At 43.9% G+C, this 72,089-nt stretch overlaps 1 protein-coding gene across 1 annotated transcript; it reads right to left on the bottom strand.

Annotated features, from left to right (window-relative positions):
• Nucleotides 1-28,429: 28,429 nt before the first annotated feature.
• On the bottom strand, nucleotides 28,430-64,193 carry PAK1IP1 (PAK1 interacting protein 1). Its single transcript, XM_044293824.1, has 10 exons — nucleotides 64,069-64,193; nucleotides 59,662-59,824; nucleotides 54,383-54,503; nucleotides 52,739-52,813; nucleotides 47,821-47,873; nucleotides 36,406-36,551; nucleotides 34,590-34,687; nucleotides 31,026-31,125; nucleotides 29,488-29,611; nucleotides 28,430-28,656 (listed from the first exon to the last, which is right to left on the bottom strand). The coding sequence occupies exons 1-10, from the start codon at nucleotides 64,144-64,146 to the stop codon at nucleotides 28,511-28,513; spliced, it is 1,104 nt and encodes a 367-aa protein (XP_044149759.1). The 5' UTR covers nucleotides 64,147-64,193; the 3' UTR covers nucleotides 28,430-28,510.
• Between the last annotated feature and the right edge of the window lie 7,896 nt (nucleotides 64,194-72,089).

Below are 72,089 nucleotides of genomic sequence, written 5' to 3'. Positions count from 1 at the left end.
ATACTGATGAACTATCCTCTGTATAGGAATAAAATCAGGGGCCGACTGGGAACTTAAAGTGGCCCTAAAAAAGAAAGTTAAAAGTGGACCCATATTGTAGGCGAGTCCAAATTGACAGAAGGTGGACCAACAGAAGTAGGCTGAGCCAGCAATGCTATAATGCAGAACAAAATACTGCCTCAGCAGAACAAAATACCTCAGTGCAGCACAAAATACTGCTGCTGGCGCCACGGTGTGAAATTGTATCATCATCCTGAGGACAGAAATACAGTTGAATTCAGGAAGGCCAGGTGCATTAGAGCCTAATGCTCCTACATGAATTAATGCTGAGAGCATCATATCTTTATGTACTGTATCTTTAAGTAAAGAGGAGAAAAAGCACCCCAAAATTTGTGATGCATTTTCTCCAGAATACGACAACACCCCATATGTGGTAAACTGCTGTATGAGCACACCACAGGGCTCAGAAGGGAAGGAGCAGGATGTGCATTTGAGGCCTGGTTTGATGATTTATATAGCACTTGCAGACAACTGCAGAAGCTCTGGGGAGGCAAAAAAATGTGACCACATTTTAGAAACCACACCCTTACAGAATTTATCAGGAGGTGTTGTGAGCAATTTAACCCCTTTCCACCCAGTGCCGTACATGTACTGGGCGGGTCTTTAAATATGGTGCCTGCTCACGAGCACAGCGGGTGCCATAGTCTCCAGGTACCTGCTGTTTTAACCCTTCCCGACCAGTGCTCATAATAGTACGGCGCTAGCCAAGTCTTTAAAGATGGCGCCTGCTCCTGAGCGGAGTGGGTGTCATAGCCGCGGGTGGCCTGCTGTTTCTTATAACCCCTCAGATGCCATGGTCAATTCTGACCATGGCATCTGAGCGCGCTTCCGGTGATGCTCCGGCTCCCCCATGCAGCAATCAGAGGAGCTAAGGCTTGTGTGCAGCAGCCTCTGTCTTTGTGAATGACAGGAGGCTGCTGCATACTATTTCCGATGGAGCCCTTGCCTGTAATAGGGCTCAATAGGAAATTAGCAATTTTCTCATACACTCCAATGCTAGTACATTGGGGTCTATGAGAGTAGCAATCTAATGATTGCTTGTTATAGTTCCCTGTGGGAACTATAAAAAAGTAAAAAAAAAAAAAAGGTTTTAAAAATAAAAAAACATAAAAATTCAAATCACCCCGTTTTCCCAAAATAAAAAAAGAACTAAAAAATACACATCATGGGTGTCGCCATGTGTGAAAACGCCCATAGTATAAAAATATATTCCCCACATGGCAAACAGCAAAACAGAAAAAAGGGTCAAAATGGCCGATTCGCCGTTTTTGGTCACTTCATTTTCTACTATTTTTTTTTTTTATAAAAAGTGATCTAAAAGTCATACACATGCCCCACAAAAAATGAGCCCCCACACAGCTCCATACACATAATTACAAAAAAGTTATAGGGGTCAAAATATGGCGACGAAAAAATAAAACTGATTTATTCCTACTTTTTTATTATCTTATCAAAACGCAAGAAAAACTATACATATAAGGTATCGCCGGATTTGTACTGACCTGTAGAATAAAAGTAACTGATCCGTTTTAACGCACATCGAATGTTGTAAATAAAAACCCGTAAAACTGTGGTGGAATGCCTTTTTTTTTTTTTTTTTGCAATTTCACCCCATTTGGAATTTTCTTCCCCCTTCCCACTACATCACATGCAATATTAAATGGTGGAGTTGGAAAGTACAACTTGTCCTGCAAAAAACAAGCCCTCATATGGCTATGTGAACACACAAATAAAAAAGTTATGGCTCTGGGAAGGCAGGGAGCGCAAAACTGAAAATGCAAAAAACCTCCGGGGTAGAAAGGGTTAAACAACAGACATCCGGGACTAATGTTTGCGATCAACATACATTTAACCTCTCAGGTGTCATGGTCAAATGTGACCGTTGCATCTGGGAGCGCAAAAACCCGGAAGAGCGCGCTTCTGGTCATGCACAGATTCCCCCTAGAGAACTCTCGTCCTCGGGACCCACCTACCAGTCATGTTTTCAGGATTCCCTTAGTATTGAGCAGGTGATATAATTAGTGTTCATGCATCAGGACTTACCACAGGTATTCATTCTGTGGGACATTCTCAAATCCTGACTGGTAGGTGGGTCCCGAGGACCGGAATTGAGAAACCCTGCCCTAGAGGGAGCCGGATGGTGAGCGTGGCAGCCTTGGTACTCCTGAAAGAACCGAGGCTGCTGCACATAAGGGCTGCATAGGAAAACTCCTAGAACAATACAGATAAATACACCTCGATAAAGTATAAAGCAATGCATCTTTATTAATATAAAGAATAAAAGCACAATCCATATGATATTAGACATACACCCACATAGACACAAGAGGGCGCCATCATCACTCAATATATATGTATGAGTAAACTACTGAAAACCGGAACATCTACCAAAGGAGACAAGCCTTAGTACTTTCTCAATAACCGTGATGTATATGAGCTGGAATAGTTAGAAAAATATGCAAAAGTGCCAAAGCACAGATAATACCCTCCGACCAACACCGCCTCGCCCAGGCGCCTCTTCCGGAGGTTAATCACACAGTCCCGGATCCCACCTTATAAATCCCCCTGACCAGTCACTGCTTCTAATGAGCACCTATTAAGATATGTGGCAGACTTGGTCCTCCTGAATGATCCTGTGGCAGGGCTCCATAGGAACATAATGTAATCTTTATAGACTTTAACCCTTTCGCTCCCAGTGCTGTACATGTACGTCGCTGGAGCGATGGGCAAACATAGCTGCACGTGGGAGCGGGAGTCATGGCTGGCGGGTCTCCGCTGTGTCAAACAGCAGAGACCTGCGGCTAATTACCGCGACCGGCAATAATGCTTGCGCTTCCGAGCTTCTTACCGGCATCCTCTGCAGCCAATGAGGATGCAAGTAATTGAATTCAATGACCCAGGTCTCACTGAAGAGACTAAGGCCCCTTGCAGACGAGCGTTCCTCCCGCAGCGAGTCCACATTGCAGCACCCGGCCTGACCTCCCAGCGCTGCCGGGGGTCAAATAGCATTATAAATCAAAAATAGGGCCCGCTCACCTCTGTCCTCTCAGGGCAGGTGCTCTAGTCCAAAAATTGAGACACCCCTCAAAGTAAATTGTTAATAGAAAAATGGATTGGACTGGTACTCATATAAGGAATACAAACTTGGTTTATTCAGTATAATTAAATAAAAAATATGAAATATAGTATCACCTGTCACAAATTCAATAAAATCCAATGAATACAATAATTCATATCTAAGGCTAGTTTCACACTTGCGGCAGGACGGATCTGAAAGGCTGTTCACCATGTCGGATCCGTCCTGCGGCTATTTCGCCGGACCGCCGCTCCGTCCCCATTGACTATAATGGGGACGGGGGCGGAGCTCCGGCGCAGCAAGGCGGTGCACAGAGAAAGCCGCCGGACTAAAAAGCCTGACATGCAGTAATTTTAGTCCGGCGGCCTTTCTCCGTGCACTGCCGTGCTGCGCCGGAGCTCCGCCCCGTCCCCATTATAGTCAATGGGGACGGAGCGGCGGCATGGCGAAATCGCCGCAGGACGGATCCGACATGGTGAACAGCCTGTCGGATCCGTCCTGCCGCAAGTGTGAAAGTACCCTAAAATCTTAATACATCAAAAAGACTAAAAATAATAAATAATATATATAGTGCAGGAACGGCTGGCACCAGCCGTTCTCTGAACCCAATGGTTCTAGCTGTTAAATCCAATAAACGATGGTGCCACCGGTTACTGCAAACCTAAATGGTATTCCCTAAAACAACAATTTCATTTCCATGTATTATTCCAACTTTCACTGATCGAAGTCCCATATATTAAGAAGATCTCAGATACACAAAGTTCAAGGCTTTCAATATATTGGTATTTGAAAGATAAAGCAACTTTTCAGTAAAACAGTGTATCTTTATCCTCGATGTTACAAACCGACGTTTAACAGTCAGTGCTTGAAATAAATCAATAGTTCCTACACAGCAACTTTTCCAGGAAAACAGTGTAGCAATTTCCACAGCTGACACTGTTGCGATCAAATTGTCCGCTGTTTGTGGTTACCGGCAGAATATATTCTTTACATAGAGGGCTATTGATTATTCCACTATATTTGTATAGTGCGGCTCTGTTCTTTTCCTTATATAGTAACGGCGGTGATCACCGTGGTAAGTGTCACTTCAGTTAGAGGGTTATGAATTTCCCCACAAGTGTGGGCTTACCTCCGCCTGCGCTCTGCTCGATGGGACTAGTAGATGGTCTTTTATGCCGCTCAGTATGCCGGCGTCCCGGCTGCGGTATTCGCGTCCCTCGTGTCTCTTCACTGCTGCTTCTCACGTGATGTTCCTACGTGAGGTATGCAGTCGCTTGTTTCTGAGCGCTAGCGGAATGACGTATCCACTCTTTTCCAATACGTATCCAGGAAGTCTTTCTCTTTGTAAGAAGTGCACTTTTTCTCCAAAATAGGGTTCGGGGTCTTTAGTCCAGGGTGTTGCCCAGATGCTCATCAGACGCGTTTTCGGGGAGACGCTGTCCCCTTCCTCAGTGGTATCGCCCCTATTCTATTGTCCCTGCATTTTATAGTTGCTGTTGGTATTTTTGAAAATCCGTTCTGGATCCCAATTCTATCCAAAATCTGGTCTGGATCTCCAAGATTGCATATTAATCGCCTTTATTGAGATAATTGTGGTGCGGTTTTTTCGCACTGCGTTTTTTCTATATATATAAAGGGGACAACACATTATAATACATTATTGCAATCTGTATAGTCCTGTGTTTTCATACCATTACAATCCTAAAATTCATGCTCTTCACATGGACAGCAATTACTAACCATGCGAAATCACACGTATATGTTAATAGATAAAAAATTAAAAATCACTATAAAAATATAAATATAGATATTGTGCAGGTCAGAAATTTCCACGGATCCTTCATATTAATATGACTACATTTTTGTCACATTATTTACATAAAAAACTGAATGAACTTTATTCGGATACCTCCGGAAGTATCAATTTTGGATCGAATTCCTTTTTCTCATACTGTAAATTTTTTTTTATTTTTTTTTTATTTTTTATCTTTTATCATTGTTGGGCCTCTTGCTTGAATATTTTTACCAATCCTTTTTGCAAATAATTGTAGAAAGTGGAGTAGAGAGGGGGGCACGTGTGGGGTAGAGGCAGAGTTGCAGCGCTGACAAACAGCCTGACATGCAACTCTGCGTCGACACCCAAACGTACCACCCTATATGAACCCGAATATTTCTAACTCGGCATTTAAGCCTCTTGGTAGGAGACTCCCAAATTCGTATATTTTCCTAGATTCGGCTCTTGATAATCTCTCAATCTGATTCCCTCCTCGCCAATGTTTCTCTACCCTCTCCAGTGCCATGAACGAAAGACCCTTAGGGTCTTGGTTATGTACCTCCTTGAAATGTCTGGATAGCGAATGTTTATCATAGCCCTTGGCTATGTTGTTCAGATGTTCTGCTATCCTGACTTTCAAGGTACGTTTGGTTCTTCCTATATACTGCTTCGAACATGGACACTGGATTAGGTAGATAACATCGGTAGAATCGCAAGTGAGAAAATTTTTGATGGTCATAGAGTGAGAGTTTTGCGTTGATGTAGCCGTTGTTGTTTTCCTAGGGAATTTGGTTTTTCTACAACCCAGACATTTGCCACATCTAAAAAAGCCTTTTAATTGAAGCCAATTTTGTGTCTGGCCTCCCTTGTGTTGTTTTTTTTTACTGATGGGGCTATTTGAATCCCCAAATTTGGAGCCCTCGAATAAATAATTCTGGGGGTTGGGGGCAGGCAGGAGCATCCCTATTATCTTATCATTATGTAGGTGATGCCAATGTGCTTTAATGATAGATTCTACCTGCTTTGTCTGGGTATTATATGGGAGAATAATTCTAAATTCTGGATTATCTCCTTGCTTATGTTTCGGTGTCTGTTAAAAAAAACTCCTTCCTGTCCAAATTTCTTACTTTAATTAGGGCCTCATTGACTATCGATTCAGGATAGTTTTTTTCTCTAAATTGATTAATCATTAAACTGGCCTCCTCCTCAAATTTATTGTCTTCGGTACAATTTCGCTTCAATCTGCGAAACTGTCCGAAGGGTACATTTGTCAGCCACCTTGGTCGGTGGCAACTTGAGAATGGAATATATCCGTTTCTAGCCGTGGGCTTTTGGAATGTATTACAAGTATATCTGTTGTTTTTTCGTATAATCTGGATATCCAAAAATTCCACCTTTTCCTCTCCAATACTGGAGGTAAACTTTAGATTATTTGTATTGTCATTAATTTTGACAATTAATTTGTCCAAATTTTCTTGTGATCCATTCCAAATAAAAATAATGTCATCAATATAACGCCGCCATAGGACCAGGTTCCCCCCCAGTTCCGGGTCTAACTTCCCATTGCGCCAAAAATAAATTGGCGTAACTGGGGGCGAACCTGGTACCCATGGCGGTTCCCCTTCTCTGTAAATAAAATTGATCAGAAAAGGAAAAATAATTGTGATGTAAAATGTGTGTAACTCCCTCCAATAGATAGTCAATTTGGTCCATATTCCAGGTTATATCCTTCATTAGTTGTTCCTTCAAGGCCGAGACACCCTGATCATGATCAATAATAGTATAGAGGGACTGGACGTCCAGGGTACCCATAATCCAATGGTCCTGGACGTCCAGGTCCTCCAATGTTCCCACAATATCAGTGGTGTCACGTATGTATGATCTTATTTTTTTCACTTATGGCTGTAACAGTGTGTCAATATATTGTGACAAATTTACTGTTTACGATCCAATGCCCGAAATAATGGGCCGGCCTGGTGGGTCCACGTTATTTTCGTGGACCTTAGGTAGGCAATAGAAAACAGGCCTTCTACCCGATGTGTCCACGATAAAATTATATTCTTGCTTTGTTAAGATTCCTTCTTTGAGTCCTTTTTCACAATAGTGGGAGAGAGCACCTTTGAAATCTTCCATGGGGTCCTTTTTTAATGGGGTATATGTAGATAAATCTGATAGCTGTCTGAGGCATTCTTTATTATACTGAACTTCTCCCCAGATAACTATTGCCCCCCCTTTATCTGCAGGGCGGATAACTACTTGGTGGTTCTTCTGTAATTGTTTTATAGCTTTTATTTCCCCATTGGATAAATTATTTCTATATCCTTTTTTTATTCTTAATTTTTCTAGATCTGTTTCCACATTTTTTGGAATGTGGCCATTTCAGGGCCAATCTCCGCTCTAGGGAATTTTTTTGATTTACTTTTTAATTGTGTGTGAATGAATACATCTTTTTTCGGTTGTTCCATAACCGGTGGATTTTTAATAAAGTGCTTTTTTAGGCAAATTTTACGGATGAACTTCTGGATGCCTATATATGTGTCAAATTTGTTCAGTGAAGATGAAGGTGCAAACTTCAAACCCTTATTCAATAGTGTGATCTGTGTATTAGTTAGTTTTATTTCGCTCAAATTAATAATATTATCTGTAATTACTGATGGTGTTTTCTGTATTCCCCTCTTTCTTTGGGATCTCCGTGTCTTCCTCTTTTTTGAGGATTTTCCCTGTAATGTGTCTCCCGTGAATCCTTTACATTTTGACTGGTCTGTATTTCTGGTGTCCAAGTTTTGTATCTGTCCTGATCCAATCTTGGATATGTCTGGTTCCTTTCTACTTGTGGTACCCTGTGTCTCAAGTTGTATGGTGTCCTGTGTATGTGAGCTATTGTCCTTCTGTGATCTGGTGTTGTCCTTCTGTGTTCTGGTGATTGTGGTTGTCTTTGTTTCAATCGTGGGAAAATAGCATTATATTGATTTATGATGCTATGTAACCCTTACAGTTCTGGAATATATTGGAAAACACTGGCATAGGTTACATAGCATCATAAATCAATATAATGCGTGAGAAAAATATGCATGTTTGGTACCCAGACCCGAACTCAGACTTCTTCACAGAAGTTTGGGTTTGGGATCGGTGTTGTGTAGATTTTATTATTTTCCCTTATAACATGGTTATAAGGGAAAATAAAAGCATTCTTAATAGAGAATGCTAAGTAAATCAGGGATGGAGGGGTTAAAAAATAAATAAATAAATAGTAAACTCACCTCATCCACTTTTTCGTGCAGTCAGGCTCGTCTTCTTTCTTCTCCTTTTGAGGACCTGTGAGGAAAAGGACCTTTGGTGACGTCACTGCGATCATCACATGGTCCACCACCATGGTGATGGACCAAGTGATGGACCATGTGATGAGCGCAGTGACGTCACCAAAGGTCCTTTTCCTCCCAGGTCCTCAAAGAAGAAGACGAGCGTGGATGAGGTGAGTTTAATTTTTTATTTTTTAACCCCTCCATCCCTGATTTGCTTAGCATTCTGTATTAAGAATGCTATTATTTTCCCTTATAACCATGTTATAAGGGAAAATAATAAAGATCGGGTCCCCATCCCGATCGTCACCTAGAAATTATGCATGGAAATCGCACTGCATCCACACTTGCTTGCGGATGCTTGCGATTTTCATGCAGCCCCATTCAGTTCTATTGGGCCTGCATTGTGTGAAAAACGCACAATATAGAACATGCTGCGATTTTAACGCAACGCACAAGTGATGCGTGAAAATCACCGCTCATCTGCACAGACGCATTGAAATGAATGGGTTCGGATTCAGTGCGGGTGCAATGCGTTCACCTCACGCATTGAACCCGCACGGAATTCTCGCCCTTGTGAAAGGGTCCTAAGGGTATTGAAGCTGCTATTCTTATTTTGGCCAGCAGGTGGCAGGCCAACATAAGAAATGAGCAATTCTAAGCAATAACTGGATTTTAAAAATCAATAGGAGCTTCAGAATCATAACAAAAAAGTTAAAAAAAATTCAAAAAATATAAAAGTTTAAATCACCCCCCTTTCCATATAATAAAAAATAAATACATAAATCACCAAAAATATAAACATCATGGGTATTGCCGTGACCGAAAATGCCCGTATAGTTTTCCAATACGGCGAATGGCGTAACGGAAAAAAGGGTCAAAATTTTGATAAGGTGTAACATAGTTAAATTGTAAGATGGGAGAAAAACAGCGACCAAATCACGATAACATTAAAAACAAAAATATATTTATAAAAAGAAATTCAACATCAGATATTATATCAATTGGTATAATTGACTGTGCTGAGTGAGAAGTCCAATTAGATTAGCATAAATAATGTTATGCCATGGCTGAATTGGCACCAAGAGCACACATATAAAAATAAATAAATACATGATTAAAACCATTAATTATTAATTTGTACTGTATTGGTTTGATTTGACACAGTCGTTATATACCGGTACACATCTGTTAATTTAATCAGGTATTTTTACATCTAACATCTCATTGAGATATATACACCAATATTATTAATTTAATCAAATTAATGGTTTTAATCATGTATTGATTTATTTTTATATATGTACTCTTGGTGCCAATTCCATGGCATAACATTATTTATGCTAATCTAATTCGACTTCTTATTCAGCACAGTTAATTATACCAATTGATATACAGTGCATATAAAAAGTCTACACACCCCTATTAAAATGTCAGGTTTCTGTGCTGTAAAAAGATAACACAAAGATAAATGATTTCAGAACTTTTTCCATCTTTAATGTGACCTATAAACTGTACAACTCAATTGAAAAACAAACTAAAATCTTTTAGATGGAGGGAAGAAAAATATATAAAAATAAAATAATATGGTTGCATAAGTGTGCACACCCTTAAACAAATACTTTGTTGAAGTACCTTTTGATTTTATTACAGCACTCAGTCTTTCTGGGTATGAGTCTATCAGCATGGCACATTTTGACTTGGCAAGATTTGCCCACTCTTCTTTGCAAAAACACTCCAAATCTGTCAGATTGCGAGGGCATCTCCTGTGCACAGCCCTCTTCAGATCACCCCACAGATTTTCAATTGGATTCAGGTCTGGGCTCTGGCTGGGCCATTCCAAAACTTTGATGTAGTTCCTCTTCATGTTCAGCTTTCTAGCAGAAGCCTGAAAATGTTGTGCCAATATTGACTAGTATTTGGAACTGTTCATAATTCCCTCTAGCTTAACTAAGGCCCCAAATCCAGCTGAAGAAAAACAGCCCTAAACCATGATGCTGCCACCACCATGCTTCACTGTGGGTATGGTGTTCTTTTGGTGATGTGCAGTGTTGTTTTTGGTCCAAACATATCTTTTAGAATTATGGCCAAAAAGTTCAACCTTGGTTTCATTAGACCATAACACCTTTTCCCACATGCTTTTGGGAGACTTCAGATGTGTTTTTGCAAAATGTAGCCTGGCTTGGATGTTTTTCGTAAGAAACAGCTTTCGTCTTGCCACTCTACACCATAGCCCAGACATATGAAGAATACAGGAGATTGTTGTCACATGTACCACACAGCCAGTACTTGCCAGATATTCCTGCAGCTCCTTGAATGTTGCTGTAGTCCTCTTGGTAGCCTCCCAGACCAGTTTTCTTCTCGTATTTTCATAAATTTTGGAGGGACGTCCAGTTCTTGGTAATGTTACTGTTGTGCCATATTTTCTCCATTTGATTTGTCTTCACTGTGTTCCATGGTATATCTAATGCCTTGGAAATTCTTTTGTACCCTTCACCTGACTGATACCTTTTAACAATGAGATCCATCTGATGCTTTGGAAGCTCTTTGTGGACCATGGCTTTTGCTGTGGGAATGCGACTAAGAAAATTTCAGGAAAGACCAACTAGAGCAGCTGAACTTTATTTGGGGTTAATCAGAGGCACTTTAACCACCTCCCGACCGCCTAACGCACCGATGCGTCCGGGAGGTGGTTGATTTATTCCTGCTGGACGCATCGGCGCGTCATCTCGCGAGACGCGAGATTTCCTGTGAACGCGCGCACACAGGCGCGCGCGCGCTCACAGGAACGGAAGGTAAGCGAGTGGATCTCCAGCCTGCCAGCGGCGATCGCTCGCTGGCAGGCTGGAGATGTGATTTTTTTAACCCCTAACAGGTATATTAGACGCTGTTTTGATAACAGCGTCTAATATACCTGCTACCTGGTCCTCTGGTGGTCCCTTTTGTTTGGATCGACCACCAGAGGACAGAGGCAGATCTGTAAAGTCGCACCAAACACCACACTACACTACACCCCCCCCCCCGGTCACTTATTAACCCCTTATGAACCCCTGATCACCCCATATAAACTCCCTGATCACCCCCCTGTCAGGCTCCGTTCAGACGTCCGTATGATTTTTACGGATCCACGGATACATGGATCGGATCCGCAAAACAAATGCGGACGTCTGAATGGAGCCTTACAGGGGGGTGATCAATGACAGGCGGGTGATCACCCATATAGATTCCCTGATCACCCCCTGTCATTGATCACCCCCCTGTCATTGATCACCCCCCTGTAAGGCTCCATTCAGACGTCCGAATGATTTTTACGGATCCATGGATCGGATCCGCAAAACATATGCGGACGTCTGAATGGAGCCTTACAGGGGGGTGATCAATGACAGGCGGGTGATCACCCATATACACTCCCTGATCACCCCCTGTCATTGATCACCCCCCTGTAGGGCTCCATTCAGACGTCCGCATGTGTTTTGGTATCCATGGATCCGTAAAAATCATGCGGACGTCTGAATGGAGCCTTACAGGGGGGTGATCAATGACAGAGGGGTGATCACCCATATACACTCCCTGATCACCCCCTGTCATTGATCACCCCCCTGTAAGGCTCCATTCAGACATCCGCATGTGTTTTGCGGATCCGATCCATGTATCCATGGATCCGTAAAAATCATGCGGACGTCTGAATGGAGCCTTACAGGGGGTGATCAATGACAGAGGGGTGATCACCCATATACACTCCCTGATCACCCCCTGTCATTGATCACCCCCCTGTAAGGCTCCATTCAGACATCCGCATGTGTTTTGCGGATCCGATCCATGGATCCGTAAAAATCATGCGGACGTCTGAATGGAGCCTTACAGGGGGTGATCAATGACAGAGGGGTGATCACCCATATACACTCCCTGATCACCCCCTGTCATTGATCACCCCCCTGTCATTGATCACCCCCCCCCCCCTGTAAGGCTCCATTCAGACATTTTCTTGGCCCAAGTTAGCGGAAATTTTTTGTGTTTTTGTTTTTGTTTTTTCTTACTAAGTCTCATATTCCACTAACTTGTGTCAAAAAATAAAATCTCACATGAACTCACCATACCCCTCACGGAATCCAAATGCGTAAACATTTTTAGACATTTATATTCCAGACTTCTTCTCACGCTTTAGGGCCCCTAAAAAGCTAGTGCAGTATAAATACCCCACATGTGACCCCATTTCGGAAAGAAGACACCCCAAGGTATTCGCTGAGGGGCATATTGAGTCCATGAAAGATTGAAATTTTTGTCCTAAGTTAGCGGAAAGTGAGACTTTGTGAGAAAAAAACAAAAAAAATCAATTTCCGCTAACTTATGCAAAAAAATAAAAAATTTCTATGAACTCACCAGGCCCCTCATTGAATACCTTGGGGTGTCTTCTTTCCTAAGTGGGGTCACATGTGGGGTATTTATACTGCCCTGGCTTTTTAGGGGCCTGAAAGTGTGAGAAGAAGTCTGGGATCCAAATGCCTAAAAATGCCCTCCTAAAAGGAATTTGGGCACCTTTGCGCATCTAGGCTGCAAAAAAGTGTCACACATCTGGTGTCGCCGTACTCAGGAGAAGTTGGGCAATGTGTTTTGGGGTGTCATTTTACATATACCCATGCTGGGTGAGAAAAATATCTTGGTCAAATGCCAACTTTGTATAAAAAAATTAGAAAAGTTGTCTTTTGCCAAGATATTTCTCTCACCCAGCATGGGTATATGTAAAATGACACCCCAAAACACATTCCCCAACTTCTCCTGAGTACGGCGATACCAGATGTGTGACACTTTTTTGCAGCCAAGGTGGGCAAAGGGGCACATATTCCAAAGAGCACCTTTCGGATTTCGCAGGCCATTTTTTACAGATTTTGATTGCAAGGTACTTCTTACACATTTGGGCCCCTAAATTGCCAGGGCAGTATAACTACGCCACAAGTGACCCCATTTTGGAAAGAAGACACCCCAAGGTATTCCGTGAGGGGCATGGCGAGTTCCTAGAATTTTTTATTTTTTGTCGCAAGTTAGCGGAAAATGATGATTTTTCTTTTTTTTTCTTTTTTCCTTACAAAGTCTCATATTCCACTAACTTGCGACAAAAAAAATAAAATTCTAGGAACTCGCCATGCCCCTCACGGAATACCTTGGGGTGTCTTCTTTCCAAAATGGGGTCACTTGTGGCGTAGTTATACTGCCCTGGCAATTTAGGGGCCCAAATGTGTGAGAAGAACTTTGCAATCAAAATGTGTAAAAAATGGCCTGCGAAATCCGAAAGGTGCACTTTGGAATATGTGCCCCTTTGCCCACCTTGGCTGCAAAAAAGTGTCACACATCTGGTATCGCCGTACTCAGGAGAAGTTGGGGAATGTGTTTTGGGGTGTCATTTTACATATACCCATGCTGGGTGAGAAAAATATCTTGGTCAAATGCCAACTTTGTATAAAAAAATGGGAAAAGTTGTCTTTTGCCAAGATATTTCTCTCACCCAGCATGGGTATATGTAAAATGACACCCCAAAACACATTCCCCAACTTCTCCTGAGTACGGCGATACCAGAAGTGTCACACTTTTTTGCAGCCTAGGTGGGCAAAGGGGCACATATTCCAAAGTGCACCTTTCGGATTTCACCGGTCATTTTTTACACATTTTGATTTGCAAAGTTCTTCTCACACATTTGGGCCCCTAAATTGCCAGGGCAGTATAACTACCCCACAAGTGACCCCATTTTGGAAAGAAGACACCCCAAGGTATTCCGTGAGGGGCATGGCGAGTTCCTAGAATTTTTTATTTTTTGTCGCAAGTTAGTGGAATATGAGACTTTGTAAGAAAAAAATAAAAATAAAAAATCATCATTTTCCGCTAACTTGTGACAAAAAATAAAAAGTTCTATGAACTCACTATGCCCATCAGCGAATACCTTAGGGTGTCTACTTTCCGAAATGGGGTCATTTGTGGGGTTTTTCTACTGTTTGGGCATTGTAGAACCTCAGGAAACATGACAGGTGCTCAGAAAGTCAGAGCTGCTTCAAAAAGCGGAAATTCACATTTTTGTACCATAGTTTGTAAACGCTATAACTTTTACCCAAACCATTTTTTTTTTTGCCCAAACATTTTTTTTTTATCAAAGACATGTAGAACTATAAATTTAGCGAAAAATTTATATATGGATGTCGTTTTTTTTTGCAAAATTTTACAGCTGAAAGTGAAAAATGTCATTTTTTTGCAAAAAAATCGTTACATTTCGACAAAAAAAGTAAAAATGTCAGCAGCAATGAAATACCACCAAATGAAAGCTCTATTAGTGAGAAGAAAAGGAGGTAAAATTCATTTGGGTGGTAAGTTGCATGACCGAGCGATAAACGGTGAAAGTTGTGTAGTGCCGAAGTGTAAAAAGTGCTCTGGTCATGAAGGGGGTTTCAGCTAGCAGGGCTGAAGTGGTTAAATGATGGCAGGTGTATGCTGACTCCTATTTAACATGATTTTGAATGTGATTGCTTATTTCTGAACACAGCTACATCCCCAGTTATAAGAGGGTGTGCACACTTATGCAACCACATTATTTTAGTTTTTTTTGTTTTGTTCCCTCCACCTAAAAGATTTCAGTTTGTTTTTCAATTGAGTAGTACAGTTCATAGATCACATTAAAGGTGGAAAAAGTTCTAAATCTCTTTTTTTTTTTTTTTTACAGCAAAGAAACCTGACATTTTAACAGGGGTGTGTAGACATTTTATATCCACTGTATATCTGATGTTGAATTTCTTTTAAAATATATATTTGTTTTTAATGTTATCATGATTTGGTCGCTGCTTTTCTCCCATCTTGCAATTTAACTATAGTAAATGACACCTTATCATAATATGTGTATACAGACGTACATGTATATATTTGTTTTACACTTGAAAAAGGAGTTTTGTAAGCTACTAAACGTGTTGTCATCCTTGAATAAATAGAAGTTTTAATTCCTATCTGCGTGGTCGTTGAGTTGCGCAGACAAAGTGTCTTCATTGAGGGTGTGGATTTCCACGTGGGCCCCATCCTTTCCAATATTACTGAACACAGGAGGGAAGGGGAACAGAAACTGGGCCTGGAAACTAGGGAAGAAACAGGTCACCTCCTAGACAACCGTAATCTGGGCCCTGACTACCTATCAATATGAATAGACCTTGAAGGTAGGAGTATTCATAAGCAGGATACCTAGGCCCTGATTTCCCTATAAGGCCCTGGAATAAGTATAGGACCAGAGACAATCTATTCCTCCCCAGATGGACGAATGGAAGTCTCTGGCCTAGATACAACAGGGAATAAAACAAATACAAACAAACGTGACACTTAACTTCTGTAGAGATGGAAGAACAGGAACACCAGAGAGAATCTCACACCAGCTCAGCCAAACCCAAATTAAGCTATCTACCGCAGAGTCAGAAGGTTGGGTCTGACTATAAAGGGTAGAAGTTATGACCACTGAGGAACAGCTGAAAAAAGGGAAGTGGTCATTAACCCTATCAACACTGAATAAAGAGAAGGAGGCTGTTAGATTCCTCCACTCTCAGCCAATCTCCTTGATTTCCTGACATCAGTCACTTGAGTGACGGTGACAGTTGAGTGGCGAGAGCTACAGTTCAGTCTGGTCCCTTATACCCTGCCACTGCGCTGTTTGTAACCTAAACATATTAGTTTCAGCTAGGCCTGTTGCCGCTTCCCCACTGCAGTGCTACACTACTTCTAGCTACTGACTGATGGCTGACTGGTGCTGCAAGATGAGAATTCAGAGGTGGAAGTGGAGGAGGAGGTGGAGAGGGGGGGGGGGGGGGTTGCTGCCACAAATTTAGGTGGTGGTGGAAATCCTGATGGAAGTAGGGCCCACAATCCTTGGCGTCGGTAGCACCTGTGCCATGCCAGTGTATGACTTGCTCCCAGCCTCCCCAACGTTCACCCAGTGTGCCATCAGGGAAATCTAGTGTCCCTGGCCACAAGCACTTGTCCATGTGTCAGTTGTTAAGTGGACCTTCCCAATAACTGCGTTGGTCAGGGCACAGGTGATCTTACGGGACACATGCTGGTGTAAGGTGGGGATGGCTCACTGGGAAAAAATAGCGGTGGCTGGGAACTGGGTAACGAGGGAGTGCTACCGCTATCAGGCTGCGGAAAGCCTCAGTGTCCACAAGCCTAAATGGCAACATTTCCAGGGCCAGCAATTTCGAAAGGTGCGCAATTAGTGCTATGGTCTGTGGTTGGGTGGCTGGGTATTTGCGCTTTTATTCTAAGGCCTGGGGTACGGACATCTGTATGCTGCGTTGGGACACAGAAGTGGATGTGCTAGCTGATGGTGCTTGTGAAGGTCCAGGTGCAGGGCGGGAAGCATCCGGGCCTGGGTCATGGACAGGGGATTGGCCAGCACGTAACACAGGGGAAGAGGAGGCAGTGGTGTGACCTGCAGACACTGATTGTGGACCCAGGCGTTCGGCCCACATGCCATGTGGCGAATCATGCTGGTGGTGGTGAGGTTGCTAGTGTTCACTTCCCTGTTTAATTTGGTACGGCACAGGTTGCAAATGACAATTTTTTTATCATACGCACTCTCCTCAAAAAAGCGCCAGACTGCGTAACACCTACCCCTTGGCAAGGGAGATTGCCGCAAGGGGGTGCTCCGAGGAACAATTGTGGGCCTGTTTGGTGTGGCCCACCTTCTCCCTTTTGCCACCCCACTGCCTCTTCAAGCCTGTTGCAGTGCTATGGATCCCTCCCCCTCTGTACTGCTGTCCTCGCTTGACTTGCCACCTTCCCAGGTTGGGTCAGTGATTTCATCGTCCACCACCTCCTCACTCTGGTCATCCTCCTGACTTGTTGACTTAACAACAACCTTACTTATTGACAACTGTGTCTCATCCTCATGATAAACCTCATAAGACACTAATTGCCGTTGACTTATTGGCAACTGTGTCTCAACATCATTATCCACCTCGTGAAACACTAACTGCCGTTCCCCACTTTCATTTCTTTTGACTGTGGATGCAATAGTTTGGGCATCAGTGCACACAATCTCATGTCCCTCTTCAAGCGGGATGGTGAGAGGCTCAAATCAAGGAATGTCGATGAAAAGAGCTCCTCGGAATATCTGAGTGTGGGATCACTTGTTTGCCAAGACTCTCCATGGTGGGAGGAAGGCGGATCAGGGTGAGGATTCTGTTTACCAGAATCTTGGCTACTAAGACTGGACTTTGTGGAAGACAGGGGGTGCTTCTGCCTACACCATCAGCAGCACGGCCACTTCTCCGTCCTTTACTGCTCGCCTTCTGCATATTAAATGGTATATATGTATAAACAAAAGACGCTACAGTGTTTGGGGTTTGAGCAGCTCCCCCATACTTGCCACTGTATTTCTGTGGTCCATATGTGGTGGGACTGCTCGCCCAATGAGAGACACGCTACAGTGTTTGGGGCCTAGGCGGTTCCCCCATATTGGCCACTATAGTTTTGTTTATATGTATTTAAGGTGTGCATTCATTTGCACCTGGAGACCTCCATCACATGGTCTGATATGGGTGTGGCTCACAATCTTGCTTTGTTCACATTGCATTAGTTGTCCTAGTATGCGGTTGTGTGGAAGCTTGGCTGTGAGCTTGATTTCATCACCTTCAGACCGTGTTCACACCATAGTTAGTGCACCAGAGTTAGCGCAGTGGTAGGACTCCTTGCCATGCTGAGTGACCGTGACGTGGTGCATGATGGGCTCCGATATCTTCCTGACAGGAATATATTGGCAAAAGTCTCAGCTTTTAATATCTGCTTGTATGACCAGCTAGTATAGTCAGTGACATATCTGTTTGGTGCATTTTTTTCAGTGATTTATATAATTGTATTTTCATCCGCACAATGCTCCAGTCTGTGTAGGATGCTTTTGTGGTGCATGTGGACCACGCTGGCGTCCTCCTTTGTAATGCATTATTTGCTCGGGATGGTCGTTTGCTGCGGTCCACATGCGGTGGGACTGCTCCCCCAATGAGAAACACACTACAGTGTTTTGGGTTTGAGCAGCTCCCCCATACTTGCCACTGTATTTCTGTGGTCCATATGGGGTGGGACTGCTCGCCCAATGAGAGACACGCTACAGTGTTTGGGGCCTGGGCGGTTCCCCCATATTGGCCACTATAGTTTTGTTTATATGTATTTAAGGTGTGCATTCATTTGCATCTGGAGACCTCCATCCCATGGTCTGATATGGGTGTGGCTCACAATCTTGCTTTGTTCACATTGCATTAGTTGTCCTGCTATGCGGTTATGTGGAAGCTTGGCTGTGAGCTTGATTTCATCACCTTCAGACCGTGTTCACACCATAGTTAGTGCAGTGGTAGTGCCATGCTGAGCTACCGTGACGTGGTGCATGATGGGCTCCGATATCTTCCTGACAGGAATATATTGGCAAAAGTCTCAGCTTTTAATATCTGCTTGTATGACCAGCTAGTATAGTCAGTGACATATCTGTTTGGTGCATTTTTTTCAGTGATTTAAATGGTATATATGCTTGCAAGTATGTCACACGTATAGTAGCACAGGCTTTGTAAGTGTATGCGCAAATAAATTAAACTGAATGTCACTGATATTTAGGATGTGCAAACGTTATACAGGAGTTGTAGTTCAGGTAATGTCGCTGCAATCAGCAGCGAAAAAATTAGATTGAATGTCACTGATATTTAGGATGAGCAAACGTTATACAGGAGATGTAGCGCAGGTAATGTCTCTGCTGTGACAGCAGCTAATAAAAAATTACAGGGAATGTCACAACTATTTGGGATGCGAAAACGTTATATAAGAGTGAGATGTAGCGCAGGTAATGTCACTGTCTCCAGCAGACACCGTCTAAGGAAAAAGTACACCGGATGTCAGATATTTTTAGGCTGCGCACACGTTACACAGGAGATGTAGCGCAGATAATGTCGCTGTCTGCAGTGGCCAAACAGTCGCAAACTATTCAGCGCAGGTTGCGCTAAATATATATTGCTGGCAGATACAATGGTCCTTAAAAGGACTTTTGGGTCTCTAACACCAACCCTGCCTAACAAAAAAAAATTAAATTCAATTCCCTACACTATCTGTCCCTTCTACAGCACAGCTCTCCCTGACCAAGACTGGCCAAACCCCGTGTCATCGGATGCTTAATAGCACCCGATGACACGTTCCAGCCAGCCAATCACTGTAATGCCAGTAACCAACATGGCCAACAAACGTGCAGGGAGGAGACTAGAGCATCTCGCTCAAGCACACGCGATGCTCGAGCCGAACTGGTATTCGGCCGGCCGAGCATTCTTGATCAACACTAGCGGGTACTACTGGGTACTGAAATGCCATACATTTGCATGTAAACTACTGGGTACACTGCAGGATTCATAAGGCACAGACCACCTTCTGGCCTTTGTAGTGCAGATTTTGATGGATTGGTTTATGGGTGGTATTTTCCGACAACTTCTGTATTTTCCGCCCTATAAGACGCACTGGCCCATAACATGCACCTAGGTTTTAGAGAAGGACAATTAGAAAAAAATATTTTTCATTAGACCTAAGATCAGATCAGCAATCAGATCCCCAATATTAATCCGACCTCAGCTCAAAGCTCCAATCAAATCCCCAATGTTAATAAGACCTCAGATCAGAGCCCACTATAAAGAAGACCCTCAATCAGACCCCTATGCCTCATATCAGCCCCCAGCCATATGTAATCATCCCCCAGCTTCAGATCACAATCACAAAATAAATAAACAACTTGCCTCTCCTGCTCCTGGACACCGCCCGCGCTCTTCTTCCTCCTGCTGTCGGCTGTGCTGTGAAGCGGCACGCACAGCGTGAGGTCACAGAGCGCCCCTCACGCGCAGCCACTGCACAGCCAACAGCTGAGGACCAAGAAGCGGTGAGTACAGAGCCTTCACCACTTCCCGCTCCTCCGATACTAATGAGTGCTTCCACTCATTAGTATTCACCCCATAAGACGCGGGGGGGGGGGGGGAGTGCATCTTATGAGACAAAAAATATGGTATACTCCTTTTAATTTTTCTCTCGATAGAGCTGCGTTAAGGCTTAATTCTTTGCTGGATGAGTAGCTGCCATCATTGGTACTAGTTTGTGGTACATACAACACTTTGATCACTATTTATTTAGCTTTTTAGGAAGCAGAATAACGAAAAGGCAGTAATTCTGCCATTGCTTTTTGGGTTTAGTTATTGTGGCGCACACACCATGTGGAAATAATTGAAAACTTTACATTTCTGGTCAGTACGATTACAGAGATACCAATTTTATATAGCTTTTTGTTTACATATTTTCTATTTTACCACTTTTATACAGAACGTTTTCGAAACAAAAATCATGTTTTTTCATCACCATTTTCTGTGTGAGAGCTCGTTTTTTGCAGGACAAGGTGGCGTTTTCATTAATACCATTTTGGGGTACATAAAACTTTTTGGGAGATGAGTTAACCAAAAAAATGTCTGTTCTGGCATACATTCTATTTATTTTTTCAGTGTTCACCTGACGGAGTAGATCATGTGATATTTGCACAGAGCAGGTCGTTATGGACGCGGCAATGCCAAATATGCCTATTTATTTTTCTTTAGTTTTACACAAAATATTTTTGAAAAGAATGTGTTGCCATTTTCTGAGAGCCATATTTTTTCCTTATTTTTATTTTAAATGTCTTCACGAGGGGAAATGGGTTATTTTTTTTTTTACGTGAGGGGTTTATTTTTATAAGACTTTTTTAATTAAAATTTTTGCCCCTCAGAGGACTTCAACTTTTGAGGGTCTGATTCCTTTTACAATGCATTACAATACGTATTACCTGTGGTTTGGGCCTCATTGGCTTCTATAGCTGGCAGGCCCTGAAGCCTAATAAGGCTTCGATGGGTTAAGAAAGGGAGCTGCTTCCCTATCCCTTAGATGCCATGGTCAGCATCCGGCATCAGAGTTTTCACTGATGGCAGTAACAGCTAGACATCTGTACTGATTGAGCAAACACAGCTACTCTGCCTGTCGAATCAGTGCGCCGTACATGTATGGCGGATTGCAGGGAGTGAGTTCCCGATGCACCGTACGTGTACAGCATGTGTCGGGAAGGGGTTAAAGTTAAATGGTAACTGTATACATTCCTGTGTACCGAGCTCCTGCTAGCTGCCAGTTTTAGGGGGAAGCAGATTTATTACTGCATATATGACACTTGTTCATTGCAAAATACGCAAAGTGTAGATCATAAACAGCGGCACTCGAGCAGTATGCGAGTGCTGCTGTTTATTATCTACACTTTGCATGAGTAATTGAGAAGTGTAAGCCGAGCACCACCATTTTAACATAGCCATGATGCGCTGACTCCAGTGGATCGCAGTGCATGTGGCAGAGCCAACTCGGATCGGCTTCTATTTTGGCACATCGTGAAATATGATGTTCAGAATGACCGCCATATTTATGAAGCATCTGTTCCACTTTTTGCGACATAGAAGTCAGATGGAGTGCGTGAGGCATAGGGGGACTTATTATTGCAATTTGTTTTACTGAAAACTTTTCACTTGTTAAAAAAAAAATAGGACATTCAGCAGAAATCTGGGCGTCATGTTTTGCATTCCTTGTCTGGGAGTGTTTAATGCACGTGTACTAGGAAAATGGTTGGGGCAGGGTGCCCATACTAACTTTTGCTATGTACGCCCATGGAAAGCAGACAATGTTTTTCTAATTCTGTATAAGATTTCTCACTATTTATTATCTCTACAAAGCATGTGAATTAAAAAAGGATGCTTTGCACATTAAAAAAAAAGTTTTTATATACAGCCCCCAACGTAGACCTGCGTGTTTCCATGGTTGTGGACTACAAACAAAACCTGTGTTGTCTGATCCTGCAGTCATATTTCCATCTACTACTTGTAGGTATATGGAACATCCATAGAAGAGAAGGGAGAGAGCTCCACACTTGCACTTCGGGGGTGGGTAGGCCATTCTGGAGACACATCTGGGACCCGAATCTGTCTGAGGAGGACAAACCCCTTTAATGTCCAGACTTTTTTTTTTTTTTTTTTACATTGCCTTTATTGGAACTTTTCAGTTTTTCCAAATATAGAAAACATGAATAAATCTTGATCATGGAGTGTCTGAAGAATCTTATTTAACATATAATAAGACAACAATAAAACAAAAAGGGGGAGAGAGAAGAGAAGGGAGACTGGTTCCAGAATATGGGCTCATGCACATGGCCGTAGTTTTGGTGCGGATCGGATGCGGAACCATTCATCTCAGTGGGGCTTCAAAAGATGTGGACAGCTTACCCCTGTGCTGTCCGCATCCATAAGTCCGTTCCACGCCCCCACAAAAAAAAAAAAAAAAAACATATCCTTGTCCGCACAACAGACAAGAATAGGACAGGACATTTCTGCAGGAGTAAAAAAATAAATAAATAAAAATTGCGACATGCACTGGGCCGGGATCCGTGTTTTTCAGACCACAAAACACTTAAAGGGGTTTTGCCACTTCAGCAAATAGCATTTATTATGCAGAGAAAGTTTCCATGGTTACGACCACCCTGCAAGTCCAGCAGCCTACGTGACGTAACAGTCCCGGCCAGGGTGGTTGTAACCATGGAAACGAGCAGTGTATAATGTAATAGAAAAATGAATCCAGCCAGCAAAGGAAGCAATATGGATAATGACAATACACTAGTGTCTTGTATTAACATGTGTACATGATAAATGGATACAGACAGGACACAACAGTTATGTGCTGTCCACCTTTTTTTTTTGCAGCCCCATAGAAATGAATGGGTCCGCATTTGATCCATAAAAAATGCAAACCAAAAATATGTTTGTTTGCATGAGGCCTAAGTGTGTATACATATGTACATAGCTTTCAGTCACTGATAGTTGACCGGGGGCAGTCCTAAAGGGCTGTCTCACTTCAGCAAGTGGCATTTATCATGTAGAGAAAGTTAATACAAGGCACTTACTAATGTATTGTGATTGTCCATATTGCCTGCTTTGCTGGCTGGATTAATTTTTCTCATGTAAGCGGGTACTTTTTCTATAGTGTACACGCACAGCCATGCTGCTGGACTGCAGGGTGGTCGTAACCATGGAAACTTTCTCTGCATAATAAATCCAATCCTTGTCTGCAAAACATGCTATATCTTTTTTGCAGGGCCATGGAATGGACATATGAATACAGATGGGAAAAGAATGGGTCCGCGTCATATCCGCAAAAAAAGGGGATCGGATGCAGACCAAACATACTGTCAAGTGCCTGGGTCCTTGTCTAACACTATACTATGCAATCTGTCATTAGATGGGGCTCCAGGCTACATATATTGATGTGCTATCCTCCAGATAGCGTTAGGTCCGTATATATTTGGACACTGACAAATTTTATTTTTACTACCCGTTTACAAAAACATTCAAGTTATAGTTATACAATAGACATAAATCCAGACTTTTTGCTTTCATTTGAGGGTATCCACATTAAAATTGGATGAAGGGTTTAAGAGTTTCAGCTCCTTTACATGGGGCACCCTGTTTTTAAATGGGCCAAAAGTAATTGGACAATTGGCTCAAAGGCTGTTTCATGAGCAGGTGTGGGCAATTCCATTATTTCATTCTCAATTAAGCACATAAAAGGCCTGGAGTTGATTTGAGGTGCGGTGCTTGCATTTTTAAGATTTTGCTGAGAAGTAAACATGCAGTCAGAGAGCTCTCCATGCAGGTGAAACAAGCCATCCTTCATCTGCGAAAACAGAAAAAAAAAAAAAAACATTCAAGAAATTGCTACACTATTAGGAGTGGCAAAATCTACAGTTTGGTCCATCCTGAGAAAGAAAGCACTGGTGACCTCAACAATGCAAAAAGACCTGGACACCCACGGAAGACAACAGTGGTGGATGATCAAAGAATACCGTAATTACCATGGTGAAGAGAAACCCCTTCACAACAGCCAACCAATTGAACAACACTCTCCAGGATATAGGCATATCAATATCCAAATATACCATAAGGAGAAGACTGCATGAAAGGAAATACAGAAGGTTCACTGCACGGTGCAAGCCACTCATAGGCCTCAAGAATAAGTAAAGGCCTGGCAGAGCAGTAAAAAGGAGGAAACACAGCATCTGGTGATGTCCATGAGCTCAAGACTTCAGTCAGTCATTGCCAACAAAGGGTTTTCAACCAAGTGTTAGAAATTAACATTTTATAATTATTTAAATTTGTCCAATTACTTTTGATCCCTTAAAATGAAGGGATGGAGTTAAAAAAATAAAATAAAAATGCTTTAGTTTTTCCTCACATTTTTATGCAAACACTTTGCTCAACCAACTGAATTAAAGCTGAAAGTCTGAACTTCAACTGCATCTGAATTGTTTTGTTCAAAATACATTGTAGTAATGTACAGAACAAATTAGAAAAATGTTGTCAGTCCAAATATATATGGACCTAACTGTAGCTCATCAATATGAGATCAGTGAGGGTTCAATACTTGGCAACCAGGTGACTTTGACTGCAGTGTCAGCAGTAATCTGCGAGTGTATGGCGCAGAAGGTTCTGAACATGGTGTAGTTTACACCATGGCCATTACATAGTGTACAGAACTGTCTGCCTCCAGCTCTGTCCACTGTATAGTCTCCGCTGCAGTAGCCCAAACCAGCTGATCGGTGGAGGTTTTAAGTGTCAGGCCCCACTGATCTGATACTGATGATCCTTCTGGAGGACAGGTCATCAATATCTGGACACCCCCGAGAATTTCTTCCCTCCCAGAAATTCCACGATCAACTGTAAGTGGCATTATCGCAAAGTGGAAGCAGTGAGGAAGTACAGCAACTCGGCCACAAAGTGGAAACCATGTAAAGTTACAGAAAAGGGTCACTGAGTGCTGAGGTGTATAATGCATAAAAGTTGCCAACCCTCTGCTGACTCAATAATTACAGATTACCAAACCTCCTCTGAAACTAAAGGGGTTATCCACCCCCTATAATGATCCCCCTAATGCCTGGGCACCTCATATAGGTTATACTTACCTTGCGTCGCTCCTGATCCCTGTACGGGCCCTGCTGCATCTCCCTAGCGATGCTAGGAAGGCTAGTCCCCGCCACGGCCTGCTATTCGCCGATTACCCTTACTGAGAGACACACCTCCTCACTCTGAAGCCTAATGCAGGCCTGCAGTGTGAAGGTCCGCCCCTCTGTCTTCTGTTTATACTAAAAGGAAGACAGACAAGCCCTAGCAAGTCTTTTAAGGGAGCAGTGGAAAGGGACAGGAGACATTAATGAAAGCTGCTATTATAAGGTAATTACAGATCTTTTAACAATCATTGACAGACTAACGCAGGTATACATGCCTAGCTGTAATAAACTAGCAAAAAAATAATATGACAGTTACCCTTTAAGTATCCATGATAGAACAGCAGCATGCAGGCCTTACATCACCAAGCGTTAGATGGAGTGGTGTAAAGCACGCTGCCAGTGGATTCTGGAAACAGGTTCTCTAGAGTGACGAATCACACTTCTGTCTCGGGCAGTCTGAAGGACAAGTCTGGGTTGGGCAAATGGTGTAAAGTTCGGGTTCTTTTTCAGAGGTTAGCTTAGGCCCTTTAGTTACAGTGAAGGGAAATCTTAAATGCGTTATCTACCTTATCATTTATTTAAAAAAGTTCTTTGTGGGGTGAAATTCGAAAAAAGAAGTTCTATTATTCTATTTTGGGGTTTTTACCTTTATTGTGCCATCACTATGATTACAGCAATATCAAATGTATATATGGTCAAAAAATAATAAATGAAAAAATTGCATACAGTACATGAGGCTTTTTGATCTCCATTTTTTTTTGTTTCAGGGGAAGAGGTGACCCCAAAAATTTAATTTCGGGCATTTTGATCTTCTATTTTAATAGTTAGACATTTTTAGACTCACAATATCAAATAGGTTTATTTCTATATGTAAAATGTGAAAAGGGAGTGATTTGAATTAAAACTTAAAAAAATATTTTTACTTTTAGTCTCCTAGGGGACTTGAATATGTGATTTTTGAATTGCTTATTATACCACAGACTGCCATCTATGCCGATTGTCACGTCTTCTTATTAAACCCTGGCATGGGAGGTAGGCTGCGAGCAAAGCAGAGAGGGAGCCTGCTGTCTAAGGCTACTTTCACACCTGCGTTAGGTGCGGATCCGTCTGGTATCTGCACAGACGGATCCGCACCTATAAATGCAAACAATGGTATCTGTTCAGAACGGATCCGTCTGCATTCTATGTAAAAAAAAAAGTCTAAGTCTAATTGTTAGTCAGACGGATCCGCCCTGACTTTACATTGAAAGTCAATAGGGCACAGATCAGTTTGCAATTGCACCATATTGTGTCAATGTCAAACGGATCCGTCCCCATTGACATACATTGTAAGTCAGGACGGATCCGTTTGGCTCCGCACACCAGGCAGCGTTTTGGTGTCTGCCTCCAGAGCGGAATGGAGGTGGAACAGAGCCAAACTGATGCATTCTGAACGGATCCGCATCCATTCAGAATGCATTGGGGCTAAGGGCTCTTTCACACTTGCACTTTTCTTTTCAGGCATAGAGTTCCGTCGTCGGGGCTCTATGCCGGAAAAATCCTGATCAGGATTATCCCCATGCATTCTGAATGGAGAGAAATCCGTTCAGGATGCATCAGGATGTCTTCAGTTCAGGACCGGAACGTTTTTTGGCCGGAGAAAATACTGCAGCATGCTGCGCTTTTTGTTCCGGTCAAAAATCCTGAACACTTGCCGCATCGACAGATCCGGAATAATAGCCCATTGAAATGTATTATTCCGGATCTGTCCTAACATCTTCAGTTGTTATGACGCAACGACGGATCCGGAAGTTGCGTCTGCGCCAGGAAGTAGGAAGGGCTTGGCTGGTGCGAAAAGAGACTGATCCGGAAATCCTGAAGCCAACATCAACGTTTTTTTTTCCAGATTCGTCGTACGGATGTTGGCTTCAGGATTTCCGGATCAGCATCTTACCAAAAAAGCCGGAAAGACGCATCCGGAAAGAAAAAATTATGCGTTCTTACGCGTTTTTTCGGATCCGGCATGTAATTCCGGCAAATGGAGTACACAACGGATCCGGACAAGGCAAGTGTGAAAAAGCCCTAAACTGATCCGTTTGGGGCTGCTTGTGAGAGCCCTGAAACAGATCTCACAGGCGGACACCGAAACGCTGGTGTGAAAGTAGCCTAACAATATAGATGAGTTACTATTGACCAAAGCATTTGAGGGGGTTAAATGACCATGTTTTTAGTTATCTCCGGTCACTGCCTTACAAAGTCAGCACCCACCGCATATGGAGTGAGCTCACTCCATAACACCCCTTCTATCATTACATACACATCCATTGTTCCTAATCTACCAGTTTATTCTGGTATGGTAATGGTCAGATTTTGTTTTGCATATAGTACACTCACTGATGAAAAAAATATAACACACCCAGATACAAATATTGGATTGCTGTAAAAACTGGACATGCAGGGGTGTTGTGAATTAGAAACTGGACTGCTACAGACTAGAACCATATAATCTTTACAAATCCAGGTTCTGTTTGGGATCCTTCAACGGCTGGGTTTGAGTATGGAGGCCTCGTGGTAAGAGCTTCACTATTGCCTTTGCTGTGGAGACACACTCTGCCCCGACTGCTGGTGTGATGATCTGTGGATCCATTACATATGACAGTTGGGTATGGCATTACATATGACAGTCGGTCACCCCTAGTAGTGATATGAGGAACACTAACAGCTCAGCAATATGTGCAGGACATCCAGCAGCCACATGTGTTGCATCTTATGGCAGAGCTTCCAACTGCCATTTTTCTTCAGGATAATGCTCGTCCACACACAGCAAGGGTTTCTGAAAAATGTCTGCACCAAAATTGCAACACTTCCTCAGCCTGCCCGGTCGCCAGATTTATCGGCAATTGAGCATTTATAGGACCAGCAAGTGTGCAGGATCTCCAGTCCTAGCTGTGACATCTGACAGCAAATGTGCCACGGGATACCATACAGAACCTGTATGCCTCCATACCCAACCATATCTCATGTTCTATCCAGGCTAGAGCCAGCCCAACACTGTACTAGAGCCCCTTTCAGTTGTAGACTTTTCCCCAATAAACTTATTCTGGATGGAGTCTCTGTACAACTGGCATAACTTCAAAAAAGGAAAACCAATGTCATTAATCACAAAATGTTTTACTTTGTGTACTGCCACTACTTCAATGGGATGGGGAATAAAACCTATTCAGATTAGAAGTTTAGTCCTTATTTTGTTTCTTTTTTAGTTCTTTCGTACGTTTCCTCTTGTGCACTACTTGGCTCTCGCTTTGTTGTTCTGTGCTTATTTCCTCAGTTTGCTCCTTGGGGGCCTTTCTTTTCTTCTTGGGAGATCCGGATTCTTTTTCTGGAAATCAAACAAGATTTAGCCCAAACAGACAAACGGTATAAAGTCAACCATGCATCATAATGTCATTCCATGGCATGTGGACAGGTATGTGCTCAAAATTTTATTTGCCGCCTTTTTATTATGCACAGGGCCATCAGGGAAAGATCAAAAGTGGGTTATAAGTAGCCGTGATTAATTAAAAGGGTTGTTCCACCTCAAACACTGGTGGCATATACGCTAGGATATGCCACCTATGTCAGAGAGGTGTGGGTCAGACCTCTGGGACTGTTACCCATCTCTAGAATGGAAAACCCAAAGTGAAGAAAAAACAAACTGCGCATGCGCAGCAGAGAGCTATTTTCAGAAATACAATAAAAATGAATGGAGAGAGCACTGCGCAACCATGGCACCCCTCTATTCACTTCTATAAAAATGCCGGAAATAGCCGAGCCAGCACTGACATAGTAATGAATGGATTACGGCTGCACATGCGCGGTGTCGCTCTAATTCATTTTCCAGGCTACGTTCTAGAGACAGGTGTGCATCACATTGGTAGCAATATGCCACCAATGTTTGAGGTGAAACAAACCCTTTAACAAGGATGAACAGAGAGTGTTAGCTAGCCATTAGAGGCCCGTTATGAAACCAGAGGTACAAAATCTAATAAATCTGCAGAAAATCTATTAATGTATTATTGGGCTGGAAAGTGCGAAAAAAGTTGCAAATGCAATGATAAAATTGAACAATACCCAACTACAGAAATACATTTTTCAGATCCAAAAATGTGCATTTACGTCACACAGCAGCGAGGCGTAACAGTCCTAGAAAAAATAAATAAAATCCGCTTACCAGCCGGGGCTTCCGGGTCTGCCGCTTCTGTTTTGTTGTCGATGACGCCAGGACACCATACTGAGAGACATGTAAGCCGAGCGGATGTGCTAACTTCACAAAGCAATGTAGGTGCAGCATTCACCTATTAAATAAAATGATAACATCTATGACTATGGGGAAATGTATCAAAACGTGCAAAGGAAAATTGGGCTCGTTGCCCATAGCAACCAGAGTGAGCTTGTCATTTTTCCAAAGAAACGCCAAAGAAAAATGAAAGGTGGAATCTGACCAGTTGCTATAGGCAACTAGGCCAATTTTCTTTTGCACAAGTTTTGAGAAATCCCCCCTTTATTTCCACATCACCTGCAATCTAAGCGGTCAGTCTGCCAATACAACGCTACGTTATGGCTTTTTCCTGTATCTTAGGAATCGGCAGATTAAAGTTACATATATTTATCCTATGTTCCGTTACAAATGCCTTCCCCTGTATCCACACCGCTGGCCGCGTAGATCCCCCCTGCGACTGTTGCGCAATATCTCTAACTGAATGGGGGTGCTGCTTCTGAAGGTGAGAGGTACGAGGGGGTTCCATTTGGTGGAATCTGTTTTCAATTTGGAATGCAGGATGATGTACAGCTTGGTACAATGTGCAAAACACACTGGTGATGATAACTTGAAAACAGTTTTCGTGGCAGATGCCCACAATCTAAAGAGAATCTCCATATTTTTCCTATCATTTTGTAGCCTGAGATAAATTATAAACTATAACTGGGACTATGCGCTTAGTCTGTCAAACAGGGGCAGCAGCACAAGATGCAACAAATTTCACAACTTTTTTTTGGGAGTAAAAACAGCTTTACATTGCCATCCATGCAACCAAAACCCATCCCTCCGCTGCAATAGATTTCTTTATACAGTATATTTAAGAAGGGGTTTTCTGAACTTTTAACGTTTTTTTTTTTTTACATTTTTGGAAAATTTTATGAAAGTTTTGTTTCTTTTGTCCCACTAGGAAACCAGAAAATACAAGCACTTGTCTAATAAATGGTGGGGGAGCTGTGTCATCCTCCATCCCGGGTGCTGCTATAGAGTGTCCTCTGTAAGGGTATGTTCACACAGCATCTTTGACTGTGGAATTTTGGCGCAGACACCTATGCTGAAATTTCACAGGCAGCTGCGTCTTTTCTGCCTCCCATTCATTTCAATGGATGCAGTGCTGAGGATCGCAGAGTTGCGGCTGAAAGCTGAAGGTTCGCCGAGAAGAGACACGCCCCTTCTCGGCCACCGAAATGAATGGGAGGCAGAAAAGACACAGCTACTGGCAGGATTTTGGTGTAAAAATTCTGCGGTAAAACCTGCCGCGAGAACGGCCCCTAATACACAGCAGGCACCATCTCCTGAGCCTGCTCCATATAATTCCCTGCAACACAAGGTACCTGTATGCACAATAACACATAGTATATACTGAGGGTACCCATTCTCAAGCGCTGCAGAAATTCTACGCATTACACGCAATGTACTTTATATGGACCGAAAACATGCTCTTTTTTTCTCACCTTCTTTAAATCTAATCTCCATATTTTAACATAACCATCACTTGATGAGGACACCATAATGGGAGATCCTTTATAGTCAAAATAGTAGAGACTTTTCACTCTGTTGAAAAAGGGAACATATTGAAAAACGAGTCCCTCCAACCTTCAAGTAGCCGTCATTTACCGCCCCCCAGGCCCAGCCACCATCTTTCTTGACCACTTTAACACCTGGCTGCTACACTTCCTTTCTGCCGACATCCCCACTATCATCATGGGTGACTTTAACATCCCTATTGACACCTGCCACTCGTCCGCCTCTAAACTCCTGTCACTCTCTTCCTCCTTCAGCCTATCACAGTGGTCTTCAGCTCACACCCAAAGAGATAGTCACACTCTAGATCTCATCTTTACCCACCTCTGCTCCCTATCTAACCTTTCTAATTCGCCTCTCCCCCCTATCCAACCACAACCTACTCACCTTCTCTTCACTGGTCTCTTCTGCAGCGCCCCCGCTCCACACACAAGCACACCCCCAAAGGAACCTTAATTATCTCGACTTTCGCTTGCTTTCTGACTCTCTTCTCCCAATCTCTACCATCTGTTCCCTCCAAGACCCAGATGCTGCCACCACCCTATATAACACCAGGATAAGTACAGCTCTGGACACTGTTGCCCCCCTCACAGACAACAAAACCCAACAACCCTGGCACACCAACCTGACCAAAAAACTCAGACAAGCTTCCAGGGCTGCTGAGCGGCGATGGAAGAAATCCCATTCTAAAGATCACTTCACCGCATACAAGCAATCCCTCCTCATATTCAAATCCTCGCTCGCTGATGTAAAACAGGCCTACTTCTCATCTCTTATATCTTCCCTGGCTCACAGCCCTAAACAACTTTTTAACACTTAACTCCCTTCTCCGTCCCCCAGCGCCCCCACCCTCTCCTCTCACCTGAGGACTTTGCCAAATACATCAAACAGAAGATAGTCAACATCAGAGAAAGCTTCACTACACAGTCCCCACAGACCCTCTACACAGCTGTTCGGTCCTCTTCTCCCAAAACCTGCTTCTCCACCATTACAGAAGAAAAACTTTCCACTCTATTCTCAAAATCTCATCTGACCACCTGTGCACTTGACCCAATCCCATCCCACCTCATCCCTAACCTCACCAGTGTTTATCCCAGCCGTAACTCATCTCTTCAACCTATCACTAACCTCTGGTGTCTTCCCCTCTGCTTTTAAACAGGCTACCATTACACCCATCCTCAAAAAGCCTTCACTTGTCCAGTTATCGCCCCATATCACTTCTTCCGTATGCCTCAAAACTACTTGAACAACATGTCCAGCCATTCAGAACTGTCCTATCACCTCTCCTCCTGCTCCCTCTTTTACCGCCTACAATCTGGCTTCCGACCCCACCACTCGACTGAGACTGCCCTTACCAAAGTCACCAATGACCTACTAACAGCCAAAACCAAAAAACATTACTTCTCCTTGACCTGTCCTCTGCCTTCGACACTGTTGACCACTCCCTTCTGTTGCAAACTCATCTCTTGGCATCACTGACCTGGCCCTCTCCTGGATCACATACCTCACAGAACAGACATTTTGTGTCTCCCACTCCCGCACCACCTCCTTGTCTCATTCCCTCTCTGTTGGTGTCCCGCGAAACTCTGTCCTAGGACCCCTGCTCTTTTCTATCTACACTTTTGGCCTGGGACAGCTCAGAGTCCCATGGCTTTCAGTATCACTCTTATGCTGACGACACACAAATCTACCTCTCTGGTCCAGACATCACCACCTTCCTTTCAAGAATCCCACAATGTCTATCTTTTATATCATCCTTCGCCTTTTGCCTTCTAAAACTTAAAGGGAGTCTTTCACCTAAAATGACCATTATACACCACAAACATGATGATATCCATTACATTCCCCATATTATAATCTTACCTTTCATATTGCTGTCCGTCGCCTATTCTCTCTTAAAAACGCTTTTAATCCATATGCTAAATAGGTTCTGAAGGTGCCCAGGGGCGGTGTTTATGCGGCCGGTGCCCAGGCTCCACGGCGCTGTTCAAATCAAACCCCTCCCCTTTCACCCCTCTGGCCCGCCCTCGGTTCTTGAGATACCATCCTCCAGTCAATGAGAGATCTGGCGCCTGCGCCTGCGCACTCCATTACCCACTAGGGCAGAGGCAGCAGAGCGTTTAATCCGCATGCGCCGGCCCGATCTAGCCGGCGGAAGTAAACTGCCAAAATATCGGGATGTACGGGCCGGCGCATGCGCATTAAACGCTCTGCTGCCTCTGCCCTAGTGGGTAATGGAGTGCGCAGGCGCCGGATTTGTCATTGACTGAAGGATGCTATCTCAAGAACCGAGGGCGGGCCAGAGAGGTGAAAGGGGAGGGGTTTGATTTGAACAGCGCCGTGGAGCCTGGGCACCGGCCGCATAAACGCCGCCCCTGGGCACCTTCAGAACCTATTTAGCATATGGATTAAAAGCGTTTTTAAGAGAGAATAGGCGACGGACAGCAATATGAAAGGTAAGATTATAATATGGGGAATGTAATGGATATCATCATGTTTGTGGTGTATAATGGTCATTTTAGGTGAAAGACTCCCTTTAACATGGATAAAACAGAATTCATCATCTTTCCCCCCAACAGACCTATCTATCACGATCAATGGCTGCACACTATCCCCGGTCAACCAAGTCCGGTGCCTTGGAGTGACCTTCGATTCTGCCCTTTCTTTCAGACCGCACATCCAAGCCCTTTCCACCACCTGCCGCCTCCAATTTAAAAACATCTCCTGCATCAGGCGCTTGCCTTAACTTTGAATCAGCGAAAATGCTTGTACATGCCCTCATCATCTCCCGCCTAGACTACTGCAACACTCTCCTCTGTGGCCTTCCATCTAGTGCTCTCGCACCCCTCCAATCTAGCCTCAACTCTGCTGCCTGACTAATTTCACCTCTCACCCTATTACTCCTCTGCCTCTCCCCTCTGCCAATCCCTTCACTGGCTCCCCATTGCCCAGCGAATTAACTTCAAAGTACTAACAAATACATACAAGGCCATCCATAACCTGTCCCCTCCCTACATCTCTGAGCTACTTTCCCGATACATCCCCACACGCACTCTCCGATCCTCACAAGACCTCCTTCTCTCCTCTTCCCACAATCGCCTCCAAGATTTCTCCCGCACACTCTGGAACTCGCTACCCGAACATATCAAACTCTCACCTACAGTGGAATCCTTCAAAAGAAACCTGAAAACCCACCTCTTCAGACAAGCCTACAACCAGTGACCCTGCTGCCTCTATACCGCCATGACCAACTTCACCCGCACCTACTGTGTCCTTCTCCCATACAATATAGATTGTAAGCCCTCACGGGCAGGGCCCTCTCTCCTTCTGTACCAGTTTGTAACTTGTCTTGTTTATGATTAGTGCAATTGTCTGTATTATGTATGTATACCTCTTCTCATATGTACAGCGCTATGGAATAAATGGCGCTTGAATAATACAAATAAATTACGTTCATAGGTAAAAGAGAATGGGAAGGGGGAAATCAAGCTTACCTGGTTTCATGAGCTTTAAACTCGCAGAGGCATTTTTGGGAGTCTGTGTCATATATCCTGATAAGATCATCATCTCCAGCCACAGCCAGGACTGTATCCTGTGATTAAGAATTAAGGACAAGTTACATTGTCTTATTTGTATCCTTGCCGGATGCCTTCTGAAGCCAAACATTTTAATAGCTTCATAGTAAATAAATGATGAAAGTCAGAGATCAAAACTGCTATAATATTAATGCAGAATTTCAAAGAAATTTACACACAAAGTCTAAAGTGATAAGGAAAGTATCTTGGGTTTTAGGAAAATCCTTCAGCAGGATGTAAATGTCTAGTAGTTCACATTACCATACACACATCTGTATTCACGATAATTGCAAGCAATAAAATACAGAGAGCTGTTGTCATATTTATGCAGTTACACAATGTAAGAATAATTAAAGAGGCTCTGTCACCAGGATCGACCCTAAACCAGGTATACCGCGCCTGGTAGGGCTCATCATGCCGATTCAAACTATACCTTTCCTTTGTCTGTATGATAAATAGCTGCAGAGAAATCTGCCATTTTATTCATATATAAATGAAAAGTTGAAGCACCAGGAGGCAGGACTGAATCCGCTGAGCACTGCTTTGTAACACCCGCTGAGCTCTGCACTCTCCCTCCTCCCCTCGATTGAAAGAGCTAGACATCAGCACGCTGAGGGCAGAGCTAGCATCTACATATCATATATTAAATGTACTATAGACACACAGATCTAATTTTGACACATTGTGAAATAATTAAATTCTATTTCCTGGCCCCAAACGACCTACAGCACCAGAGGCCATCTTCTGTCACATACATACATTTTACATGGGCGCCATGGACCAACATAATAATGCTTCCCTCTATAGCCCTGCTCCACCTGCTTGTGCTTTTCTGAGTTGACCCTCCTAAGTGACCGAATGAGCTGGTAATTTTTGAGCATCAAGACCAGTAGGGGCAGCAAGGGAATGGTGAGGCGAGTGTTTTTTTTATTTTAACTCAAAGGGGTTATCCTGGAAACAATAATGATGACTTGTCCTTAGGATAGATCATTATCACATCAGCGGGGGTCCAAGTCCCGGAATCCCAGCCAAACAGCTGTTTCAGGGAGTCGCTGGGGTCACCTAATGCTGTGGCGAGTGATGCACGCTCCCGACAGCTTTCCAAGGACTGCTCCGTACATCACATAGTGGAAGTGCTTGGTATTGCAGCTCAGCCCCATTGACTTGAATGATGCTAAGCTGCAACTAGGCCATTTGACTGATAGCTTAGGAAGAGATGTCACATGGCTTAGGATAAGACTGCAGTGCTAAAGGCCTCTTCAAACATGATCTATCTTTTTGAGGTGCGGAGGCACGGACTCGAAAGCCCATGGAAGCTCTTCGTAGTGCTTCCGATCCATGCCTTTGCTCTGGTCGTATCCTGCGAATCGAGGACCCATTCAAGTCAATGGGTCCACATCCGCAGCAGAAAGTGCACGCGGCCAGGGCCCGTATATTGTGACCTGCTGTTTACGGTCCGCAATACAGGCACTGAGCCCTTAAGCTGATATTATATAATAATTGGTGGGATCCACTGACAATTCAATGTGTGTGGGGACAGTCCACGAAGACAAAAATCAGGCATCTGTGAGATCAATATGGCACTCAGACAATACATGCATATAGGATTACATGGGAGTCTGGAAGACTTTCTGCTGAAAGCAGGTGTCGTGTTATATTGCATTATGGGGAAAGAAAGAAAAACTGGCAGGAAAAGTAAAAAAGGAAGAGCATGAAACGGGCTACGTTTGCTTACAGTAATAAATTGTATCGAAGATATCCTCTTTGGATTCTGGATTGTGCCAATAACTGATGCAGTTTCAAGCTTGTAGACATCCACCTTGTCATGCATTACCACAACATACTTCTCCCCACTAGGACACCACTGAACTATATGGGCATCTGTAAGAAAAAGAGAAAATTTACTAGTATTAGTACCCTAGGTGAGGAAATAATAGATCCAGTCTATAATTGCTGCAATGTACCCAGCTACAAAGATTTTCGAATTCTATGATACACTGCAATATATAGTCTTTTATTAAAGAGCACCTGTCAGCAGACACACGCTGGTAGGGCTGACCCTGCTGAATCCAACAATATCTTATTTATTCTTCTATGTTGCGCTAGTCAGGAGAAAAATAAAATTTCTTGTAAAATGCTAATGAGGATTCTTGGAGCCCCAAGGGGCTGGCTTAAAGGGTCACCAACTTTTCAAAAAACATTTCTCTCCTCTTGTTCCAGAGATTATAGTGCTGAGACCCCCAACAACCTAAACTTTTGATATGTCTCTATGACCCCAAAATGTTTGACAAGTGAGTGATTCTTTAAGCCCTCAGAGCACCAGTTTGTCAGCATCCCACCGCTGAAGACACTACCCTTTGACTGACAGAGCAAGACATCTCACCTGAGCTTGTTGATCTCGCGCTTGCGCTGTTGGTTGGTGTTGGGGCAAGCACAGAATGTGCTGCTGCTATCGTTGGAATCAGCAGGGTCAACCTTACGAGGCACTATGCCTGGTTTAAATGGGTAGATATTGCTGTCAGATGCTCTTTAGGTTACAGCTCTGTTAGGCTGCTTTCACGCTGTCAATATTTGGTCAGTATTTTGCATATGGGTCCAAAATATGTAAGAGGCACACATTTTTCCATTATAGTTTTTCGACATAGGTTCCTCTCCTGGTTTTGGCTTCTAAATACTGATAAAAAAAATAGTGATGCATAGCCTTCTGTCTATATACAGTTCTAATGGCCCATTCATTTTCAATAATAAGCAGTAGGGTTTCGGCAACCTACAGCTGCGACTGGCATATTAACTCCCCAGACATTATACATAGCTCCTAATAAGGCCTAGGGGGACCACACATATATATATATATATATATATATATATATATATATATATATATATATAGATCAGCCATGCTACTGACAAACATGGATGGCAGAATCCTGCCCATAGGGGAATAGATCACAGGAACCTATCCAGTAACTTCATTTCCCATGAGAAAGAAGCTCTATCAACTATAAATGTATGTGTAAAATATATACATATATTTTACACATATCTATCTATCTCTATCACACACTTTTTTTCTTTTTTTTATAAATATTAGGGAGGGAATTTTTGGGGTGCAGTCATGGGTTTCAAGAAAAACAATTACCGGTAAGAGCAATTATTGTTTTCCACTCACCCATGCGAGACTAAACTATAAGACAAAGAAAAATTAGGGGAAGTGGGGGGGGGAAGAAATACAGCTTGTAGCACTTTCCTCCCAAAGGCCGCATATAAATCAAGATGCAGTCTGTAATGTCTAAAAAAAAAAAAAAAGTATGGGGAGAGCTCCAAGTAGCGGCTTTACAAATCTGGGCCAAAGAAGCCTCTGCCCAAGAGGTCACAGGTCACAATGACCCTGGTAGAATGAGCCCCAAACCACTGTTGGAGGAGCCAGGCTAAGGGAAGAATAGGCAAGAGAAATAGCATTCTTTACCCATCTAGCAATAACACTAGTGGAAACTTTGCAGCCCCTACACTTTCCCTGAAACTGGAAAGGAGATTTTCATGTATCCTCCAAGGTCCAAGGTGATGTGGAATCTAGGTAAAACACTAGACACCTCCTGACATCTACGCAATGACATTTTTCTTCTTAACACAGTGACTGGATCTGGGCAAAAAGAGTGAAGTATCACATTCTGACTTCTGTGAAAATCTGAGACCACCTTGGGCTGGAAAGATGGAATTGGTCTAATGATCACTTTGTCCTCCAAAACCATGGTAGAGGGAGGAAAGGCAGAAAAAGCTTGAAATCCCAGATACCCGTCTAGCCGAGGTTATTGCTAGAAGGAAGGCCATTTTAAAAGAAAGCATATTGATAGAGATTTCGCTTCATGGTTCAAAAGGCTTCTGAGATAGAGTCGAAAGAACAGTATTCAAATCCCAGGGAGGGGACAATGGTCTTAAAAGGGGTATTCCCATCTTCGACAATATCGCTAGGATATGCCCCTATATCGAGAACGAAGCGGGGAACGCAGTGGCTGGAGAACCCCAGATTTCCCGGGGTCCGTCTACCACCGAGCACTAATCCCCGCCTCTCCCATAGAAGTTAATAAAAGCGCGCCACGCATGCTCCCATTCATCTGAGGGGCAGACGGCAATAGCCAGCGCTCGGCTATTTTCGGTGGCCCCATAGAAATAAATGGAGGGTCCTTCACTTTCAGGGCTCCGGTTCTCGACATATGTGCGGGTCCCAGTGGTGGGACCCGCACCTCTAGACAATGGGGGCATATCCTAGCGATATGCCCCCATTGTCTGAGATGAGAAAACCCCTTTAAGGAAGAATATAACCTGGAGGCTGCTGACAAGAATCTTTTAATCCATGGATGATCAGCGCAAAGAAATAACTTAGAGCAGCTATCTGAACCTTTAGTGTGGTGTGGTTTGTCTTTTGGTTTGTTTTCCTGGGTTTAAAAAAAATAATAACTGGATCTTTTAGGAAATTTTAGGAAAGAGTTTTGTCTCTAATAGGAGATTCTAGTTGACCTAACCATAGCCTTAATAACCTGGAAACCCAAGAGGCGGCAATGGCCGGCCTGAGACTTGTAGAGGTGCATTCCCAAGTATGTTTAAGATAAACGTCTGCTCTTTTATCTAAAGGATCTCCTAAACAGCCTAAATCCTCAAATGGAGAACCCCCAAAAATGGAAGAGACGATTTTTTGGCTATTTTAGCTACAGGGGCATCTACAGATGGAGCTCTGTCCCATACGCCCGCCACTGACTCTTCAAATTGATATTTTCTCTTAACACCTTAATGACCAGGCCATTTTTAGCAAATCTGACATGTGTCACTTTATGTGCTGATATCTTTCAAACGCTTTTACTTATCCAGGCCATTCTGAGATTTCTTTTTCGTCACATATTGTACCTCTTGACAATGGTAAAATTAAGTCCCAAAAAAATTATTTTTTATAAAAAAAAATACCAAAAATTTGGAAAAATATGCAAATTTTCAATTTTCCTTTTCTCTACTTTTATAATAGATAGTATTAGCTCCAAAAATAGTTATGACTTTACATTCCGCATAGGTCTACTTCATGTTTGGATCATTTGTGAATGCCATTTTATTTTTTGGGACGTTAGAAGACTTAGCAGTTTAGAAGCAAATCTTGAAATTTTTCAGAAAATTTACAAAAACCAATTTTTAAAGGACCTTTTAGGTGTTCCACAATAACTAACTTCACTTTTTTGGCAGATTTTCCATTTTAATATATTTTTTTTCCACTAACAAAGCAAGGGTTAACAGCCAAACAAAACTCAGGGAGCAGAAGGAAAGGAACACCATATGGTTTTTGGAAGGCAGATTTCACTGGGATAATTTTAAGCTGCCATGTCACATTTGAAGACCCCCTGATGCACCCCTAAAGTAGAAACTCCCCAAAAATTACACCATTTTGGCAGTGGCAGTTTTGTTGGTACTATTTTAGGGTACATATGATTTTTGGTTGCACTTTATGTGAGGCAAGGTAACAAAAAAAAAGCTGTTTTGGCACTGTTTTTATTTATTGTTATTTACAATGTTCATCTGACAGGTTAGATCATGTGGCGAAACCAACCTCGCCACTGGGTTTTGGAGGGGCCTGGTTGCCAGCCTCTTGCCCCAGGATTATGGCCCATACTAACTTTGAAGGAGAAGACAGACCGACCGCACAGCTTAAATCTGTGGAACTGTTTTGGGCAGGAAAGCCATGCTTGCGGCCGGCCAAATGTGACTTCCATGGAATTCGGGAACCCCTGCTCGGATCTGGGTGATTTTTGGATATGTTGTTCACCCAGATCAGAGCTATCCATGGAAGTATACATTATGGGGATGTGTGGGGGTTTTGAGGTGTTTTCAGTGTGTTGGGAAAAATGTGTGTGTTCTGTCTGTGAGCGATTAAGTTAGCCCATTATGCTTGGTAATTGTATTTTGTTTATTGCGTCTCAGACAATGCCAGTGGGTTAGTTAATTGCGTCTCAAACAATGCCAGTGGGTTAGTTAATTGCGTCAAGGACAATGCTCATTGTATTTTGTTGATTGCGTTACAGACAGAGGGAAGGGGGTTTTGTGTACAATTGCTGGGAAGGTTTCAATACTGTAAATGCATGTGATTGGCTAAAATATAAACTGTCACAGTCTTCTACAAAGGCCCCAGGGGGAGTGTCCCTTCCTAGGAGACCTGCTTAAAAGGCAGAAAAATGACCCATTAAAGTAGTTGCTGTTTTACATTCAACATAGAGCCTCGTCTCATGTGTGTGGGGATTGCTATACGTGTATACTCTCCTGGCTATTACTTCTAGCTCTTGTAAGAGCTGTTCCTGTTCCTGGCTCCTGTGGTGGTTTTGGTGTAGAGCGGAGTGCTTGGAGTCCTCGGGGAGCATCCATCAACGGAGGTACCCGGTCGGGGTGCTAGGAGATCCGTTACATTGGTGGCAAGCAGTGGGATGGCGTCCTAGTAAGAGGAGAAGCAGCTCGGAGACACCGTTCGTGGATTTACAAAATTGAGGGCAACGCTAGTATCCGTACAGCGCCCCTATGACTAGGAGTAGGAGGCAGCCACGGACTACAGGGATGCAGACAGAAAATAAATCTGGTATGATGCCCTGGAAAATGCCCAGCGGCGGCGAGGTGAGAGCCTCCCCAGTTATGAGCAGCGGCTACAGTAGCGTGTGGCAATGCGGATGGGTCTCTTGGGAGAGCAGCCCCTGGATGAGTGGGTGACAGAACTGGAGAGTCTGGTATGGAAGGAGCTTTGGCTAGACAACGCCTACCAGGCACTCTGGTGGTATGTGATTCGGCACTCCCCCTGGATGGCTGAGCACGACAGACTCGAGGGTGAGGATTATGATGGCCCTGGGCTGTTTGAGGCCTTCGCAGAACCGGAATTTGGAGATGCTGGAGAATCCCGGTTCTGGGATATCCATGACTACAGGGAGGCTATGCATGATTGGGCTACAGTGAGAGAGGTGAGACAAGACCTGGCATCTCTAGTGGCAAAGGAGTGGGAGCTGGAGCAGGACTACCAATACTTCTTCAGCTCAATTCGGTCCCAAGATACACTGCCAAAGAGCTGGGTGGCCGTCCCAGACCTACAACCCTACAGCTGGGAAGACCCGACTGAAGTATCCCCTGCTTCAGTACCAGCTACAGAGGTAGGGGACCTCCTAGACTGGTCCTGGAGGGAAACCCATATGGCAGGTGGAGATGGGACTGAGATCTCTCCACCGGCCCTACAGGGATGCTGGGCAGTCGGCCCAGATCCCCAACGGCAGCCGGAGTTTCAGGGAGTAGGGACAGTTGGTCCTGCTCCCCAGCGGCAGTATGTTTTGCAGGGAGAGGAGAGCATCGTCTCCATTCCCCAGCGGCAGTGTACCTTGAAGGGAGAGGAGACAATCGGTCTCTCTCCCCAACCATGGGGGACAGCACCCCTAACTCCGATGGGGCACATTGAACCGCAGTCTCTGCACCAGGCCTACCGGGATGCTGGACGGCCGGTACGGATCACCCACCAACCCCGCAGGAATGCCAGGAGGAGGAGGTAGCGATCCCTCCTCTCCGCAGCTGATCCGCAACAAGGTCTTCTTCTCCAGAGCCAGACTTCCCACAGGCTACCCCAGCGGAAGAGCTGGCATCTGGGCAGAGCGCAGTCGGCCTCTGCCCACCAAGTACCTACAGCTCCAAGCTAGAGAACACCAATGAAGCAAGGAGTAGCAGATGCCCACTCAACAGCTGGGGGATGTACAGAACAGAGCCAGGCCCCAACATTCAACAGGTCCAGTATTTGGTTATGGGTGGACTGCCAGCCTAACTCAGGTACCGACCGGCGTGAGGTCAGGTATCTGGTTAGTCTTCCCTGGGAGGGGGAGATGTGTGGCGAAACCAACCTCGCCACTGGGTTTTGGAGGAGCCTGGTTGCCAGCCTCTTGCCCCAGGATTATGGCCCATACAAACTTTGAAGGAGAAGACAGACCGGCCGCACAGCTTAAATCTGTGGAACTGTTTTGGGCAGGAAAGCCATGCTTGCGGCCGGCCAAATGTGACTTCCATGGAATTCGGGAATCCCTGCTCGGATCTGGGTGATTTTTGGATATGTTGTTCACCCAGATCAGAGCTATCCATGGATGTATACATTATGGGGATGTGTGGGGTTTTGAGGTGTTTTCTGTGTGTGTTCTGTCTGTGAGTGATTAAGTTAGCCCATTATGCTTGGTAATTGTATTTTGTTGATTGCGTCTCAGACAATGCCAGTGGGTTAGTTAATTGCGTCAAAGAGAATGCTCATTGTATTTTGTTGATTGCGTTACAGACAGAGGGAAGGGATTTTGTGTACAATTGCTGGGAAGGTTTCAATACTGTAAATGCATGTGATTGGCTAAAATATAAAAACTCACAGTCTTCTACAAGGGCCCCAGGGGGAGTGTCCCTTGCTAGGAGACCTGCATAAAAGGCTGAAAAATAACCCATTAAAGTAGTTGCTGTTTTACATTCAACATAGAGCCTCGTCTCGTGTGTGGGGATTGCTATACGTGTATACTCCCCTGGCTATTACTTCTAGCTCTTGTAAGAGCTGTTCCTGGCTCCTGTGGTGGTTTTGGTGTAGAGCGGAGTGCTTGGAGTCCTCGGGAAGCACTGGGAGCATCCATCAACAGAGTTACCCGGTCGGGGTGCTAGGAGATCCATTACAGATCATTTGGTATATATTTTTTTTTAGAACAGATTGTTATGGATGCGATAATACCAAATATGACTACTTTTTTATTTATTTCGTTTCATTTTTACATAATAAAGCATTTTTGGTTAAAAAAAATTTTTTGTGTCTCCATATTCTGAAAGCCATAGTTTTATTTTCATTTTTTAGGCTACTGTCTTATCTAGGGGCTAATTTTTTTTCATAGCAGCCTTCCAGTCCACATCACCGCAGCACAGGGATCCATGGCATACAGGGGGTTAATCCGCCGGCATCTGTGTTTTCACTGACGCTAGCAGATACAGCAGGGTCCTTGCTGCTGATCGCGGTAGCGTGTGTGGGGCAGCCGGTAAACCCCAACGAGAATGCTCGTCCTAGTGCGTTAAGTACCAGCCAGTTAGGACGATCATTCTTGTCCTAGGTCGGCAACGTGTTAACAGAATTCGGTATAAAAAAAATTCTGTCAGGGTTTTTCCATTCTTTTTTAATCAGTGCTTCTATGTTCTTATGAACGGAGAAAACTATGGCATGTAGGGCCAAGGCCCTCAAAAACCTGGTCAGCAATAGGTTTAGGCTGTTTTACGTCCTCTAATTGCATTGTGGTTTTTATGGCTTTTAACAAAGGCTCGGTATTTTCAGGTGAAAATAGCACTTTCCCAGCTGAATCCTCATCTGAAGACATAAAATCAGAAGATAAATCCTGACCTGATTCTATGTCTTTGTCTTCCCTAGAAAGATCATAATCAGAGTCCATGTTATAGGTACGCCGTTCTGGTGATTTTGGACGGCCCCGACTGAAGGATTTAAAGGAAGACTTAACTTCAGAACGTATCAAGGCCTTAATAGTTTTAGATAAGCTATGGGATTCTTCCATGACTAACTTATCTATACTAGCTTGACATAGAGGTTTAGCATATGAAGCTGACAACGCTACTCTACATCGTCCACATTCTTTATGTTTTAGTTTTGCGGGAAGATTTCTTAGGCATTTTTGCTACCTACAAAAAAACAAAAAAAACAAAAAACAAACACCCACATTTATTATTACTAGAAGATCAATTCATAGCGTCAAGCTTCCCCACTCCTCAGGTCCAATACCGGGCTTGTGGGCCTCGAGGGTACCAAGGGATCGGCGTGTCCGGCATCACCAGGCTCCAGATCCTGCACAGCACTGTGTACGCACCAAGGCTGGCTGTCCCCTCCTGCTGCCGACTTGTTACGTGCCTCGGCTCCTTTTAACACCAGGTCCAAAAAACGGCTAATCCATGAGGCAGGTGAGCCCTCCCCCTTCCGGTCAGCGCTGCCGGAAGAAGCCGCACCAGCGTGCATGCGCGGAGCGCATCGGGAGCACTCTCCGCCATTGTGGAAGTGGGACGCCGGCCACCGCACTACTATGGACCGGGAGTCGCCTGAACACAGTCACAGCGGCTCCCCAATGAGGCTTGGGAGGAGGCAGGAAGCAGGACAGACTTAGGCGATGACTCCCCCAGGAGACTTATGGCGCCAGGGATAGGTCCTGTTACAGTGTTGTAGACCTGGACCTTCCGCAGTCCCCCGAGGTGGGAACCGCAAAAATAAAAAAAATAAAAATAAAAAAAGAGGGAACTCCACAGGTACCTCCTATGCAGAGGACAGGAAACCTGAACTGAGGTGTGGTGGGGGTGTGAACCATTTTATCTCTTTAGGTTTCCTGTCCTGGATGGGGAGGGTCCTAGTCGCATGGGTGCTGTCCTGGGGTGAGGGGAAAACTCGTGGGGAGCAGAAGTAAAAGCAATGACATCAAGATGGTTTTAGAAGTAAAACTTAAGATAAGTGGAAAGGTCGGGAGAGGCAAGACATTACAGGAAGTGGATCTCAGGACATAAATGGGGTTAGTCCAAAAACTAAATGAATCGCAAGACTGGTTCTTTCCATCTGTCGCATTAGAGCCCATTCACAAATTATGCCTAGCACGTTTAGTGCATTGAAAAAACGCCATACAAACTGGGTTTTTCCCATCCTTCAAGTGTTTTTATGGATTTTTTTCAGTGGCATTTTGTGGATGGTGGTGGGGGAAAAAAAAAAAAAAAAAAAAAAAAAAAAGGGGGGGGGGGGTTGAGTTAAAAATCTAAATAAATAAAAACAAATGTAAAACACACTAAGGCTACTTTCACACTAGCGTTGTTTGAATCCGGCGTGCAATTCCGTCGCCGGAACTGCCCGCCGGATCCGGAAAAACGTGTGAAAACATTTGAAACCTGATCAGGATTTTGATCACAAACTTTTTTCGGGTTTAACAAGCAAAAGCCGGATCCGGTTTGATGGAACACACGGCGCGGATCCGGCATTAATGTAAGTCAATAGGAAAAAGGCCGGATCCGGCGTTCAGTCAAAGTGTTCTGGATTTTTGGCCGGAGGTAAAAATACAACATGCTACGGTTTTCTGAAAAGCCTGATCAGTTAAAAAGACAGTACTGAAGACATCCTGAACGGATTGCTCTCTATTCAGAATGCATGGGGATAAAACTGATCAGTTCTTTTCCGGATTTGAGCCCTTAGGATGGAACTCAGCGCCGGAAAAGAAAAACGCAATTGTGAAAGTACCCTAAGGCAAAAAACGCCTGTGTGCATTTTCGGCATGATTTTTGGTTAACCAAAAAACGCAAACGTAAAATACACAAAAGTGTTGAAAAATGCAACATAATACCGATGAATTAATCCACTATTAGGGTGGTTTCACTAACAGATTTTTTGGAAATATGAGGAAGTTTTTCCATGCAATTTTTTTTTTAACCAAATCCAGAAGAGGATGCCAAATGATGCCTACTGATCTTCTATTTTTTATTTTCTGATCATAGTTTTTTTATTTATTTTTTATTGAAATGATAGCCGGCCACAAATTAAAGGTTTTAAGAGGCATAAAAGTGGGACAAAAATGTGATGTTAATACAGCCTTACACTTACTGTATGACAGCTAAGCATAATCTGTGCTCACACTTAAAGGGGTGTCCAAGTAGGAAAAAGTGGGGCGCATGCCAGGTGCAGTTTAAAAGAACTAAATATGCATCTCAAATATTGAACTGCTCAACGATCCAATGTTGCCCTCCAGCATTTGTCTACAGGGCTGCAGAGCTTACACCATGTTAACATTTTGACTACTGCAGCCAATAACTGGACTCGAGTTTACCTCGGGGGACAGCGATTGGCTGCAGAAGTCAAGGACTGTCATGTGATGTAATCTCTGCAGCCCTGAAAACAAAGACAGGGAGTAGGACCAGCGATTGGGCTAAGAGAGATTCAACAGGTAAGTATGCTTATATTGATTTTTGCAGCAACACCATGTCTGAACCCACCCCAACAGGATCATTGCGTGTGACCTGACTCAGAACATTGTTAGGCCTCGTTCACACTTCAGTGTTTGGTCAGTGATTTCCATCAGTGATTTGTGAGCCAAAACCAGGTGCAACTCTAAACACAGAACAGGAGCAGATCTTTCCCTTCTAACTCATGTCTGTGGAGGCTCCACTTCTGGTTTTGGCTCACAAATCACTGATGGAAATCACTGACCAAACACTGAAGTGTGAACGAGGCCTTAAAGTCCTTTATGTTATAGCTATTACACACTTACTATCTGCTTGCACAGCGCCTAAAGAGGACCTTTCACCTCCCCTGACATGCCTGTTTTAATAGCTTTAGGCATTCCCCATGTAGTAACAATTTTGGAACATTTATTTTTATGGCTCGTTATGTTATGCAATTGTTATTATATGGGGAATATATGTAGCTATTAAATGTCAGGAGTGGTGAAAGATCCTCTTTAAATATGAGAAGTAACCACTGCAGGCAAAAAATCAGTCAATACGTGTCTCTACAATAGCACACTTGCTTACTGGTATAATATGTAAATATATATATTTCTCTCTTTCACCGTAAGAATGATAATTACATTTGAGTCACAATATTAGAAAAGCAAAGATAAAGGGGTATCCCTAACTCAAATGCAGCCTAGAGCCGACAACCCCAATGGTTAGAACCTGTGTCCTGCGCCACTGTCCATTTCCCACGAGACTAGAAGCGACTTAGTCACGTGATCGCTGTTGGCAGTCACATGCGCAAGAAAGGCACGTCACTAGCAATGACGTGCGATTCTAGCACATGTGGCTACTGAGGGCAGTTATTGGCTACAGCGGTCATAAGACTAAGCCGCTTCCAGCCCAGCGGGAATGGGGCATCAGGCATCAGCAATAGTGGGACAGCAGACAGATAAGCAAATCTTTTTCAGTTGGATACAGGTTCATACCATTGGGGTTATCGGCTCCTAAGACTGGACAAACCCTTTAACACCTATTTATAGGATATGTGATTAATGTATGATTGCTGGGGGCACCAGACCATTGCCAATAGATGCTTTAGCTGGTATACCCCTTTAATAAATTGTTTTGCATATGAACGAGTAAGATTTAGAGGACTTACTTTGCTTTATGTTTTTAATAAAGGCTGAACGGCCCTCAACAAGGTTCCAGGTCCTATATAAAAGAAAACAAGTTAAGCTTCAGCTGTATGATCTGTGGATCACATGCCCCTCTCCACTTTCCCTCTTCTAACATGACTTATCAATCAGACAGTAAAGAAATAATATCAACATATTAACTTACACTGTGCTTAACATAGTCGCCATTACTTAAAGAGGACCTTTCACCAAAAAACATGTATAGAAACAGTTACATTACCTAACAGTGCAGCCCCCAGTGATGTATTTCCGATTATTATTTTTTCAGAGGAGCCCCCCCTTTCGTCCACTGTGGTCTCCGGTAGTTCTGGCGCCTCATATGCTAATGAGGCGATTCGGTTCGAGTACACGGCGACTAGAATTTGCAGCGGCGGCATAGGCAGTATCCTGTCAGTAAGTTTTCATACTTACTAACAGGTTGCTGCCGCCGGTGATCCTCTCCGCCGGGGACTCCAAGATAGCGCACGCCTCGGGATGTGTAAAAGCACACTAATCTCGCGAGAACTTGAGCTCCTTCTCCCTAGCTAAGAGCAAGGCGCACTGATTGGATGCGCTCTTAACCAGGGAGAAGGAAACCGCGCCCTGTACAAATTCTAGTCACCGCCTACTCTAACCGAATCTCCTCATTAGCATATGAGGCACCAGAACTACCAGAGACCACAGCGGACGAAAGGGGGGCTCCTCTGAAAAAATAATCGGAAATACATCACTGGGGGCTACACTGTTAGGTAATGTAACCGTTTCTATACATTTTTGGTGAAAGGTCCTCTTCTAAAGAGGTAAAGATAAGTCGAAACTAACTTGGTTTCTGAGTAAATTCTAGCCAAGAAGATATATTACATGACCCCCTTCCCATTGGAAAAACCTGATTTAAAAAAAGAGGGCCAAAAATGTTTCCTTCAGCACCAAGTCAATTTTCTAATTATACCAGTTAAAAGGGTGTAACCAGACTTCTGCCTCACAGTGTATTTTCCAATTAAAGGGGTTCTCTAGGAATGATTAAAAATGGCAACCTGCCCTAGAGTAGGAGTAGGACTGGTTGCTCCACTTGCCGAACTGCTGGGCCACTTGAATATACTGTCCTACACATTGGTGAGCGTTCCTGTGAGGCTACTCAGCCATAATAGCATATCATAGGCAGGATCACATCTTTACCACCTATTGTAGAGCAGTGTAATGAGGCCCTGCTCCTTCACCCCTCTAGACAGCTCTAAGTGGTGGCAACCAATTCTGCTCACATTCTAGGACAGGTTGCTGATGGCCATTTAAAATCACTACTGGAGAATCCCTTTAAAGAGGATCTGTCACCACTCCCGACATGCCTATTTTAAAAGCTTCATGCAATAACAATTCTGGAACATCTATTCTTATGGCTCTGTGTTGTGCCATTTCTTTATTATTTGCACCAGAAGTTATGAATGAATTGCCATTAGTAAGGGTACAGAGGGGTGGTAAACAGTTGAGGGGGTGTACCTGCACAGTCTGAAAATGGCAGCACTGATTGAATAGAGTCAGTCTGTGCAGGTACACCCCCCCCAACTGGTTACCACCCATCTGTACCCTTACTGAAGGCTAAAACGCTATTAATTCATACCTTCGAGTAGAAATAAACAGAGCCGTAAGAATAGATGCTTCCGAAATGTTATTACATGGGGAATGCATGAAGCTATTAAAGGGAGTCTGTCACCATATTTTGACCTTATAGACTGCTTACATAGCGCTCTAGCATAGCAGTCTATGATTCTAATGGTACCTTTGATGTTTTCTTGTGAAGTTCCCCCCAAGGCAAAAACTGACTTTTAAATTAGGGCTCGCAAGTGCCCAGGGGCGGCGTTCACCTCGTTGGTGCCCAGGCTGTTCTGCCTCTTTTCGTCATATCCCCGTCCCAGCCACTTCCTCTGCCCGCCCCGCTCTTCCTTTGCGGCCTCCTTCTAAAGTTCTCTGCAGCGAGATCCCGCACCTGCGCTCTCCATTGCTTGGCCGGGGCATGCGCACTGCGATGCCCCTTGTGGGTGTCTCTGGTCCGCCCCCTCGCCGCTGGCCGGCGCATGCGCAGTAGCTACTGCGATGCCGTGCCCACAATGGGCATCGCAGTGCACATGCCCCAGCAAAACTATGGATAGCGCAGGCGCGGGATCTCGCTGCAGTGAAGGAGGACGCAAAGGAAGAGCGAGGCGGGCAAAGGAAGCGACTGTGGCGGATATATGACAAAAAGAGGTAGAACAGCCTGGGCACCAAAGAGGTGAACGCCACCCCTGGGCACTTGCAAGCCCTAATTTACATATGAATAAAAGTCAGTTTTTGCCTTGGGGGAACTTCACAAGAAAACATCAAAGGTACCATTAGAATCATAGACTGCTATGCTAGAGCACTATGTAAGCGGTCTATAAGGTCAAAATCTGGTGACAGACTCCCTTTAAAACAAGTATGTCAGGAGTGGTGAAAGGTCCTCTTTAACCAGTTCGCTACTATTGCCGTACATGTTTGCCTATCGCTCCAGCAATGTACATGGCGCCCGCTCGCACATGCAGCGGGCGTCATAGCCAGCAGGTCTCTGCTGTTTCAAACAGCAGAGACCTGCGGATAATTACAGTGACCGGCAATTATGCCGATCGCGGTAATTAAAGGCTTTAGATGCCATGATCAAGTGAGATCATGGCATCTAAATGGGCAAAAAACTGGAAGCTTGCGTTTCCAGCCTTCCTACCGACACCCCCTGCGGCCAATGGGAGCATCGGTAGTTGAGCTGAATACTATCAGCCTCGCTGACGAGGCTAATAGTGTTCATGCTGCAATTATTATTTTGTCCACCAGGTGGCAGGCCAAGATAAGAAATAAGCAATTTTCAGTCCAAAACCCATTTTAAAAATCCCTGATAGTAGAAAAATGAAAAAAAAAAACAGTTTATTGGCTCATATACGAGCTTCAAAATCACTAAAAATGTAAAAAAAAGGTTTCAAAATATATTTTAAAAAATGCATATAAAAGTTTAAATCACCCCCCTTTACCGTATAGTTAAAAAAAATACCTAAATAACAATAATTTAAACATCATGGGTATCACAGCAGCGAATGGCATAACGGAAAAAAGGGTCAAAATAGCCTATTTGCCATTTTTTCATTGCTTCTCTTACCCAAACAAATATAATAAAATGTGATCAAAAAGTCATGCACACTCCAAATTGTTATCAATAAAAACTACGGATTGTCGCGCAAAAAATTAGTCCATAAACAGCTCAGAAGACATAAGTATAAAAAAGTTTTAAAAGGTCAGAATATGGTGATGTAAAAATATATTTTTCTTTATATCAAAGTTTTAATGTATTTTTACACTATTTAGACATAGAAAACCTACACATATGGGGTATTGTTGTAATCGTACTGACCAAGAGAATAAAGGGAATGGGGAAACAAAACGCATAAAACGGTGGAGGAATTGCGTTTTTGCTCCAATTCCACCCCATTTAGAGAGTTTTTTTTTTTTTTTTACTGCTTCCCACTACATTTTATGCCATAATTAACGGTGGCATTAAAAAGTCCAGCAAAAAAAGCCCTCAGATGTGAACAGAAATAAAAAAAATGTATGGCCAAAGATAGGGAAGAAAAATGAAAACGCAAAAACGAAAAAACCTCCGGTATCCTTAGGGTTAAGCAAAGTGAAATTTTCCCAAAGTGCTTTAAGTGACATGTTCTGTGTGTCCAACGTTCTAATGGATGCACATTGTTAAACAAGAAGAACCACAGATGATACTTCTTCATAGCTCTAGGATTCACCATCTAAGGCAAGCCATATTGCACAAGTAGTATCACCTGCAGTTCTTCAGCGTGTTCATGACGACTGGAGTAAATGGTGTTAAGGCCCCACTGATTACAGACCAAGACGGATCTGTGGTAATGTGGAACTACAGTGCCAAGTAAGGCTGCGTTCACATCTCCGTTTTGGAGATCCGGCGCAAATGGCAGCTCTCAGTTGGACATGCAAAATCACCAAGCCTTAGTCTAAAGTTGCATCCACTTCATAGCCATCTACTGTGTGGGGAACTGCAGAACAGCCCCACAAGTAAACGGGGTACGCTGCAGTCGCCTGCACAGTTGGGTGACCATTGCATTGCTGCGCACGGAAAACCTGAAACTGGACGCAGCCAAAAATGCATCCCTTACATTCTCAGGAATGCTGCTGATCATAAAGTGGTGGCATGGGAAAATCCCTGTAAAAATGCAACTGTGTTAAAAGCCATTCTAGGAAGATTGTATAGAGTGGGTGACTAGGGAAAAACATGCAGATGTAGTACAATATCACCTCATACATCAGGCACTAACTCACACATCATTGAAGCTTTCAGCCACGTTAAAAGGGGTATTATAACTAAAGATGGGGGTCAGAGAGCATTACCACTATAGCCTGTTACTGGACAGGCTGTCTATTAGGCTGTGTCTGTAGTAGAACATACAGTTACGGCAGGTCTTGTAGACCCCTGGCTGCCATGACAATGCATCAGTACCCAGCGATTGCATTCGTGAGGGGCAGATGGTAACAGGGAGCCTCATACCTCTGTCTAACGGCCAAAATGCTGCAGTCACTATTGACCGCATGAGTTGAGTTAAAAGGCCGGGATCGGAGTTAACTCTAGTTCTGGCCGTTACAGCAGTAGCCAGGCCAGTCAGTGCGCTGTGATCTGGCACACAGTCTGTGCCAAGTCTCTGCTACCTACTCCAGGATTATTGGCGTGGATGGCAGGGACTGAAAAGGTTACACAGCCTGTGCCAATACAATTAACATACATTCAAGATATAAGATAAAGCTAATGAACATTCACAGTGGATTACAATTTCTGGATAGCCTTCATACAGCTTATGCTTTCTTTGAATAGGACATACTCACCTTAAGGTTTTATCTGTGCCGACCGATAATGCTAGCTTTCCAGATGGATGAATTGAAAGAGACAAAACATGACCCCTGAAAAAGAAATAAAGTGCGTCTTATACAACTGAAGCAATTCACAGCTTCAGTAAATTAAATTGTGAGAAAAGTAAAACAACCTTCCCTGTACCTGTTAGATCATGGGGTTCTGACCAATGTGATCTGTGAGGGTTGGAATACCCCTTTAATTTTTAGGTTACAAAGCTACTCTAAATATTATGGAGTTTTAGGCGCCGGTCTTAATAAACCCATGTGCCGGTTCCGCCAAAGTTATGAAGAGACGCTGGCCTCTCCATAACTTCAGCGCATGCAGCGCCAGTTCTAAATGTAAGACAGCTTCCTTTCTGGCTTACATTTAGATCATTTTGTATGCCTAAGGCTACATGCACACAATCGTGCTGTTCTTTGCGGTCTGCAAACCGCGGATCCGCAAAAAACGGAAGCCACCCGTGTGCCTTCCGCAATTTGCGGAACGGAACGGACGGCCCATTGGCCTATTCTTGTCCGCAAAATAAACAAGAATAGCACACTCTATATTTTTTTTTTGCGGGGCCTCGGAATGGAGCAACGAATGCGGACAGCACACGGAGTGCTGTCCGCATCTTTTGCTGCCCCATGGAAGTGAATGGGTCCGCACCCGAGTCGCAAAAACCGCGGCTCAGGTGCGGACCCGAAAAACAGTCGTGTGCATGAGGTCTTAAACAGGAGTACAACATGATGAATGAGATGGGCCTACTGGTCCGACCCCTTCCCCACCAGACACAATCTGTAACTTATGGCGCAGGCACAGATTGTGTGCGACTCAATCTGCGCCAGAAATACGCCTATTATAGGCGTATTTCTGATAGTAAATGACCCACTATATTCTTAGGAGCCTTGCTAGGCAACCACTAGATCTGGACCTGTAGCTCACAATGCCTTAAAGGGGTTGGACACGTCAGACCTTGATGGCATATCACTAGGATATGCCATCAAAAGATAGGTGTTGGTGTCAGAGGTGGGACTAGCACCCATCTCCAGAATTTGCCTACGAAAGTGAAGGACAGCACACTGCCCATTTGTATGGGAGTTCCGAAAATATCTGAGCGAGCAGGCACAACTATTTTCGGAAATTCCCTAAAAATTTTAAGAGAGCACACAGCCCATGTGCAGCCACTGCTTCATTTACTTGCGACTGCCAGGGAAAGCCGAGCCAGTGCTTGGCCATTTTTTGTCAGTCCGATAGAAATTAAAGGACAGCAAGTGCGCATGCGTGGCTGTTCTCCACTCACTTCGGAGGGTCTGGAGATAGATGTGGGTCCCAGAGGTGGACTCGTATCTGTTTGACATTGGTGGCATATCCCAGCCATATTGTAAGATGAGAAACCCCTTTCCATTTGAAAGACATTTCAGTTTTTCTAAATGACTTGTTTTTCACACTCGGTAAACATGGGGTGATGGTAAAAGGGCCTTACAAAATGTCTGGCATGGGCACTTTGACCTAATACATCCAACTGCGGCCAGGTACCTTTCCAAATTATTATAAGGCTCTAAGGATTGTATTCTCATGTATGCAAAAGAGCAAAAAAAAAAAAAATTTTAAATCAAGCACCAATTGTAACTCACTTGTGAGCTCTGAATGTCTGCTGGCATTCCCACTTTTTGGTATTCCACACACACATCAATCCATCCTCAGCCCCACTTAATAGGTGTGTTCTGCCAAAGAACTCCAGGCATGTGATGCTACCTAGTGTTAAAAAAAATTATAAAAAAAATTATAAAAGTAATGTGCTCTTCCAAATTTTCAGACCAGGCATAAAAGAAACACATGAAACCCAAAGATCACATGTTGCCAAGATCTGGTCAAACTGTAATTAAAGGGGCCGGCCACTTTTGACCAATGTGTTTATAAGATGACTATATGGCACTTATTAATATAGCCTTTGCTGAAATTCTGCACCATTTTCTATATTTTATAAGGTATTCCCCCTTGTTTGCCAAGTCTATTGTGCTGTCCACACACAGAGGTCTTGTCTATAAGATGGCTGCTGAAGGAGGGTCATGTGACCATCAGATCACCTCCATGTGATGTCTCCTCCATTCAAACACACTGCACCTGCCATCCACACTTGTACTGTTGGGAGTTTACTGCAGGTGCAGTGTGTTAGAATGGAGGAGACATCACAGAGGTGATCTGCCTGGTCACATGACCCTCCATCGGTGGCCACAGACAGGACCTTTGTGTGGACAGCACACAAACGAGCCATGCCCCCTTGTTGGGCAAATCTTATGAAATATAGCATCAACAAAACTATGTTAGCAATCGCTGTATAGTCATCTTACATACACATTGGTCACAAGTAGCCAGAAAGTGGCCAACCCCTTTAATAAACACTAGATTTATTAGTCCATAGAGGATGTAAAAAGAATGTGTTACATGCAGATTTGGCATAAATTGGCACTCTGTGGATTTAAATTCTGCACCACATTTCCACACCCATCTTTTTTACACAGCCTGAGGTCAGTAGAATAAACTTTGCTGTTATTGTTAGGGTATTTTCACACTTGCGGCAGAGGATTCCGACAGGCAGTTCCCTCGCCGGAAATCCGGACGCAAACTGATGCATTTATGAGACGGATCCGGACGCAGAGCAGTCTCACAAATGCATTGCAATACCTGATCTGTCTTTCCGGTTGTCAATCTGGAAAAAAGGATCCGGTATTTATTTTTTGCTCATTTTTAAAAGGTCTGCGCATGCATTAGTTTTGCCGGTACCCTTGGGGCTGGATCCGGCATTAATGCGTTTCAATGGAAATTAGTGCCATATCCGACATTTGTTCAGGATTTTGGGCCAGAGAGAAAACGGTGGTATTTTCTCTGGCAAAAAAATGTAAGAGGGACTGAACTGATGCATCCTGAACGGATTGCTCTCCATTCAGAATGCATTAGCATAAAACTGATCAGTTTATTTCCGATATTGAGCCCCTGTGACGGAACTCAATGCCGGAAAATGCAAATGTTCCACCCATAATTCCGTATAGAATCCGTGTGGACGAAACTTTAAAGGGGTATTCCATTTAAAATAAGTCATACCTAGGGATAAGCGAATTGACTCCGATGACTTCCAAGTGGTACCTTAGAACCAAACCCGAGTTTGGGAAATGTTTTTTTACAGTAGAAATTTTTTTAAGTTATTACCCGAAGTAATAACTTCGGCTCATCTGTGCCAATACATTCTAATACTGTACGGAGCGCTCGCTAAGTACAGTATTCAAACTAAGTTTTATGCAAACCGACTTCGGATGTTTCATCCAAAGTCGATTTGCTCATCCCTAGTCATACCCTATAACACAAGAATGGGTCTCCTATGCCCCAGTATCAGTGGAGTGGCAGGTCGAGCACGCACAGCTCCATTCATCTCTATTGGTTTGCCAGAGACAACAGATTCCAGCACTCAGCTATTTCCATCAGTGCCATGGAGCTTCAATGGAACAGCAATGGCACGGGACCCTCATTTTTTTTAAATGAGTGGTGGTCTGACCGCAGGAATAGTGGATAAAGGTTTGTTCCAGTTAGAACAAATTAAGGATTGTTCTCAGTGAGGAGAAGGGAGGAACGTGCGGACGGACCCCTCTACCCAATCCTTCTCTTTCTCCCCAACATCTGCCATCAGGTGAGATTCAGGACACATCTATACACACTGGATGGTAAGAGGGGGTCCAGCTTGACGTTCATCTAATGTGTATAGCCCTGATATCATGAGGGACGGTACAGAGATTTTCAGATCTTAGGATGAAAATTTCTTAGTGCTCCCGATGATTTGACTATTGTAATTAGTCAAATATATTACTGAAATACATGTTTTATCAAACCTGTAAAGCTCATTTTGGGCTGGATTATCCTAAAATGTGGATGAGAGCCGTGTTCTCCATGCAGTCTTCCAGCTGTGGCCAGGTAAGACCTCATGTACACAGCGCTGCACAGTCCCCTTCAGAAACATTTGCTCTATGAACAATAATTGCTGATTAATAAAAATGTAATTCTAGTTGGTGTGGCCTCACTAGAAAACCAGAGAACCATCAAAATTACTGACCCCTGCGCATGAAAATGTAATAAAAAGATATAAACTAAGCCATTATGATCCATTAGATGCCTTGTTTACTCCCTGATCCTAATAGCTACTTTACGGCCATATAAAAACCACATCCTAAGAGTTTTTTCTTCCACAGAAGCTGCACAGACTTTACCGACATGTTCGCAATTAACCGACTAACGTCAGGAGTACAGGACACTAATGAGCGGCATACACCCCACGGGGCTTCCCATAAGTGGCTGGTTTATTAAAGATTCAACAGTCCAGGACATGGGAGGGAATGACTGGATGAAGACTGAAAATCCATCTATACAGCCACATTTTGTAATCCATAGTAAAAGACTCCTGGATAGGAAGCTGCACAATAGACTTCCACAGGAGTTTACCTCCCTGCCGTTATTTTTCTCTAGGCCACGTTCCAATGTGCAATTCGCAGTACACGATGTGTGGACAGGGGTTAATATCCGCATCCACAGGTGGAGGAAAAGAATCCACGAGGGGTTGAGAGCATGCGGCGAATTCTGCTGCAGAAACATTGCGAGTTTTCATAGTGGGCTGCCGCAAATCCTGCAGTGGAAAAACGCAGAGTCCTTTTATGCGCACAGCGGGTATTTTTCAGTACACAGCATGTTCCGAGGGATCCATATTGGAATCATTTTAACCCAAAGTCAATGAAATGACTAAAATATGATTAATTCTCTACCAAAAACAGAGTAATTACAGATTAAAAAATGGACCCAATCTGCGAAAATACATTCCCTAATATAAGTGAAGAACCTCCAAAGAGATACTATTACACTTCAGCAATGTGGTGTACTGTGAACACCCAGGATGGTGTCTATTAGCCTATGTAGAGGGCATCTGTCAGCAGATTTGTACTTATGACACTGGCTCACCTGTTACATGTGCACTTGACAGCTGAAGGCATCTGTGTTGGTCCCATGTTCATATGTGTCCGCATTACTGAGAAAAATTAGGTTTTAATATTTGCAAATGAGCCTCTAGGAGCAACGAGGGCGTTGCCATTACACCTAAAGGCTCAGCTCTCTCTGCACTTTGACAGGACTAGGCAGTGTAAGGCCTTATTCACACAGTCAGTGTTTGGTCAGTGATTTCCATCAGTGATTTTGAGCCAAAACCAAATGCGGGTCCAAAACACAGAAAAGGTGCAGATCTTTCCCTACTACCTTATGTCTGTGTAGGATCCACTCCTGGTTTTGGCTCACAATCACTGATGGAAATCACTGACCAAACACTGACTGTGTGAATAAAGCCTAAATGTCATAACACCTGGCCCTGTCAATCAAAGTGGATTGGGTGCAGCGGTTGCTGAGCCTCTAGGAGTAACAGCAACGCCCTCATTGCTCCTAGAGGCTCATTTACATATATTAAAACTTCATTTTTCTCAGCAATGGGGACACATATGAACATGGGACCAACACAGATGCCTTCAGCTGTCAAGTGCACATGTAACAAGCCAGTGTCCTAGGTACAAATCTGCTGACAGATGCCCTTTAAAACATGGTAGTGTCATGTTTGGCGGCACCTGAAGGTGCTATATATTACTGTCATTTACCTCTGCAAACAACGCTTCCAGCAGGACCAGAAGGTATTACAGTGAACATCTGCAATGAGCCCGTCGCCGATATTCTGTGTCTATAGCTTCATGGAAAATAACTGTTTCCCCGAATAGCACATGTGCCTAACGCTAGGCACCTCTGGTGCAAGAGTTGGGTCAGCTCCTGGATCACTGCGGTGGCCACAGCTCTGAACGTCACTGTCACCAGGAAGTGTGGATTCAGAGCACACACAGTGCAGGAAGAAGACTGTGAGCTTCCACTTCCACACAATGGATCATAAATAAATAAGAACAAGAGCACAACTCCGGGAACTTCCAGGTTCCATTCCTTTTAAGTGGAATTCCCATAAATGGCATTTATAAAGAGTCTGTAAAATACCATGTTGTTAGTAACATTGGCATTAAAGTGGTTGTCTGGTTTTAGGAGGATCCTCCTACAAACAGGTAAGTTCTTACCCGACAGATCCCGTGCCACTACTCTGGTTCTCCCGGCCAAGCTTTAGTTACCTGGCTGCAGAGGTGACAACAGGTGTCTGCTGCAGTCAATCAATGGCCTTGTCGGGTGCACCACTGAGGCCAGTGACTGGCTGCAGGGGTCACATGTTGACGTGGCATCACCGCTGAAGCCGAGTAAATAGAGCCCAGCCGGGAGAACTGGAGCAGCAGCACAGGATTTCTGGCAGATGCCATGGGTTGTCCAATTTCCCTATGAAATCGGATAACCTGTTTAATGATCTATTTTATTCTTTCAGCTAATTATACCCACAGCCTACACTGCTCAGGATAGCCCCCAAAGATGAGGTGCATATTTATATATGCCCAGTGTGTATATGTCCCTACCATTGTTACTGTTCAGTCTGCAGTAATCTGCTGCATGTCCACATGCCCCTCTATCAGTGGCCATGTCTAAGAACGGGAGCACTGTGCCGAAGGCAGAAAATGTCAATTTCACTATACAGACAAGACCATTTTTATGGTTTGTGTAGAAATTCCCCTAAATAAATAATAAAAGAAGCAAAAAAAAAAAAAAAAGTGGAAAAATAAATAAATAAAAAACCTTCAGGCAAGGAGCCAAAAAGCACTCATCTCTATGGGACTGCTGGAGATAGCCTCAGCCCCAAGGAGTGAACGTGTGCATGTGTAACCATCCCTCCGTTCACTCAGGGCTCCCAGCAGTCAGACAGTTATCACAACCCCTGTAAAACACTCCAGTAATGAGGTGGTTAACATACCATTGTGATGTAGTAAGGCACCATGTTCAACCTTCTTCTTCATATCATAGATCTGAATGGTTTCATCTTTGCTTCCGGTGGCGACAAATCTGTTATTAACAGCTACCACGGATAAACAAGCTGTGTGGGCATGATTGGTAAAATCTGTTGTGGCCGTCCATTGCTACATAGAGAGAACGGAGGAAAATGTATTATGATCAATTGGTTAGCGCTGGTGCCATGCAGTACTGGGTTCTAATACAACAAAGGGCAACATGTGCACAGGAATCGGACTGTTAGTCCCAGTAAGGAGAGGGACGATAACCTCTGTGTAATATGTAGGCGCTGTATAAATGATTACCATAAGGGGTAATGTATGTGTGTATATATATTATACACACACACACACACAGATAAACTGTACTATATTACTATACGGCTGCGCTGTGACCAAGTTACACGGCTGCGCTGTGACCACAGAGTGAAAGAGTAGCGCTATGGGCAGACTGTAGTGTAAGTACGTTCTATAGCAGAGACTTATGCTATGACCCAACTAGAGCAGTAACCAATGTGAACACACCGTGGATGTTGAGAATGAATGACCATGGTCATAGGAAGGGATGGAGGGAGGATGAGTGTAGAGGGTTAAGGGAGTGTGGATGAAAGGCTTTAGCGGGCGACTGAGTTCAGTAGGGTGACAGCGGTGGGGAGGAAACTGTTCCTAAACCTGCTGGTTTTAGGCCCCTTGCAGCCGAGCGTGTTCAGATTAGGTCCGGATGCAATGCGTTTTGCACACGCATGATAAAAAACTGACTGTGGTAACCAGACCCGAAACCGGACTTCTTCACTGAAGTTCGGGTTAGGCTACTTTCACACTGGCGTTCGGTGCGGATCCGTCTTGTATCTGCACAGACGGATCCGCACCGATAATGCAAACGCTTGTATCCATTAATAACAGATCTGTTTGCATTACTCATTCCTCAAAAAAGTCTAAGTCAAAACGGATCCGTCCTGAATTACATTGAAAGTCAATGGGGGACGGATCTGTTTTTAATTGCACCATATTGTGTCAATGAAAAACGGATCCATTCCCATTGACTTACATTGTAAGTCAGGACGGATCCGTTTGGCTCTCCTTCGTCAGGCGGACACCAAAATGCTGCAAGCTGCGTTTTAGTGACCGCCTAAAAAACGCAACAGAGACCAAACGCAGCCAAATTTATGCATTCTGAACGGATCCTTATCCGTTCAGAATGCATTGGGATGTTTGGTACCCAGACCCGAACCGCTTCACAGAAATTCAGGTTTGGGTTCAGTATTCTGTAAATGTTATTATTTTCCCTTATAACATGGTTATAAGGGAAAATAATAGCATTCTTTATTACAGAATGCTTAGTATAAGGTCAATTGAGGGTTAAAAAAATTAATAAAAATTAACTTGCCGCCTCCAATTGATCGCGTAGCTGCCGGTCTCCTGTTCTTTCTTCGGGACCTGTCAAGGGACCTATGGTGACGTCACTGAGCTCATCACATGGTGACAATCATGTGATGAGCACCCTGATGTCACCACAGGTCCTTTGACAGGTCCTGAAGAAAGAACAGGAGACCGGCAGCTACGCAATCAATTGGAGGAGGCAAGTTAATTTTTATTTATTTTTTTAACCCTCAACTGACCTTCTACTAAGCATTCTGCTTGTTATAAAGGGACAATAATACAGTAATTACTTTTATCTTAGCAACCATGCGTGAAAATCGCACCGCATCCGAACTTGCTTGCGATTTTCAAGCAGCCCCATTCACTTCTATGAGGCCTGCGTTGCGTAAAAAATGCACAAAATAGAGCTTGCGGCGATTTTCACGCAAAGCACAAGTGACGTGTGAAAATCACCGCTCATGTGCACAGCCCCATAGAAATAAATAGGTCCGGATTCAGTGCGGGTGCAATGTGTTCACCTCACGCATTGCACCCGCGCGAAAATCTCGCCCGTGTGAAAAGGGCCTTAGTCTGAAGGTTCCTGCAGCGCCTTCTTGAAGGAAGTAACTGGAAGAGTTTATTGGCAGGATGAGAGGAGATCGCTACATGTAATAGCAGCAGTCTCCTCCACTAGTGAGGGGGAGCCGTCTGTATGAAAGTAACCTACGGACACGGATGCCAATCTTGTGTGCATCCGTGTTCTTTCACAGACCCATTGACTTGAATGGGTCCGTGAACCGTTGTCAGTCCAAAAAATAGGACAAGTCATATTTTTTTGACGGACAGGATACACGGATCACGGTCTCGGCTGAAAAACTGTGCATTTTTCGATTTTTCCACGGACCCATTGAAAGTCAATGGGTCCGCGAAAAAAAAACCTGAAAGCGGCACAACGGCCACGGATGCACACAACGGTCATGTGCATGAGGCCTAATGGTGATCCAAAAGAGATTTAAAGGAAACCTGTCACCATGATTTTGCGCATAGAGCTGGGGACATGGGCTGCTAGATGGCCGCTAGCACATCTACAATACCCAGTCCCCATAGCTCTGTGTGCTTTTATTGTGTTAAAAAACTGTTTTGAGTGATATGCAAATTACCTGATATGTGTCCTGTAGCCGGAGATGAGTCAAGCGGAAAGGAGCCCAGCACCGCCCCGCGTCCTCCGAATCTCCTCCTTGCCGGATGACGTCACAGAGCTGGAGCGCCGAAATCTCGCGATGTGCGAGCTAGCGCATGCGTAGTTCGTTCCCTGTGCTGATGCCAGTACAGGGAATGAACATGATGCGCCGAAATCTCGCGATGCATGAGCTAGCGCATGCGTAGTTCGTTCCCTGTGCTGATGCCAGTACAGGGAATGAACATGATGCTAGCTCGCGCATCGCGAGATTTCGGCGCTCCAGCTCTGTGACGTCATCCGGCAAGGAGGAGATTCGGAGGACGCGGGGCGGTGCTGGGCTCCTTTCCGCTTGACTCATCTCCGGCTACAGGACACATATCAGGTAATTTGCATATCACTTAAAACTGTTTTTTAACACAATAAAATCGCAGAGAGCTATGGGACCTGGGTACTGCAGATGTGCTAGCGGCCATCTAGCAGCCCATGTCCCCAGCTCTATGCACAAAATCATGGTGACAGGTTTCCTTTAAGGCATTGTAGTGTTGCTAGAAAATCCAGCAGTGTCGGATTTTTTGCGCCTCGCACAGCAATCCCACTCATTTCTATGGGATCACCCTTACTCTGCGATCCTGGCCGCGACAGCAGTCATCGTGTACCCGTACCCTTAACAGGGTTGCCAACCAGAATTTTTCTTTTTTCTGGACAACTTAACCAAAAATCACAGACATCCAACATTTTTTACGGACAAATTGGAAAACCGTAATGAATTATTTAGATTATAAGTAATACACGTCTATAACTCATCATACTGATAACTCATTACCAGCATTTACTGGGAGCTGAAAATCGATGATGATTATCACCAGAATAATCCGGTCAAGTGTCATTCGCCTCAAAAAAAAAAAATCACGGACACGGGGAAAAAAAAGTCACCTTCTTTTACAGACTGTCCAGAAATTTCTGGACGGTTGGCAACCCTGACCATTAGGGCTTATTCAGACGACCGTAGTGTTTTGTGGATGCGCAAAACACAGATGCTGGCACATGTGTGCTCCACAATCTGCGGACCGCGCATGGTCAGTACTATCATAAAAACTGCCTATTTTTGTCCACATTTGCTGACAAGAATAGGAAATGTTCTATCTTTTTTTCCGGGGCCGCAGAACACTGTGTGCTGTCCGCATCTTTTGCGGCCACATTGAAATTAATGTGTCCGCAAAATTGTGGAACAGGTGCGGACGCGTCCATAATTTTCTAGGCAGGGATCCATCAGTATACAGTGGATCACAGCAAAAGCACAGTTCTGTTTTTTACCATGCAAGATGTATGTCGCTGTATGGGCTCATTCACACGACCGTATGAATAAGTTTGCATCCGTTCCACAATTTTGCATGTGCTGTCCGCATCCGATGTTCCATTCCATGGCCCAGCAAAAAAGATAGAGCAAGTCCTATTCTTGGACAAGAATAGGCATTCTCTATCATAGTGCCGGCCAATTGCGCAACGCACACGGACCTGTATCCGTGATTTGCGGATCTGCAATTAGCGGTCGTCTGAATGAGTCCTAAGACACGCATCAGATTTTCTCAGTGTGCGTGCTCTGTGGCAACAGCAAGGTTGTGGGGGCACCCTGAGGTAGGAATACTGCCCAAGGGGGAACAGGAGTGACCCTATAGTGTTAGATGGGCTTTGGGATGCCACATAGGGGGATGTAAGGTCTGCTGTTAGGTACAAGCTCCAGTAACACTGACAACCACATATGGAGCTCACATGCAGCCTGTAACCATGACAGCCAAGCACATTACGGTAAGTACCGAGGACAGAAACTACAAACCTCTCCTCCCGGGGTCACTCGGTAACCAAACAATATCTGCTCGTAGCAGCCGATAACTAACTCGACGTGCTCCTCCATGCTGTGAGGTGGTAACACGTGCAGCCAAAACACAACGCCACTTCCTGCTCGGGGGCCTCGCAGCTTACATCTAGGTGTCTATGGAGAAGCCTGCTCAGAAAGCGGAAAGGACTGTTTACTGCTTGTAGCGTATGCATACAAAATGCTACTGATAACTGCTCGTTTATTGTGTGACTTTTTTTCTTAATCGCATTTTATTATTCAGGCCAGCCACCTATCCGAGGCAGTGCGCCCTACTGAGTCTGTGCCTGAGAGGATAACTGCACATGCGCACTGTAGGGGAGAGGTGGAAATTGAAATACATTTTTATTCACATGCGCTGTAAGGCTCGGTTCAGGAGTGACCAATTAACCCCTTAAGTACCTCTCCCTTTTTTGCATTTTCGTTTTTTTCCTCCCCACTTTCAAATAGAGATACATTTTTTTTTGTACTTTCTGTTCACATGGCCATATGAGGGTGTATTTGTTTGTGGGATAAGTTGTATTTTTTCAATGGCCCCAATTAATTTACCATGTTTTCTATTGGAAAACAGGAATTCAATTATTTGTGGGTTGAAACTGAAAAAAAAAAATGCAATTCCGACAAGCTTTTTTGGGTTCTGATATTACAGCGTTCAATGTGTGATAAAAATGACATGACGTCCTTATTCTGCGGATCAGTAGAATAAGGGCACTTTCACACTAGCGTTATTCTTTTCCGGCATTGAGTTCCATCCTAGGGGCTCAATACCGGAAAAAAAAGCATCAGTTTTATCCTAATGCATTCTGAATAGAGAGCAATCCGTTCAGGATGCATCAGGATGTCTTCAGTTCAGTTGTTTTGCCTTTTAAGGACAGATTCCGGAACACTTGCATTTTTTCCCATTGAAATGCATTAATGCCGGATCCGGCACCTAGTGTTCTGGCAAAACGGATCAGTTTTTGCAGTCTGCACATGCTCAGACCACAAAAAGTTTAAAAAAATAAATAAATGCCGGATCCGTTTTTTTGGATGACACCGGAGACACGGATCGAGCATTTTTAATGCATTTCTCATACGGATCAGGATTCTGATCCATCTGACAAATGCCATCAGTTTGCATACGTTTTGATGGATCCGGCAGGCAGTTCCAGCAACGGAACTGCCTGCCGGAATCCTCTGCCGCAAGTGTGAAAATACCCTTTAGGTCAATTCTAAATTTTTATATTTTTCACTACTTAAAAAAAAAAAAAAATTGTCTTCAAGACTCTGCCTGTCAAATTCAACCTGGAGAGGGTCACTTCCACCACTGCTGCCAATGACTGGCCTTAGAGGTGATGTGTCCCCAAACAGCACACCACTGTTGGGTCACATACTCCTTGGGGACTTTACTGCTGAGGCCAGTCATTGGCTGCTGCGGTGCACATAACTCTGTCCATGCAGAAGTTGTTAAACAGGGACCAGATCTGCAAAGTAGACATCCCAGGAGGTATAGAACCTGAACAAAGTGTCGGCGAACATGTAAGTATAGATCTTCTCATGGGTACTGGTGGTAATGGGGAAGGGGGGAATAAAAAAAATAAAAACCTGGACAACCCCTTTAAGAAGACCAAACAGGGAGACACTATCAGAAGGTGACCCTAGCAAGTAAGACAGACATCAATATTGGAAAAAACAGACAACTCCTTTAACTGCCTCTTGCCATAATCCCTATAATCCCATGCACAGAGACTTAATATGATTGTGTGTACGGCCCATAATCAGTCAAAACAAAGCTACAAGGTGTTTTAGTTCAGTGCGAGATTTCTTTATAAATCCCTCAAAGTATTTTTCGACTTAGCCAAAACCTGAATGATTTTCTTGTTTTGAATGAGATTATCTGAATTCCTAATATCTTAGCGTCGCAGTTGTGCCAGTAGCAGGAATGTTGGGTAAAGCCTCTGTATATTATGGTAACCAAGCAAATAAAATCCATCAGTTTTTATTGTATCAGCCGGACAACCACAAGTGTCAGCTGAAATGTTCTCAGAGTTGAGCGCCTGTGGTGACACCAATGAACTAAGCCACTTGTAGGCATAAGTCAGATCCACGTAGCGGCCAGGAGGACATTTTATGTAGAGTGGTTATCCTGCAGCTTTTACTGACGTCAGATCACGGGGAGGTTTGAGGAGCTGGATGTGAAAGCATTCAGCAAATTATGTATATACAAGTCGTCACCCCGGTGTCTTTGTTGTGCTCGTGTCTAGGAGAGGCACTCTGTATAAAGTTGCAAGGAAAAGACCAGCACTCGCTCTGTTGCAGTTCATCTCTGGTTAATTGCCACGTTATAGTTACATGTGACGCGTTTCGGCTCCAAACATTTAAATAGTCTGCCCGCAATCCATATGTGACGTCATGTTGCCATGGTGACAAATAATACATGTTCGTAATCTCTTGATGTCAGTCCATATTGATTATGCACAGTATATAAACATATAGGGGTATACATTTTAGACGCCGGTCTTAATAAACCCCTAAGCTGGCAGTGGATCCTCCAGAGTTCTGAAGAGGTGCAGGCCTCTTTATAACTTCGGCGGATCCACCACCGCTTCTAAGTGTCAGGCAGCTTCCTTTCTATGGGGTACCTGCTTAATAATCTGAAAACGCAATTGTGATATATTGTGTTTATGTTGATGAAAGTAGTATGGGACTGGAAAGAGTAAATTGCCTGTTCGTATGGTAGATTTATGTTTTGAGAAAATCTATCTTTCATACGTGTAGAGGTTTCTCCCACGTGCAACAGGCCACAGGGACATGTCAATATACAGGGAGTGCAGAATTATTAGGCAAGTTGTATTTTTGAGGATTAATTTTATTATTGAACAACAACCATGTTCTCAATGAACCCAAAAAACTCATTGATATCAAAGCTGAATATTTTTGGAAGTAGTTTTTAGTTTGTTTTTAGTTTTAGCTATTTTAGGGGGATATCTGTGTGTGCAGGTGACTATTACTGTGCATAATTATGAGGCAACTTAACAAAAAACAAATATATACCCATTTCAATTATTTATTTTTTACCAGTGAAACCAATATAACCTCAACATTCACAAATATACATTTCTGACATTTAAAAACAAAACAAAAACAAATCAGTGACCAATATAGCCACCTTTCTTTGCAAGGACACTCAAAAGCCTGCCATCCATGGATTCTGTCAGTGTTTTGAATCTGTTCACCATCAACATTGCGTGCAGCAGCAACCACAGCCTCCCAGACACTGTTCAGAGAGGTGTACTGTTTTCCCTCCTTGTAAATCTCACATTTGATGATGGACCACAGGTTCTCAATGGGGTTCAGATCAGGTGAACAAGGAGGCCATGTCATTAGATTTTCTTCTTTTATACCCTTTCTTGCCAGCCACGTTGTGGAGTACTTGGACGCGTGTGATGGAGCATTGTCCTGCATGAACATCATGTTTTTCTTGAAGGATGCAGACTTCTTCCTGTACCACTGCTTGAAGAAGGTGTCTTCCAGAAACTGGCAGTAGGACTGGGAGTTGAGCTTGACTCCATCCTCAACCCGAAAAGGCCCCACAAGCTCATCTTTGATGATACCAGCCCAAACCAGTACTCCACCTCCACCTTGCTGGCGTCTGAGTCGGACTGGAGCTCTCTGCCCTTTACCAATCCAGCCACGGGCCCATCCATCTGGCCCATCAAGACTCACTCTCATTTCATCAGTCCATAAAACCTTAGAAAAATCAGTCTTGAGATATTTCTTGGCCCAGTCTTGACGTTTCAGCTTGTGTGTCTTGTTCAGTGGTGGTCGTCTTTCAGCCTTTCTTACCTTGGCCATGTCTCTGAGTATTGCACACCTTGTGCTTTTGGGCACTCCAGTGATGTTGCAGCTCTGAAATATGGCCAAACTGGTGGCAAGTGGCATCTTGGCAGCTGCACGCTTGACTTTTCTCAGTTCATGGGCAGTTATTTTGCACCTTGGTTTTTCCACACGCTTCTTGTGACCCTGTTGACTATTTTGAATGAAACGCTTGATTGTTTGATGATCACGCTTCAGAAGCTTTGCAATTTTAAGAGTGCTGCATCCCTCTGCAAGATATCTCACTATTTTTGACTTTTCTGAGCCTGTCAAGTCCTTCTTTTGACCCATTTTGCCAAAGGAAAGGAAGTTGCCTAATAATTATGCACACCTGATATAGGGTGTTGATGTCATTAGACCACACCCCTTCTCATTACAGAGATGCACATCACCTAATATGCTTAATTGGTAGTAGGCTTTCGAGCCTATACAGCTTGGAGAAAGACAACATGCATAAAGAGGATGATGTGGTCAAAATACTCATTTGCCTAATAATTCTGCACTCCCTGTATGGATGACATTGTTGCTATCACCGGTGTAAAAAAAAAAACCCTTCTATCGGGAATTTTTCCCCTGTGCATGGATGTAAAATATTATATTCCCCTCTAATGACCCTGGAGCAATATATATGTCCCAGGCAGGGATAAGTGCCTAGTTTATGGGTAGACAAAACTGTTTCTACTCCTTTTTTATCCCACCGATGTTGGCTCTCACAATTTTATCCCTGATGTTTTCAGACCTTTTATAGCAGATCATAGGGGGGTTTGAAGCTCTTCGACCTTTGGATAGGATTTGTGGAGACCACTGTGCTCTTGATAACTTTCAGTGCAGCAGACATTTTTTTGCACCCTTTTCCAGATCTGTGCCTCCACACAATCCTGTCTCCTACCTCTACAGGCTGTTCTTTCCTCCTGAAAAATTTGCGATCTACACTACTCATGAACAGCGTCATCTTTTGGTTTTATAGTCTCATGACAAGACTATGAATCCAATAGATGGCGCTGTTCATGATTAGTGTAGATCGCAAATTTTCCATGCAAATGGTTTATCAGCTGAAAAACACGGCAGATTCTGCTCATTTGCATTTCTTTCCCATATGCCCATGTTTATGCAAATGAGTTTTTACATGACAAAACTGTATAGAAAGGTTATTATTGAATATTATGTCAGGACAATTAGAAAACTTTTTGTCACCCTAATGATATTGATCTAGGTGCACAAAGCCAAGCCATCAAACAGATGTGAAGCAACTTTGAGGCTTACTGGCTCTCAGTCAGATGAGAGCTGGTTTGGAATGTCTTATAGTGCACAAGGCTGCCATTGTAAGGTATGCTGACTGTTATTTGTCTCATGGATAGATATTTGGCTTCCACATACCTGGCTTTTGGCATATAGCCTTTGTGTGGTTGTCTATTGTTTGTTGTAGATACTGGGAGTCCAAGACGCATCCTGCCATCCTCTTAATACTGTTTCCAAACCATTTTGATGGGGTTTCCATCAATTTCTAACCTTTTTTTGTGAACCAGACACCCTCTCTTCTTCAGAGCAGGGGGTGCCTGGTTTGATGCTGGGGTCTCCCATTGACTTTCATTGTATTAAATTGTACTCGAGCACCCGCAATATTCGGCTGAGCACTGCAATGTGCCGAGCATAGCGGTGCTCGAGCCGAACAGCAGTTTGGCCGAGCAAGCTCGCTCAACACTAAACCTGAGTATAGGTCAATTTCCTACCAATGTGCTGCTGTGAAGTCTGTATAACTCCTTCATATAGCAGCTTGTTGCCAAGCTGCTTCTGAAACAGACTTGACAGCACACTGCTCTATCCTTTGTCTGTCTCCCCTCCCCCTCTCTTCTGTCAGTCTTAGGCCTCTTTCACACGGATGAGATTTCCGTGCGGTTGCAATGCATGAGGTGAATGCATTGCACCCACACTGAATCCGGACCCATTCATTTCTATGGGGCTGTGCACATGAGCGGTGGTTTACATGCATCACTTGTGTGGTGCGTGAAAATCGCAGCATGCTCTATTTAGTGCGTTATTCACGCAACGCAGGCCCTATAGAAGTGAATGGGGCTGCGTGAAAATCGCAAGCATCCGCAAGCAAGTGTGATTTTCACGCATGGTTGCGAGGAGATGATCGGGATGGGGACCCGATCATTATTATTTTCCCTTATAACATGGTTATAAGGAAAAATAATAGCATTCTTATTACAGAATGCTTAGTAAAATAGGGCTGAAGGGGTTAAAAAAATTAAAATAAAATTTAACTCACCTCATCCACCTGTTCGCGCAGCCCGGCTTCTCTTCTGTCTTCTTCTTTGCTGTGCAGGAGGAAAAGGACCTGTGGTGATGTCACAGCGCTCATCACATGGTCCATCACATGATACATTGCACAGTAAAACATACATTTTTGCAGATGACACTAAACTATGTAAAGTAATTGACACGGAAGAGGACAGTATACTGCTACAGATGGATCTGGATAGATTGGAGGCTTGGGCAGAGAAGTGGCAGATGAGGTTTAACACTAACAAATGTAAGGTTATGCACATGGGAAGGAATAATGTCACCAGTACATACTAAGTGTGCATTCACATGACCGTATGTATTTTGCAGTCCGCAAAATGCAGATCCGCAAAACATACGGATGACATCTGTGCGACGTGTTGCATCTTTTTTTTTTGCAGATACATTATAAAAATGTATATTCTTGTCTGCAAAATGGACAGTAATAGGACATGATCTATCTTTTTTGTGGGACTGCGGAACTAACATATGGATGCAGACAGCACACGGTGTACTGTTTAGATTTTTTGCATTCAATCAAGGGTCAGTACAGAGATCTATCCCATCATCTATTTATCCCCAGGACTGTGACTGTGACGAGGGGACATCCTCTGCGTCTGGAGGAAAGAAGGTTTGTACACAAACATAGAAGAGGATTCTTTACGGTAAGAGCAGTGAGACTATGGAACTCTCTGCCTGAGGAGGTGGTGATGGGGAGTACAATAAAGGAATTCAAGAGGGGCCTGGATGTATTTCTGGAGCGTAATAATATTACAGGCTATAGCTACTAGAGAGGGGTCGTTGATCCAGGGAGTTATCTGATTGCCTGATTGGAGTCGGGAAGGAATGTTTTCCCTTAAAATGAGGAAAATTGGCTTCTACCTCACAGGTTTTTTTTCCCTTTCTCTGGACCAACAGGCTGAACTGGATGGAAGGATGTCTTTTTTCAGCCTTACGAACAGGGCTGGCGTAAGCACCTGGCACACCCGGCAAGTGATGGGGCCCACTGTTCCTGGGGGGGGGGGGCCCACTGCGCAGTGGTGTGCCTAGGGCGGGTGGGCTCGGTCTATCCCAGGTGCCAGCTGGGGATGCCAGGGGGGTGCCAGGCCATCTTCAATAATGAGTGCTTCCATCAATACATATGGAAGTGCTCATTGCTGGAGCGCAGGGGAGCCGGCGGAACTTTCATTCACTAATCACAGCTCATCTCCCTGCGCTCCTTCTCTTCTTCAGGCCCAGCCCAACGGTGATGTCATGGTATGTGTCTCACTGCTGCGTCGGGCTGGAGGAGAGAAGGAAAGCAGGGAGATGAGCTGCGGTTAGTGAATGAAAAGACCACCTGCTCCCCTGCGCTCCAGCAATGATAGTTATGTGAGGGGGCTATTGCGGGGTCATTATACTGTGTAGGGGGCCACTCGGGGGTCATTATACTATAGGGGGGCACTGGGGGGTCATTATACTGTATAGGCGGCACTTGTGGTCATTATACTGTATTGAGGGCACTTGGGATCATTATACTGTATGGAGGGCACTTGGGGTCATTATACTGTATGGAGGCACTGGGGGGTCATTATACTATAGGGGGGCACTGGGGGTCATAATACTGTATGGAGGGCATTCGGGGTCATTATACTGTATGGGGGCACTGGGGGATCTTTATAACATATGGGGGCACTGGGGATAATTATACTGTATGGGGGGACACTGGGGGTCATTATACTGTGTGGGAGCCTCAGGGGGACATGTAAATGTAAAAGTATGTTTTTTTTTTTTTTTTTTATCGGTGGCAGGGGGTTGGGGGTGCCAGAGAAAGGATCCGCCCCAGGAGCCAAATACTCTAG

Source organism: Bufo gargarizans, chromosome 5 (genome assembly GCF_014858855.1).
Source record: "Bufo gargarizans isolate SCDJY-AF-19 chromosome 5, ASM1485885v1, whole genome shotgun sequence".
Classification (NCBI taxonomy): domain Eukaryota; kingdom Metazoa; phylum Chordata; class Amphibia; order Anura; family Bufonidae; genus Bufo; species Bufo gargarizans.
Note: the sequence above shows the minus strand (reverse complement) of the source record. Positions and strands in the feature narration are given on the sequence as shown.

Excerpts from the sequence above, each read along its gene's own strand:
- PAK1IP1 (XM_044293824.1), bottom strand. The coding sequence starts at position 64,146 with ATGGAGGAGCACGTCGAGTTAGTTATCGGCTGCTACGAGCAGATATTG. Across the intron at positions 52,814-54,382 it reads CAGACATTCAGAGCTCACAA|GGGTCATGTTTTGTCTCTTT; the intron begins GTGAGTTACAAT and ends TTTCTTTTTCAG. Across the intron at positions 34,688-36,405 it reads CTTCGATACAATTTATTACT|GATACAGTCCTGGCTGTGGC; the intron begins GTAAGCAAACGT and ends TCTTAATCACAG.